General features: G+C 35.8%; 6 protein-coding genes across 17 annotated transcripts; 5 read left to right on the top strand and 1 right to left on the bottom strand.

The window, feature by feature from the left end:
* Window positions 1-3,920: 3,920 nt before the first annotated feature.
* On the top strand, window positions 3,921-8,375 carry LOC132169993 (G-type lectin S-receptor-like serine/threonine-protein kinase RKS1). Its single transcript, XM_088517068.1, has 7 exons — window positions 3,921-5,988; window positions 6,110-6,238; window positions 6,451-6,644; window positions 6,988-7,198; window positions 7,333-7,570; window positions 7,766-7,916; window positions 7,996-8,375. Exons 1-7 carry the CDS (start codon window positions 4,713-4,715, stop codon window positions 8,293-8,295), a joined length of 2,499 nt encoding a protein of 832 aa, XP_088373194.1. The 5' UTR covers window positions 3,921-4,712; the 3' UTR covers window positions 8,296-8,375.
* A 6,667-nt stretch (window positions 8,376-15,042) lies between these two features.
* On the top strand, window positions 15,043-18,301 carry LOC132169997 (G-type lectin S-receptor-like serine/threonine-protein kinase RKS1). 3 transcript variants are annotated; one of them, XM_088517074.1, is made up of 7 exons: window positions 15,043-16,321; window positions 16,464-16,596; window positions 16,708-16,888; window positions 16,988-17,198; window positions 17,338-17,575; window positions 17,789-17,939; window positions 18,020-18,301. In XM_088517074.1, exons 1-7 carry the CDS (start codon window positions 15,043-15,045, stop codon window positions 18,299-18,301), a joined length of 2,475 nt encoding a protein of 824 aa, XP_088373200.1. The 3 variants fall into 3 exon arrangements, with proteins under 3 accessions (XP_088373200.1, XP_088373199.1, XP_088373201.1); XM_088517073.1 differs by having other exon boundaries at window positions 16,464-16,592; window positions 16,695-16,888; XM_088517075.1 differs by lacking the exons at window positions 16,464-16,596; window positions 16,708-16,888; window positions 16,988-17,198.
* Window positions 18,302-28,176: 9,875 nt separating this feature from the next.
* On the top strand, window positions 28,177-31,474 carry LOC132169995 (G-type lectin S-receptor-like serine/threonine-protein kinase At1g11410). 4 transcript variants are annotated; one of them, XM_088517072.1, is made up of 7 exons: window positions 28,177-29,461; window positions 29,575-29,717; window positions 29,836-30,018; window positions 30,140-30,350; window positions 30,486-30,723; window positions 30,939-31,089; window positions 31,175-31,474. In XM_088517072.1, exons 1-7 carry the CDS (start codon window positions 28,195-28,197, stop codon window positions 31,472-31,474), a joined length of 2,493 nt encoding a protein of 830 aa, XP_088373198.1. In that variant the 5' UTR covers window positions 28,177-28,194. The 4 variants fall into 4 exon arrangements, with proteins under 4 accessions (XP_088373198.1, XP_088373195.1, XP_088373196.1 ...); XM_088517069.1 differs by having other exon boundaries at window positions 28,195-29,478; window positions 29,589-29,706; window positions 29,825-30,018; XM_088517070.1 differs by having other exon boundaries at window positions 28,195-29,461; window positions 29,575-29,706; window positions 29,825-30,018.
* A 5,011-nt stretch (window positions 31,475-36,485) lies between these two features.
* PUB8 (plant U-box 8) lies at window positions 36,486-40,219 on the top strand. Of its 6 annotated transcripts, XR_009439061.2 has the most exons (5): window positions 36,486-37,778; window positions 38,314-38,454; window positions 38,546-38,579; window positions 38,768-38,820; window positions 39,039-39,703. XR_009439061.2 is itself a non-coding variant. In XM_059583100.2 (2 exons), the coding sequence occupies exon 1, from the start codon at window positions 36,634-36,636 to the stop codon at window positions 37,732-37,734; it is 1,101 nt and encodes a 366-aa protein (XP_059439083.1). In that variant the 5' UTR covers window positions 36,486-36,633; the 3' UTR covers window positions 37,735-37,778; window positions 39,039-39,703. The 6 variants fall into 6 exon arrangements, 1 of the variants encoding a protein (XP_059439083.1); XR_009439058.2 differs by having other exon boundaries at window positions 38,546-38,820; XR_009439062.2 differs by lacking the exon at window positions 38,314-38,454.
* A 5,317-nt stretch (window positions 40,220-45,536) lies between these two features.
* Window positions 45,537-48,498, top strand: LOC132171241 (putative NAD(P)H dehydrogenase (quinone) FQR1-like 1). The gene is made up of 4 exons (XM_059582509.2): window positions 45,537-45,645; window positions 46,833-46,926; window positions 47,644-47,909; window positions 48,119-48,498. The coding sequence occupies exons 1-4, from the start codon at window positions 45,623-45,625 to the stop codon at window positions 48,348-48,350; spliced, it is 615 nt and encodes a 204-aa protein (XP_059438492.1). The 5' UTR covers window positions 45,537-45,622; the 3' UTR covers window positions 48,351-48,498.
* A 4,750-nt stretch (window positions 48,499-53,248) lies between these two features.
* On the bottom strand, window positions 53,249-56,233 carry LOC132170969 (transcription factor bHLH112). 2 transcript variants are annotated; one of them, XM_059582138.2, is made up of 7 exons: window positions 55,713-56,233; window positions 54,843-55,476; window positions 54,517-54,627; window positions 54,361-54,426; window positions 54,173-54,232; window positions 54,031-54,081; window positions 53,249-53,941 (listed from the first exon to the last, which is right to left on the bottom strand). In XM_059582138.2, the coding sequence occupies exons 1-7, from the start codon at window positions 56,069-56,071 to the stop codon at window positions 53,789-53,791; spliced, it is 1,434 nt and encodes a 477-aa protein (XP_059438121.1). In that variant the 5' UTR covers window positions 56,072-56,233; the 3' UTR covers window positions 53,249-53,788. The 2 variants fall into 2 exon arrangements, with proteins under 2 accessions (XP_059438121.1, XP_059438120.1); XM_059582137.2 differs by having other exon boundaries at window positions 54,167-54,232; window positions 55,713-56,231.
* Window positions 56,234-70,177: the final 13,944 nt, after the last annotated feature.

Consider the following 70,177-nt stretch of genomic DNA (forward strand, 5'->3'; position numbering starts at 1 on the left):
AAAGCTCTGATACCAGTTGTTAGGAAATTAATCATATTTTCCAAGACCTGTGAGATGCGAAAAAAGAAGAAGTATGCAGAATAACAAAGATAAGGCAATCAAATCACACACGACAACAAGATTTAAATGGTTCGGCTTAACAAGCCTACATCCACTGGTGAAGACGACCCAGAGAAAATTCACTTTCAAAAGATAGAATACAAAAATAGTAGAGAGAAAATCACTCAGATCCCAAAGCCCCAATACACTCAAATCTCACTATCACACAAGAGAAATTATTCTCAAAATAGAATACAAAAGACAGATGTATAAACTCTTCTTTTGCTAGAACAGATGGCGGCTGATCTCTATTTTTTTCTCTCACTCTGCAGCACATTTTCTTCTAATCACTTGTTTTTGGCTCCCCCAAAAACACCAAGAAGAAAAACACCTTGTGCGACACTCCATTGTACCTCCTATCTCACCTTTTCTCCACACGTTTTTGGCACACCAAAACACAAGCAAATATTACTCTTTTTGCTCTACACTTTGCCACACAGCACCATGCCATTATATATTGGGCAAAGACTCCAACTCCAAGTCAGAATAGTACTCCTAATACAAGTCGTAAAGCAAAACACCAAACAGTTGTAAAAGTAGTTGGGCCCACTCTAAATTCAGGTCACACTCAACATCTACCTCCAAATTACCATCATACTTATAATGAGAATAACTTTAAGTAGGTCGTGGTGTAAATTGGTATTTTGTACATTTCAACATAAATGAGACAAAATACTTCATACATAAAATACTCATTGATAAAACTACCCAAACCACCATCTAAGTTGGTTTTTTAGACTAACGTGTTAAGGGGTCGGAGGGTGAATGATGGGCGTTGAGTTAGAACGAATGCAAAAGTTGATGGGATTAATTTGAATTAACAATACAGTATATTCATCTCTATTATATTTGATATTTTTACTTGATGTATGAAATTTCCATTGAAGAAAAGAAGATTTTACATTGCATCCAAATACAACGGGCTCTTATTTACAATCCCCTGTCAAACTTTGAATTTGGTGATCACTCTAATTCGAAGTTTGAATTCAAAAGCTCCTCTTCATTAAAATCATTTGCAATTTGGAAGAAAAAAAAGAAAAAGAAAAAGTGTTCCTGGCTAAGTAGAATGATTAAAATAACCTTGAATAGTCATTTGAATTTCCAATAGACCAATAAAGATCTCACGGATAATTGATAGAACGCATGGAATGCGTTAAGTAAAATAAAGCACAAACATGAAATGTACAACACATAAATACATCAAGATCATTGTGCTTTTTTTTCTTTTTTGGAGGACTATTTATGGTTTAACGGAAATCATTATTATTGTTAAATTACAATTTGTCCAAAAAACATAAACAGATAGAAATAAATAAATTTAACTATTTAATCAAATATTTTAATACTCTCCTTCATTTATGGACTCAAATTCTATTTTAATAGGAGATGTCTAACACATGAAATACTTAATTAAAATAGAGATGGCTCTGAAACCATGTTAAATCTACACTTATTCCAAAACTTTAATAAAAAAATATATAAATTTAATCATTTAATTCATATAATAACACTTATCATATATATCTACCCCTAAACTACCACCCACTTTGGACCCCTCCGTCAATTTTTACCGTTAAAAATCTTAAAAAGACAAAATTACCCTTCAATTTTCTTTCTATTAAAAAAAATTAAAAAAAAATTGAAAAAAAGTTTACAAGGTGGCCCGACCGTGGATCACCTTGTGATTGTCTAAGTTTTAACGTTTAAAATCTAACAGAGAGGTCCAAAATGAAACAAATTGAAAGTTCAAGGGTCTAAAGTGAGAGGTTTTGGAGTTTAAGGGGGGCATGTCAAAAGGAGTAATAGTTCAAGAGTCCAAAGTAAAGTTTCCATATATATATATATATATATATATAGGGCCGGCCCAATGTATTTGGGGGCCTTAGGCAAAATTGTGAAATGGAGCCGTTATTTTTTTAATATTTAAATATTAATTAAATAATATTTATTTTAATATTATTTTTTTGTTTGAATTTAAAATTACTATTTTGCCTTAACTCTTTATTCTTTATACTTAAATTGAGCGACATGACTCAAGGCGCGACAAAATGTGAATGCACAAGGCCATTTTATTTTTCTGCTATTTTGTTTTAATCATCATAATGATACATGATTGTCAGATTGTTTTGTGACTTTGTCAACAAACTTATGACGTCAGATTATTCTATATTTTGCACGCTTGTCAACAAACAAAGCCATTTTAGTTATAAATTTGTTGTGTTGTGCAGCCAAGAGCCAAGAACGTGTTATCATTGTTTAGCAAGTGCTTGTGCGGTAAAGGGCCTAGATATTATAAATAAATAATATTATTTTTTTAAAAAAAAATATGTTGTGGGCCTTGTGGCCGTTATGCTTGTGCAGAAAGTATGCTAGGGCCTCCATATTATAACAAAAAAAAAAAAAAAAATTATTTTTTTAAACCATATTGAAGGCCTCAAAAAAGCATATTGAGGACCTTAATATTGTAAACAAATAATAATATGTTTTTAAAACATGTTGAAGGCCTCAAAAAAGTATGTTGAGGACCTTAAAATTTTATAAAATTTTTTTTGGCCTTATTAAAAAATTATTTGGGCCTTAAGACTTGATTTGGAAAAGGAATTATGAAACATGAAGTTTCTTGAACTCTGGGGCCCCGTTTGCCAACAGTGCGGAACGACACTGTAGCTGGAACGGTACTGTTCCAGCTACAGTGCCATTCTTTAAAAAATGATTTTTTTTTTCTTTAATAAAGAGAAAATGAAAAATATTAAAAAACTTTAAAAAAAAATAAAAAAATAAAAAAACACCCCAACCCAAAACGGTGTCGTTTTGGGCATTAAAATTATTATTATTATTTTTTTCTTAAAAAAAAAAAAAAACGGAGAAAGAAATCGGGGTGGCTCCAGCCACCCCCATGGCCAGTATGGGGGTGGTTCGAACCACCCCCATGGCCAAGGGGGTGGTCCGGCCACCCCCTTGGCCAAAAAAAATAAAGGGGACCAGGTGCATTTGAGGGTGGCCGGACCACCCCCAAGGGGCTGGGGTGGTTTCGGCCACCCCATACCGGCCGTATGGGGTGGCTGAAACCACCCCCAGCCCATTGGGGGTGGTTCGGCCACCCCAAAATGCACCCGATCCCCTCCCCCCCCCCCCCCCCCCCTCCCCCCCTTTTAATTTTTTTGGCCTTTCCAGGGTGGTCGGACCATCCCCTTGGCCATGGGGTGGTCGAACCACCCCCATACCGGCCATGGGGGTGGCTCCAGCCACCCTTTTGGCCAAAAATGGGGTGGTTCGGCCACCCCATTTTGGCCAAGGGGTGGCTGGAGCCACCCCCATATCTTTCTCCCTTTTTTTTTTTTTTTTAAGAAAAAAATAATAATAATTTTAATGCCCAAAACAACACCATTTTGGGTTGGAGTATTTTTTTTCTTTTTTTTAAGTTTTTTAATATTTTTTATTTTCTTTTTTTTTTTTTAAAGAAAAAAAAAAATTATTTTTTAAAGAATGACACTATAGCTAGAACAGTACTGTTCCGCACTGTTAAGAAACGGGGCATGAGAGACTTGGAGAGGAAGAGAAAAATGGCAGAAGGTGCGGCCCTTGTATTTGAACGGTTGGTTTTCTTTCTTGTTGTGGTGTCCAAGAAAACATGATTAAAGACTTTATTTTTTTTTAATGAGAAATGCTAGAATGCAATATTTAGCCCTCATTTTGCCAATAAACATCCTATGTGGCAAAGGGCCCATCCCGCAATTTTTATTTTTTTTATTTCTCCCTACCTCACCACACTTGCACGCCTATCTTCTTCTCTTTTTATTTTTTTATTTCTCCCTACCCCACCACACCTGCACGCTTATCTTCCTTTCTCCCTCTCTCTCTCCCTCTCAAACGCTCCTTCTCTCAGACCCTTTCAGAAGCCCTCTCCTTCCCTCGCCCATGTCTCCCTCTCTCCTGTCTCTCTCACTCCGGCGAAGGATCCGCTCACCGGATTTGGTTGATTCGCTCCCAGCACGACGGTGGTATTGCTCCGGCGGGGTTCTGCTCAGATGACACCGGCGGGATTTTGTCAGATTTTTTGTTTTGTTTTGTTTTTTTTTTTTTTTTTCATGTTTCTATAACATATTTGTTTTCCTGGGTTTAAATTTGTTTGAGCCTTATTAAAAATTTATTTTTGGCCTTATTAAAAAAAATTTTGGGCCTTAATAAAATTTTTTTTGAGACCTTAAATTTTGGGGCCCTAAGTTCCTAACGCCGGCCTCACTCGCATAGCTGTATGTATCATCAAATTAGAAAGCTCGTTCAGCTTCATTTTCTCACTATATTGAGGTTTGTTTTTTAGGTACACTATAGTGAGGTTCATTGTACATAACAGTGGCGCAGCCTTTGGAATAATGAACAGGTTCAATGCTATGGCTCAACTCATTTCTCCTTTTTAAACTACTTTTCTAATATTTAATATTAAAAAAGTAGTTTCAAAATTAAAGAGAACGCATTGTACCTTTTTGACTTTGACCAAAACAAAAGCAGTCAAAAAGAACACCTTCCAAGTTGAGCTTCAGTCTCTTTAGTTGATTTCGATCCGTCTTTAACAACCCCCCACCCAGAAAAAAGGGTGAAAAGAAAAACCCACCATGAATCCTGCTAAAGAGTTATTGAATACGTCGTTGCTTCTCTCCCTACTCGTTTTCCGATTTTGCATTTCCCTTGACACCATTTCCCCGAACCAGCCCCTTAAAGACGGTGACATCCTGGTTTCCAAAGGAGAAACTTTTGCACTTGGGTTTTTCAGCCCCGGAAACTCTAGCCGCCGCTACATCGGAATATGGTATTACAATCACAAAGTTCCTCAACAAACCGTCGTGTGGGTAGCAAACAGAGACAGCCCTCTCAGTGACACCTCCGGAGTCCTCTCCATCAACGGCCATGGAAACCTCGTCCTTAACAGCAAAAACCGAAGCACCCCTATCTGGTCTACAAACGCTTCAGTCTCATCCACAAACAATTCTATGGCTCAGCTCTTGGATTCTGGAAATCTTGTTTTGGTTCTACCAGACAACCAAAGGGTCACGTGGCAGAGCTTCGACTATCCCACCAATACTCTGCTTGCATCCATGAAACTCGGCCTAGACAGGCGAACAGGGTTGAACCGTTCTCTAACATCTTGGAAGTCCGAAGATGACCCGGGAACCGGTACCTGCTCATATGGGATTAACCCAAATGGGTACCCACAATTGTTCTTGTACAAGGGTGGAACTCCCTTGTGGCGGGGCGGATCTTGGACCGGCCGAAGATGGAGCGGTGCACCCAACACGCTACCTAATTTAACCAATCTTAGTTTTGTGGACAATCAAGATGAGGTCACTGCCATGTACGGCGCCACTGATCCCACAGTTTTCACAAGAGTTGTGTTGGATGAATCAGGAACCCTTCACCGGCTCACATGGAACGGTAATAAATGGGTCGAATTTTGGTCCTTCCCGGGAGAATGTGATACGTACAGAGAGTGCGGTCCAAGTAGTAACTGCAATCCATATGAACCCGACAATTTCCGGTGCACATGCTTACCCGGACTCGAACCCAACTCAACCCGTGATTGGAACATGAGAGTTGGGTCGGGCGGGTGCTCGAGGAAGCAAGGAGCATCCATGTGCCGAAACGGTGAAGGGTTTGTGAAGCTGGTACGTGTGAAGGTGCCAGATACTTCTGTGGCACGTGTGGACATGAGTTTGAGTTTGAAGGAATGTGAGCAAGAGTGCTTGAGGAACTGTTCTTGTACGGCATACAGCAGTGCAGATGAGACAAGGGGAGGGATTGGGTGCTTGTCATGGCACGGGGACTTGGTGGACATCAGAACATTTGCCAACGCAGGACAAGATTTGTATATACGTGTGGATGCAGTTGTACTAGGTATTCTTCTTTACCATGTTTCTTTTATTTGGAAGATGTTATTTTAGAAAACAGTTATGTGCAATTACCTTCTCAGATTTATGACGTCATTATTAAAAATATTTCTATTTTTGGTTGTCAGCTCAATATGCAAAGAAAAATGGTGTTATGCAGAGCAAGAGCATGGTGGCGATTCTTGTAGTTTCTATTGGTCTAATGTTGCTTCTTGTGGTCTCCATTGCATATTGGTTGGTAATGAGGAAGAAAAAAGGTATGCCAAATGTTTTTCACTCTTTATTTTCAATCAATGATAAACAATTAAAATTATAGACTTGAATTCTTCCTGTTCTTCTCCCCTGTTTCATTATTTTCTTTAGTTAGTGTACTTCCTCTGTTTCATTATGGGGACCTTTTTTTTGTAGGAATTCATAGTTGCATATCAATTCTGCACCTTTCATTATATGTAACTGCGTTTGACAACAGGAAAAAGGCAAAGCAAATATGCACCTACTGTTGCCTTGAGTTCAACCTACTTTGAAGAATCTTCAAGGGAGCTTGATGAGAGTACAAGAAATTCAGATTTACCATTTTTTGATCTAAGTATCATAGTTGCAGCCACAGATAATTTCTCTGTTGCTAACAAGCTTGGAGAAGGAGGTTTTGGCTCAGTTTATAAGGTACTACTCTCCTTCAAGGACTTCCAAAAATTTGCATAATTTCAATTCATATGTGTATTAATGCACCAATTTTTTATCCTTGATGTTTATGTGCAATATAAATAAATGAAATGTGATGAATGCACTTTGCGAGTGTTGAGTTCCAATTGAGAAAGTATAAAGAAAAATAATATTTATGTACCTAAGTACATAAGCTAATGGACTTAGGTACATAAGTGGACCGAGATCCATTAGCTTGGGTTTTTGGGATAGAGTGGTATTCAAATATGTATATTAATATACTTTTGGTAAAAATTCACAAATTGCTTATTTCCCCAACATGAAATTTGTACTATAATTTCAGGGTCTCTTAGATAATCAGAAAGAAATTGCAGTAAAAAGACTATCAAAGTATTCCGGACAAGGAGTTGAAGAATTCAAAAATGAAGTAGCAATAATTGCCAAACTCCAACACAGGAACCTAGTGAGGATTCTTGGTTATTGCGTTCAAGGAGAAGAGAAGATGTTAATCTATGAGTGCTTGCCAAACAAAAGCTTGGACTTTTTCATTTTTCGTATGTCTACTTTTCACATAAAGTCCTTGAAATATCACCTGAAAATGGAGCTCCAATTACAAGCAGATTAATTCCTAGTATGTAGCATAAATATTACATAAGCATATATTCTAAGTTCTCATCTCTTTATTCAGATGAAACAAAAAGGTCCTTGTTATATTGGAGAAAACGCTTTGATATTATCTGTGGGGTTGCTCGAGGACTCTTATATCTTCATCAAGACTCAAGATTAAGAATTATCCACAGAGACTTAAAGGCCAGCAATGTTCTACTTGACAATGCAATGAATCCAAAAATTGCAGATTTTGGTATGGCTAGAATCGTTGGAGGGGACCAAATTGAAGCAAATACAAATCGCGTCGTTGGAACATAGTAAGTGTTTTACAAAATAATGATATATTACAGTGTTCATCATATTAAGTGACTTTCATTTCTTAAATGTCTTAAAAGTGCAAATTCAAAGGGTTTTTTTGTAATTCTTTTTCTATTGTGTTCGCGGAAAGTTTATACGCTACGTCAATGCACAAATATGGAGCTATTTTTGATAATTTCATTTTGCTACTGCAGTGGTTATATGTCACCAGAGTATGCAATGCAAGGACTATTTTCTGTGAAATCTGATGTATATAGCTTTGGAGTTTTGCTGCTAGAGATCACTACGGGCAAAAAGAACAGTTCTTATTATCATGATGGTCCCTCCTCAAATTTGATTGGCCATGTAAGAACATGTGAAATAATGACTTGTCAAATTAGCCTAATATTGTTTTAGCCTAATATGATGAATATGTTGTTTGTAGGTTTGGGACTTGTGGAGAGAAGACAAAGCCATGGAAATAGTTGATTCATCACTGGGTGAGCAATATGCTAATGAAATTTCGAGATGTATTCAAATTGGGCTTTTGTGTGTACAAGAACATGCAATAGATAGGCCGACCATGTCAGCAGTTGTTTTGATGTTGGGCAATGACACACCTCTTCCTTATCCAAAACAACCTGCATTTATCTTGAAGAGCACTTACACTAGTAGAGATAGATCAATTTGTGAATTAGCTAATTCTGTAAATGAAATAACAATTACTATGATTGATGCTCGCTAACCACATGCTGTTTGGTTTAGTGCACCAATATGTTCTGATTTTTTTTGTAATTATCTATTCTTTTGTGATGTTAGGGATTTAGGAATTGATTTCTCTTTCTTCTTTTTTTGGGAAAAGATTGATTCTAATTTTCGATGGCAGAGTCCAATGCTTATTGAAGTTGTGGCAATATGAGTGTTTTTGATAATATATAAAGTTCTTTCCTCTCATTTTCTTTAAATTGAAAAACTCTTGAAACTTTAGGGGTAAAATGAATTTTCCCCTAAAATTATTCTTTATCGGTTCCAATGTTATGGAGTATGTTAATTCATGGTATGCTAGTGATTTGGATAAAATGAAATTCCTGACATGTCGGGGTGTGCCATTTTTTGGAAGACGATAGTTGCTTTGTCCACCAGAGTGGTAGACTATATGGTGTCAGTAGATGCGGTGAAAGAAACAATTTCACTAAGAAGTGATCTACTGATGATGAGAGTGTTGCGTTTTGTGATAGCCAGAATACAAAACATTTAACGAAAAAGACAAACATATAATGAGAGGACCGTCAAATATAATTTTCTTCTTGGGGTTGTGACAATTCCATCGGAATTGTGGACTAAACGGCCCAGTGGCGGAGCCAGACAATTCATATTGGGAGTGCCGCAAAAAAATTTTTTGGCGTCCTAAAAATTTTTTACACCCTAAAAATTTAGTAATTCACACAATATATACATCACAAAAATATATCTATAAAATTTTATAAATATGTGCTTAAATTGATATATTAGAAATGTAACATGCCAGCATTATATTAAAAAAACAATTACAAAAAAAAAAAAAAAAAAAAAAGTGTCTAGAACTGCACTTTACGGTCTCTTAGAAGTACAAAATCATCAAGTATCGAATCTAAATTATATTTTGTATAATGAAATGCTATAAGCAGGCTATCCACAACAAGTGATGCTTCAAATGTCTAAAAAATTTCACACATGTTTTAGGAAAGAAATTTATCGAAGATTGCACAGCTCTCCATGATAAGATAGTTGAGTTAGTTAGGTCTTTTCTTTATAGGGGAACTAGCTGCTTAAACACAATTCATTACCATTGATCCAACAAATATCATTACTATAAATGTGAAGCACTATAAACCTGCATTTACACCAAGTGTAACACTCTCATAATTCTAAACAAAGATGCCAAGTCATATGTACACACCGTAGAAAGCCTGAAAGGGCAAAATTTGGGCTTCCCTCTTTGTCCACACTTCAAAAGATATGCACCCTTCTTTATGGATACAATTGCCTGCACAGACTTACAGAAAAAAAGGTTTCAGCAAAGAGAGAGAGAGAGAGGAACCATCATCAACTACTTAACAAAAGCACATAATTTCACAAGAGTAAAAAACATATCTAAAGAGAGTCTGAATGCTAGTTAAGGTTGAGATTGCATCAAATTTTTCTCCTAGCGTTGCAGATTATTTCGTTCACACTAAGAGATCAAGTCTTCATTACTGTCATAAAAGTGAAGTGTCCTATGTGACCCCTCATTGCTGAACATTAAACTGTAAGAATCAAGTCAAAGCTTTTGGAAACCACAATCAGCAATTAATGGCAGCCACACAAACTTTTGAAATGTTAGAAGAAAAACCCAGTTTTCTTAACCGGAAAAAAGGGCAAATTGTAGTAGTAGCGTTATATCAAAAGAATTACAATCAATGTTTGATCTCTGATATGATTTTGTGATTCTGCAACCATAATACTATTAACTTCCATTTCAAAGCTTTGGCAACTACAAGATGTCAAGAACACAACATTTTCAAATCACTACGAACATGTGAGATATTTAAGTTATATAAGCCAACATTAAAGGATAAAAGATAAAGGAAGAACAACATAAAATTTGAAATTCTAATTAGGAACACTGACAATTCATGAAAAACCACAAAATGATGCCAACCAAAAATTAATGAACTTTACAAACAATGCTCAAAGCATTAAAGCAATACCTGATTCTACATCCCCAGCACCCCCCACCCCAAACACCCCCCCCCCCCCCCCCCCCCCCCCAAAAAAAAAAGAAATAAAAAAAGAAAAAGAAAAAGAAAAAGAAAAGATATAACATTCCACTACATGTAACAAAAAACGAATTTTATACAAAATAACAGGAAGAAAATGAGCAAATACTCACAAAGATCATAATTTTGAAACGATTTGAAATCAACCCAAAATCCAAATGAAACATCATTTTCTTCAGTGAATCAGTGAAAAAGAAAAAGAAAACCAAACATAAAACAAAAGAAAACCAAAACGAGACCTGTTCGAGTTCGACGGCTCTGTCAAAGCCGATTGGAGAATGCCAGGATGGAGCGTCTGTCGTGAGATAGAAAGAATTTGGGAGGGGGGCATTGACAATGTTTTGATAATTTGGAGGAGTCATTGTTACAACTGAAAGTTTGAGGTGGACATTGTCAATTAGGTGATAATTTGAGAAGATATGTGGACGTACAGTGAAAGAAAAAAAAAAAGTATGAAAGAGATAAAACATCAAAAAATAAATAACTTTAACTTTTTGTAATTCAGTGCACTAATATGTTCCGATTTTGTAATTTCTGTTCTTTTGTGATGTTAGGGATTTTGGAATTGATTTTTTTTTTTTTTTTTTTGGAAAAAATTGATTCTTTTTTCGATATATGGCAGAGTCCAATGGTTGCCGAAGTTGTGGCAATATGAGTGTTTCTGATAATGTATGAAGTTCTTTCCTCTCATTTTCTTTTTATATATATCTCCATCTTTTATAAATTAGAAAATCACATCAGTTCAGCACTGATTTATATCTTCTTGACCTTTTTTTTTTTTTTTTTTTGTAAGAATATCTTCTTGACTTAGTTCCTCAAAGGGCAGGTTATGTTCCTGGGTGGTCAGTTATTGTGATGGTTGCCCTTGGCAGTTTGATTGTTTGGGTGCCTTGTGGTTCTAGGGCTTTAATTTGGTCGTCATGGCAGTAGGTTATACAAAGTCTGCCATCACAACCTCATCCTCACGGAGGAGTTTTTTTTTTTGTTAAACAGAGTTGGTCCTCGATCCTCTGATACAACCAAGAGCCAGTTTATATATTGAAAGATTTCATCATTTATTACTCTTCATGATAGTTGAAATCAACCAACTAAAATCATTTGTATTTTTCCCCTTTCCGTTTTACTTTTTTTTTTTTTTTTTTGGTGGGAAAAGATAATGGAGGAAAAAACAAAACACAAAAACAAATTACAAGAGAGGTTCTTTGTCACTCCTAATTCTTAAAGTCGAAAGAAAATTAGAGTTATGAGGATTGCTTCTAAACACTAAGTGAGAGTGGCCCATTTTGCAACTGAGTGTACCAGAGAATTGACATATCTATAGATATTCGAAGCGGTCCAAGAACTAAAAAAGGATAGCTGCCAGCGAGTGGCGAGTATGCCCGAGAATTATTGATGTGTCCAATTTTGACACGTCACTAGGTGACGCGTGAACAGTAAAAAATCTTTTTTTTTTTTTTTTGATATACATATATATTTGCCATTTATTAATTTAATTTATTTTCCAGTTCACACGTCACAAATTTAATTTTAATTTTGAGAAAATTACAGTTTACCCCCTTAAGGTTGACAGCGTTTTTCAATTCGAGCACTAAAGTTTCAATTTTTGCAATCCATCCCCACAAAGTTTCAATTTTTTTTTAATTCGACCAATATTATCTCAAAATTCTCATATTGCCCTTAATTTTTATTTTTGAATTTTATTTTTTATGAAAAAAAAAATGGGGGTGTAAAAATGGCCAGATGGCCATAGGCCACCCTGAATTTTTTTTTTTTTTTAATTTTTTATAAAAAATTAAAAATTAAAAATTAGGGGCAAGATGGGAAGTTTTGGATACAATTGATCAAATTGCAAAAATTTGGAACTTTGGAGGGGTGGATTGCAAAAATTGAAACTTTGGTGTTCAAATTGAAAAACGCTGTCAACTTTAAGGGGGTAAACTGTAATTTTCCCTTTAATTTTTAAATTTTAGTTTTTTCTTTCTTCTTTAAAGGAAAGAGGAAAAAAAAAATTTAAATTCAATTAGTCATTCACACGTCACTAATTGAATTTTATAGAAGAAATAAAAAAAATTAAAATTCAATTAGTGACGTATGAATATTCACTAGTGAGGTGTTACTGTTCACATGTCATTAATTAATGACGTTTTACTCTTTGACACATCACCATTTTGTGACGTTTTGACAACCAAAGTACTGTAGACACATCACAAAGCCTGAATTTTTTGTAGTGCACCACTAGCCCGATGCTCCTAGCCGTCGTGCTACTCTCCGCCACCGATCCGCTCCCTCTCATGGGCTTGTTCTAAAGTGGATTTCATATCCAATTTTTTCTAAGCCCTGTCTATCAACCTCCGTTAGTCCCAACCTCAGACGCGCCTCACCCCCATGTCCCTTGGCCTCTCCTCTCCCTGTCGCTACCCTCTGCGTGCATACCGATCCCTTGCTCGTGGCTCCATCCTTTTACCCCTCTGCCGCCTTCCTCCTCCACTACTGTTGCTTTTTGGTGTTTTGCTGTATTAATGTTTTTTGTTTTGTTATTCTGTTCTCTTACTCGTTTATTTTGTTGGCTTTTGTGTTTTAGTCTCCCTGTGCCTTAGTGGTTTATCCTTGTTGTGAAGACTTTTTAGACTAGATGTTGCTGTTGTCTAATGGGGGTTTAGGTGGGGTTGAGAGGCTTTTTGTGATTCAGGCACCTCCCCATTTTGCTCTTTGTGGTGGGGTTTTTATTATTTGGCTTTAATCCAACCTCTTTCATTGCTTGTTTCGTTGTTGAGCTCCTTGTTAGAGTTCAAAAAGGGTTGAGATACTTTTGAGGATAGTGGGTGTGGCCAACAACTAAATACCAAGAGAAAGAAGTTAAATCTATGTAGCCAACAGCTAAGACCATGCCTTTTACGAGTAGTAGTATCCCACTTTATGTTGACGATAACATATAACTCGTAAGAAAATCACTGCCATCTACCTGAGATCGATCGATGCTAAATGTTTAAACAGCAAGAGCTAGAAGCTAGCCTATGATTATGTAGACTAAACATGGACTTCAACCATAAAGGGTGATGATTCAATAGCCCAAGAAAATTTTCAAGTGGTTAGGTAAGTACTAGGGTGTAGATTCAAATCCCCGCAATGAAGAATCCCCTTGCCTAATTAGTATAAACCACCTTAGTTTCCATTGATGCCCTGGTGGGGCAGGCAATTAAGCTATGGCTCGGCTAGTCTTAAGGGTGCACTTGCGATTTCTGCTATTTTGGTCCCTTCTGAGCAGTCTCCCGTGGGTTGGTTCTACTATGGTCACGCTCAGTTAGAATAGCCATAATTGGTTTCCCCCTCCAACCTTTTTTCAATTTGAAAAAAATAAAAAATAAATAAACATGGACTTCACTTGTAGTTATTTTTAATTTTATTTAAATTTCAGAGTAATGATTAAGGAGAACTAGAGTCCTCCCAAATGTGATGTGACATTTAAAATCATCAATAAATCAAAATTCAATAATGATCATCTTAAATTCAATGGTGATTTTAAATGGCATGTCACATTTGAGAAAACTCTAATTATCCTTGTATCATTACTTTGAATTTCAAGGTGTTATTAACATGACATGACAAATTAACAATCATCTTAGCGTATTGTCCAAATCCTATTGATTTGCTCTCATATGGCTAGCTATTATATATGTAATGGAAAGAGCATGATTTACAATATAATATAGAGAAATGCTTAGCTTCATTAAAAAGTCCATCTTATGGCCATTTTAATTCTAGTTAGCATGACTCATTTTAAAATTAATAGATTTTAAACAATAAATTAATAGATTTCTAGAAAATGGATCATGCCCCACCTAAGATTAAAATGACCAGAAGATAGACTTTTTAATGAAGTCAAGCATTTCTCTATAATATATAACATGTGAATTATCTTTATATAGCAAGGCAAAGTAGTGTGACAGAATTCAATGGATTATAAAAAGTAAAAATAAGGGTAAAATTATATGTGTGTCTCCAAATTACCATCATCCCCCGCCAAACTTTGAATTTGGTCATCAATCTAATCCAAAGTTTGAATTCAAAAATCTACTCTCCATTAAAATCATACGTCAATTTGAACGGAAAAAATGTGCTCCTTTGCTAAATAGAATGATTAAATTAACCTTCAATAGCCATTTAAATTTCCAAAACACCCATAAAGATCAAGATCAGTGTGTTTGTCATCTTCTTCACCTAGGGACCATGTCATGTGTATCGCTTTACTTGATGCAATATTTTTCTGTTTCATGAAAAATGTCGAAAGACATACTGACCATTAATAATGTTTAATCAAGATTCAACATCATTAGTAACTTTGAAAATCTTGGTTGTATCCACACCTAGGTGAGAGCCCATATGAATTTTTAGCAGCTTCCATGCTCGATCTCGACGAGCACAACCTTAATTGTCAAAAGAATCTTATCCATCTTTTTAAAAATTAGCCATTAAACCTGACATTTATTGGACCACAGATCAAATGATTAATGAGTGATTTATACACAAAACATTTCTCTTGTCAAAATTATTAGCGTACTCGTGTCCCACATGTAAAAAATGCAAGCATTTTCTGACATCGTCTCCAGCGCTGGTGGATTCTTCATTCTTAACCCAATCCTACCGACACACAGCAATCTTGTTAGTCAACCTATACTCTTCATCGGAAAACCACCATGAATCCTGCTAAAGAGTTATTGAATACATCGTTGCTTCTCTCCCTACTTGTTTTCCGATTTTGCATTTCGCTTGACACCATTTCCCCCTACAAGCCCGTTAAAGACGGTGACATCCTGGTTTCAAAAGGAGAAACTTTCGCACTTGGGTTTTTCAGCCCGGGAATCTCTGACCGCCGCTACGTCGGAATATGGTATAACAAAGTTTCTGAACAGACCGTTGTGTGGGTAGCGAACAGAGACAGCCCTCTCAACGATACGTCCGGAGTCCTCTCCATCAACGACCATGGAAACCTCGTCCTTAACAGCAAAAACCGAAGCACTCCAATCTGGTCTACAAACGCTTCAGTCTCATCCCCAAACAATTCCATGGCTCAGCTCTTAGATTCAGGGAATCTTGTTTTGGTTCTACCAGACAGCCAAGGGGTTTCAATTTCATGGCAGAGCTTCGACTATCCCACCAATACTATGCTTCCGTTCATGAAACTCGGCCTGGACCGGCGGACCGGATTCAACCGGTACCTAACATCTTGGAAGTCCAAAGATGACCCAGGAACCGGCAACTTCTCATATGGGATTGACCCAAATGGGTACCCACAATTGTTCTTATACAAGGGTGGGACTCCCTTGTGGCGGGCCGGACCTTGGACCGGCCAAACATGGAGCGGTGCACCCATAAGGATACCTAATTTCTTGAATCATAGTTTTGTGGACAATCAAGATGAGGCCACAAACATGTACACTGTAAGTAATCCTGAAGTACTTTTCACAAGATTAGTGTTGAATGAATCAGGAGCCATTGAGCGGTCCACATGGCACAATAGTAAGTGGCTCGAGTTTTGGTCCGCTCCGAAAGACTGTGATATGTACCGAGAGTGCGGTCCAAATAGTTATTGTGATCCAGATGATCCCAACAAATTTCAGTGCACATGCTTACCTGGGTTCGAACCCAGGTCAACCCGTGATTGGAACATGAGAGACGGGTCGGGCGGGTGCGTGAGGAGGCAAGGAGCATCCACGTGCCAAAGCGGCGAAGGATTTATGAAGCTGGTACATGTGAAGATGCCGGATACTTCTATGGCACGTGTGGACATGAGTCTGAGTTTGAAGGAATGTAGGGAGGAGTGCCTGACGAACTGTTCTTGTTCGGCTTACAGCAGTGCAAAGGAGATAAGGGGAGGGATTGGGTGCTTGTCATGGCACGGAGATTTGGTGGACATCAGAACCTATCTCAATGCAGGACAAGATTTGTTTATACGTATGGATGCAGCTGTACTAGGTATTCTACTTTACCATGTTTTTAAAAAAAAAAAAAAAAAAAAAATTGGAAAATGTTATTTTAGAAACCAGTTATGTACGTGCAATTACCTTCTCAGATATATGATGTCATTATTAAAAATATTTTATATTTTTGTTCTCAGCCCAATATGCAAAGAAAAATGGTGTTAAGCAGAGCAAGAGGCTGGTCGCGATTCTTGTGGTTTGTATTGGTCTAATGTTGCTTCTTGTGGTCTCCATTGCGTATTGGTTGGTAGTGAGGAGGAAAAAAGGTATGCAAGACGTAAACTCTTCCTGCTAGCTCTTTTCCTCTGTTTCATTTGTATTTCATTTGTTTCATTATATGTAAGTGTAACTGCCTTTGACGACGACAGGAAAAAGGCAAAGCAAATATTTAACTTTTGTTACCTCGAGTTCAGCCTACTATGAAGAATCTCCAAAGGAGCTGGATGGGAGTACAAGAAATTCAGATTTACCATTCTTTGATCTAAGTATCATAATTGCAGCCACAAATAATTTCTCTGATGCTAACAAGCTTGGACAAGGTGGTTTTGGTTCAGTTTATAAGGTACCACTCCCCCTCAAGGAGTTCTGAAATTTGCATAATTTCAGTTCATGTGTGCTTTTCTTGCATTTTGACTAGATGAAATTTGTAATTTTACTTCAGGGTGTCTTAGATAATCAGAAGAAAATTGCGGTAAAAAGACCATCAAAGTACTCCGGACAAGGAATAGAAGAATTCAAAAATGAAGTGACAATAATTGCTAAACTCCAACACAGGAATCTTGTGAGGATTCTTGGTTATTGTGTTCAAGGAGAAGAGAAGATGTTAATTTATGAGTATTTGCCAAACAAAAGCCTCGACTTTTTCATTTTTGGTATGTCTACTTTTCACATACACTTCTTGCAATAACACCCCACAATCGGATCCTTCAATTATAAATAGCTGAATTCCTATTATACATGCAGCATAAATATTACATAAGCATATATTCTAAGTTCTCATATTTCATTTAGATGAAACAAAAAAGTTATTGTTAGATTGGAGAAGACGCTTCGAGATTATTTATGGTATTGCTCGAGGTCTCTTATATCTTCATCAAGACTCAAGATTACGAATTATCCATAGAGACTTAAAGGCCAGCAATGTTCTACTCGACAACGCATTAAATCCAAAAATTGCAGATTTTGGTATGGCTAGAATCGTTGGAGAGGATCAAATTGAAGCAAATACAAATCGTGTCGTCGGAACATAGTAAGTGCGTTGCAAAATAAAGATACATTAAACTCTCCATCCTATTAAAGTCATAGAAATAGAAACCAAATGGGATTTTAAGTAAAACATCAAACAAATTAACCGTTGTAACTCTTTTTCCTATTGTGTTCCTAGAAAAGTTTATACGCCATGTTAAGGCACAAACATCACAAACATCGAGCTATCTTTGATTATTTCATTTTGCTATTGCAGTGGTTATATGTCACCGGAATATGCAATGCAAGGGCTATTTTCAGTGAAGTCTGATGTATATAGCTTTGGGATTTTGCTGCTGGAGATCATTAGTGGCAAAAAGAACAATGCTTATTATCATGATGGTCCATCCTCAAATTTGATTGGGCATGTAAGAACACATGCAAATAATGGCTTATCAAATTAGTGTAATATTGTTTTAACCTAATATGATGATTACTTTGTTTGTAGGTTTGGGACCTATGGAGAGAAGATAAAGCCATGGAAATAGTTGATTCATCACTGGGTGACCAATATGCTAATGAAGTTTTGAGATGCATTCAAATTGGGCTTTTGTGCGTGCAAGAACATGCAACGGATAGACCAACCATGTCAGCAATTGTTTTCATGTTGGGTAATGATACAACTCTTGCTTATCCAAAACAACCTGCGTTTATCCTGAAGAGCAATTACAACAGTAGAGGAGGTAATTCTGTAAATGAAATAACAATTACTATGATTGATGCTCGCTAACAATGGGCTGTAGTTGGGTTCTGTGCACCAATATGCTATTACAACATATGATTTACTTTCTGTAAATCTACTGTACTTTGATATTTCTCTTGTATGAATTTAATATAATATAAAATCATTACCTAATATAAGTGTGACACTATAGAATGATTATTACAGAAATATAAAATGATGGGAACGACCCCTTAACGAAGAACAAAAATATGGAATGCAAATCACTCTTGTCATCTACCACCCAACTAAAAGGTCTTTCAGCTTAATTACCAACTAGCTAGTTTGCAATCACTACAAGAATCACATTTTTTTGCAACGGATCATTAGTAACGTGTATATGGTGTTAACACGTTACTAAAGTGTAGTAACGTGTGGATAGTAACGTGTTTGACAGGTGGTGAAATTGGACGTAGTTAGTGGAACTTTAGTAACGTGCCAGACTCTGACACATTACCATTTGGTAACGTGTCAGGTTCTGACACGTTATCACCCATGGTAACGTGGCAACACGTTACTAAATGGTAACGTGTTGCCACGTTACCAAAGGGTAATGTGGCAGAATGTACCATGTTGCCATTTGGTAACGTGGTGCCACGTTACCATTTGGTAACATGGCTACACTTTACAAAAAGGTAATGTGGTACAATATGCCACGTTACCAAATTTGATAGGGAAATTTTTTTTTTTTTTTTTTTTTTGAATTTTTTCTGCTCGTTACCTAATATACAAAATCCAATATTTGACAATCCAAAATCCAATATTCGATCAATCCAACGTCAAATATAGCCACAATCCACAATCCAACATCAAATATAGTCGATCTACCACAATCCAACTACCACAATTAATCCAACACTAACCAAATACAATCCAACACTAATACACAAATACAAAATCCAAAAGCCTAACTGCAAATGTGCCACGTTATACAAATATGCATGTAAGGTTATACACTACTCCAACCATAGCTGAGTGAACATCATGACCATTATCTCCTGACATCTCCGCACTAACTGCAAATAATAAAACAAGCAATTAATTAGTTAGTTAATTGACATTTGTGATATAATATTATCAACTCCTTATAGGTAAGCAATGTCCAAGTAAGTGAGAAAACAATCGAATAATTGTCACATACACAATATCGACATACATATTTGCACGACCTATGCATATATTTGCACAACCTATGCATATATTTGCACGACATACATAAACACATATACATTTATTTAATGAGGCGTCTTCAACAAATATGGTACGACCAATCCAACCAGGAACAAAGTAGATTATTTTGAGTTATATATATATATATACTTACGGGGTGCCTAAACGACGGGTATAATGTTGAGACAAACAAGACTTCTGTCCAACCGGCGTCTTGTGTTGGATTTCATTGTAATCATCGTCCTTAGCTTCTACGCTGACGTCATCTACACATGCATATTACGTTGCAATTGTGTTATATACAATTGTGTTAGATACGAACAAAGTTTATTTACCAAACAAAATTACTAGCCCTTAAAATGATATTCATCTCGTAAGATAATCGTGTTACTCAAATAGAAATAATAAAAATATATTGTTACCTGATCGGCTATCAACTGAGGATCTCGCAATCACTCAGGCTGGGGACTCTGCATCTTGCAGATTCCTGATCGTCGTCACCTCCGGCTCCGACCCCACACGTCTCAACCCCTCAAGGCTACGAATCCACTCCTCATGCGCCGCCATCTAAGCAGCCATCTACTGAGTCACTCGCGCAGTCACCGCCGCAATAATCTCCTCACTCTGCTGTGCCAGCCTCGCATCCATTTCCTCTCTGTGCTTCTCCCTCTCGGCTTCAATGGCTCTTTCGAATTCTTCACGCGAGACTATTGTCCCACCACGGTTTTGCGACCGTGCTTGGGATGGTGTATAATATGAGTGGATCGTGCCGCGCGCAGGCAAAATATTCTTACTTACCCCTCGGACACGACCTACATACTCAGGCTTATTGTCGTGCGCCTGAGCATAAGCATCATCCGGTGTCCACCTAATCGTCCCTTGTGGCCCTTCAACCTGTTCCGCAGGGTCATTCTCCAATAACTCTTCCATTCGAGCCTGTACACGATCATTGTTATATATATAATTTTGAAGACTCAATAAGTTAATACATAAATAAAAATTCATAACAAGGTGTCCGCTACTTACAATTCTCGCTGCGACTACCGGATTTGGGTAGCTACTATCTGCCTTTTTATGGCTCTTGATATAAGTCTTCGCTCGCATAGGAGCCTTTCCCGTACTAAGCATCTGCAATAAGTTCAAACCACCAATGAAATATATGTCATATATATATAGTACGCAATATATGACATATATAAAGATGTTATGGTCAGTTAGAGTAATACTTTCTCATGTGCCAGCCTTGCAAGGCTCTTCGAGCCGATGTAGTGTGGTATTTGATTTTGTGCTCATATCTCTTTCATGTGCGCACAGTAAGCCTACGAACACAACATATATACGTTATTAATAGCTAAACCATCGAACAATTATAACTAACAAAACACAAATAGTTTGAAGTGACTTACTTGATAATCGGGATCACACCATTTCCCCAATAATATTTCAACGTCTGCGGGGTTGTACTTTGAAATGGTCTGGGCCATCCTTGCCGACACTGTCGCAGGAGTGTCGTCGCTCTGAATCATGAGCTTCTTCCTTAACTTATGCCTCAAAAGCTTCTGTTTCTCGCCCATGTCTCTGAAATCGTCTTTCTTAATTGCCGTCATATCCGACCCAGGCATGATGTAAAAGTAACGCTGTATCAATTAAAAACTAGGGTATTAAAACGCTTATTGTATAAAATAAATTTAATATACAAGTGGTACATATCATAAATTAATTAATAACATCTAATCTACACTTACCATCAAAGACTCAAATAAATTCTCCTTGCATGGATGGATACCCTGATTGCTGCTGAAGAAGCATGGCAGCTTCCTGCGCCTCACTATCGGTAAAGCCATGTTGCAATCTTAACCCAGAAGATTGTGCCCTCCACCCTTTTGACTTCCCCCGAGCACTCATTTCAACCTGCAAAATAAAGCACGCACTCAATTAGTTATGTGTATAGTGCATAGTGCAACCAAATTTCACCACAAAGTCCTAAGAAAAATTGACAATTAATGTACAAATAAATAACAAACCAATCAATGTACAATATTTAATTCATATAGAATGACATACGCCTCGATTGGTGCAAAGCCGGGTCAGACATTTTGGATGTCATCATGCGGATTGCACAGCTGATTATTATTTAAAGTGAGTGGCTCACTCTCGTGATAGTTGACATGATCATCATCAGGTACTTGACCCTGACCAACGTCGTATATGTTTCTAGGTTTAGTCCTCACTGCACAAGCCCAATCTGGATTCCTTTCATCTTTAACATAAAAAACTTGTTCCACTTGGGAAACTAGTACATACGGTTCATCACTAATCAGCTCCCCCTTATGGACAAGGTTTTTGAAGTTGACAAGTGTTATGCCATACTCGTCGACCTTGTATCCTCTGTCCCTTGTGGTGTCCGCCCAATCACACTTGAACATAACATACTTTGTTCTATCGTAATACTACACCTCAAGTATTTGAGTTACCTTCCCGTAATATGTTTCGCCATCAACAGTCGGCACACACACGTCACTATTCTGAGACCGCTTTCCAATATCATGTTCAACAGTGCGAAAAAACTTGCCATTGACCACATATTTGTTATATTAGACTGCTGAAACCATCGGCCCTCTACAATGCATTACTAGTTTGTCACCCATATCCTTCCTGCGTTGATCGTCCGAACAATCAACCTACGAGTCATATACAACGACGAAGTGTAATTAGTGCAATGAGAAAACATTATGAAATTCAGTAGGTATGCATGACATTAGTCTTACGTAGTCAAGGTACCAATCGCAGAATTGGTCAAAATGTTGGGTTTCCAACTGATCGTCCGTCGTTCGCCCTCTATTTGTGGTTTGTATTATGGAATCCTTGTGTATCCTATATTTTGAAATAAAATCAATTAAACTTAATTCACAACGAACGTTGTTGCGGGATATTAGCATGCATATCTTTATTACACAATACTCACGTCCGCAATTGGAGGAAGTCATCTGAGTTAAACAGAATGTAACGGTGAATCTGTGTTAACGTGAGTCGGTCGAGGACGATTCGGGTTCCAACCCCTTTAGGCCCATCCGGGTTTCGCTGCGGCCTATTGTGAAATGTCGGTGCGTTCTCTAAATACATCGAACAGAACGTCACCAACTCGGTTACTATATAGCCCTCCGCAATGCAGCCCTCAGGAGCCGCTTTATTGCGAACACTAGATTTGAACACCCCAAGGCTCCTACATATCAAAACTAGTCAATTATTACATCTAATAGTTGTTTTTAAATAAATAAATGACAAATAAATTTTAGTTTTAATCTTTTAGAGGAGATGTTACCTCTCTGCTAGATACATCCACCTATACTGTATCGGTCCACCGAGTCAGCATTCACGAACAAGATGTACCACAACATGAACTATGCTGGTGAAAAAATTGGGAGGGAATATCTGTTCCATCTTACACAGAGTGATATAGATGCCAGTCTCAAGTCGGGTCATATTCTCTTGGGTCAACGCCGTTGAATATATGCCCCTAAAGAATGCAGACATCTCAACCAGCGGTCTAACCATGTTACTGGGTAGTGATCCACGCAATGCAATCGGGAGAAGTTGTTGCATCAATACGTGATTGTCATGACTCTTCAAACCCGATATCGTTCGGTCCTTAAGTTTTACACATCTAGAAATATTCGAGGCATATCCGTCTGGCACCCTTACATTTCGAAGCACTTTTAGGAAACTAGTTTTATCCTCTTTCGACATCATGTAGCTTGCATGAGGCATATATATTCTCCCATCATCATCTGTGAAAGGATGAAGTGCTGATCTCAAACCCATTTCTTGCAAGTCTTTACGAGCTTGAAGGTTGTCCTTCATTTTCCCCTTAATGTCGAGTATTGTGCCGATTATATTGTCCATCTATGTGCATGACATCAAGGTTGTGCCGCAATAAATTATCCTTCAAGTACGGCAAACGGAAAAAAATGCTTTTCTTCTTTCACAATATATTATCAGTCATCTTCCTCTTTGCATGTGAATTTTCAATGTTAACTGACTTACCGGCGCTCTCATCTCCAAATACCATATCTTCTAACTGTTTTAGGATTTCATCTCCATCTGGCACATCGGGGGCACATTCTAATTCTTGGTTACCGTCAAATGTATTTTTATTCCGTCTCCACGGATGATCCATGGGCAAGTATCGCCTATGCCCCATAAAGTAAAACTTATTTCCATGTTTTAATCGTCTAGACCTTGTTGCATGCATACAGTAAGGGCATGCCTTTCTACCTCTTGTAGACCACCCAGACAAGTCCACGTATGCCGGAAAGTTATTAATTGTCCACATCAGTTGTGCTCGGAGCATGAAATTCTTTTTCAATGAGACATCAAATGTTCGTACCCACACACTCCATAGTTGCTGCAATTCCTTAATTAACGGTTGCATGTAGACATCTATATCCATTCTAGGTGAACTTGGGCCTGGAATAATCAGAGATAATATGAAAGACGTTTGTTTCATGTACATCCAAGAAGGCAGGTTGTACGGTATAAGCATTACAGGCCAAATACTGTGGGATGTGCTCATATTCCCAAAAGGATTAAATCCATCTGAGGCTAGGCCAAGTCTTAAGTTCCTATTGTCCGTTGCAAACTCCGGATATAAATTGTCGAATGACTTTCATGCTTTGCCGTCGGCTGGATGCCTCAATACGCCGTCCTTAATGCAGCCTTCTGCATGCCACCTCATATGGGGTGTAGTATGCTCTGACATAAAAAGCCTCTGTAGTCGTGGTATGATGAGAAACCACCGCAAAACCTTGACCGGACGTCTCTTACTCGACGTTATGGGGTGGCCATCCTCGTCCAAATGAATTTCGTCATTCCACTTAGATTTACCACATTTGACACATGAATCTAAGTCCTTATTGCCCTTCCAGAATAACATACAATCATTGCGACAAGCCGGAATCTTTTCATACCCGAGTCCCATGTCCCTTAGAAACCGTTTGGCCTCATATGTATTAATTGGCAGAGCTCCATCATCAACAGGCAGCAACTGATTGATTAGCTCGAGAAAACACGAGAATATCATATTACTAACTCCACCCACACACTTCAAATTATACAGATGTACAGTAGCACTCAGCTTGCTATGTTTGGTCTTATCATGAAGCGGTTTGTCTGCATTTTTAAGCAATTCCTCGTACTTTCGTACGTCATCTCCATCGGCTTCGTCATGCACAATGTCTTCTTCCTCTCCGTGCACCTCAACCTGATGCTCACTATTGTCATTTCTAACTTCGTGCATGCCTAATGCATCACGCAACATGGCGTGCATATTTCCACCCTGTTTAGTGCTTGCACCCGCAGCTGTTGCCGGACGTGATGAATTCAAGCCATCAACGGGAGCTCTAACAGGCCTCTCGCCATGATAAATCCAGAACGTGTATTGGGGCCACATTCCTTTCCCTTCTGTCAAGTGGTCGTATACCAAATTTGGGGGGTGTCTCCTGTTACAGCGACATGTCTTACAGGGGCACACAATAAGTTTGTTTGGAGTGTCACAGTTCCTAACTGCAAAGTCCACAAATGCTCTACATCCGTCTCTGTATTCCTTTGTATCCCTAGACTTCTTCATTCAACTCTTATCCGTAGTGTTACTATGTACATTAGAAACATAAATATGTAAGAATTACGCTAAACTTAAACATAAACATGTAAGAATTACGCTAAATTAGGGCCAATGGAGACACTAACAGTGAATAAGTAAAACTAAGTTCATTACTTTTTTGTTATTCTTTTCTTTCCTTGTTATTTTTTTTTCTTGGTTAAAATTTATATGAAGTAAATTTCCAAACCTTAAACCACATTATAATACAAAATTAAAACCATTTGTCATGCATACCGTACTTAAAAAAGACATCTACGTTCGTTGTTTATTTAATAACATGTATTCTAATATAAAGTTGTAAAACCTAAACCAAATTATATTAAACAAATTGAAAAGGTTGTAATTTGTTAGGGGGCTCTAAATAAAATAAATTTAAGTTATGTTTTTGTCGCAATTATTTTTTTAAAAAATAAAGTTACATAATTTCAACTTCATATGGGGACCCTAAATAAAATTCATCTAACTAGCTACCTAGGTAGGTTTGTTTTTTCTTTCCTTTTTTAGCATTATGTATTGTTTATTATTATTTTTGTAATCATTTATATAAATGATTTATATATGTAAATCTATTTTCTATATTTTATTCATTACATAAATGATCATTTATATAATAGCTAGATTTGTAAAACATACACAGAATAAAAAAAATAAAAAAATAAAAAAATTAGCAAATTTGAAACTACTTACCTAAAGACGTGTCTATAAATATTTTGCATACATAGTTATATTGAACAATCCTACATTTCTACGTACAAACATAGGACACTAAAAGTAATATATAATTCAACCAAATTAATAAGTTAATTAGCTAACAAAATAAATTGAACATATACATATACAATATTCTATAAACCCATACATTACAAGAATCAAATTTATATAAATATACAAAATTGGAAATATGCATTACTGTAAAGAAAATTAAAAACTATCAATACATACTTAAAAAAAATAATTATATATACATATATACCTGATCGATTGACGCAAAAAACGTGAGCTAGAGGTGAGTTGGCGGCCGGAGATGAGTTCGCCGGCGGAGAGAGAAGACGGTGGTGATGAGGTGGCGGCCTGCTCCAAAATCCGAAGAAGAAGCTGGAAAATGTGATGAAAACATGGTTGGAAAATGTTAGAAGAAGAGAGAAAATTTTGACTGGGGAGAAGAAGCTGCACTGTGCGCGCTGGGGAGAAGAAGGAGATGGCTGGCCAGGGGAAAAAACAGGAGAAAAGGAGAAGAAGGAAAAAAAAGAGAAAAGGAGAAGAAGCTGAGCGTGCGCATGGTCTCGAGGCTGTTAGTAACGTGCCTATGTGGCACGTTACTCTTTTGTAACGTGCCTATGTGGCACGTTACTCTTTTGTAACGTGCCTATGTGGCACGTTACTATTATTGTAACATGCCACGTGGCACGTTACAAATTTTCAATAATATATTAAAAATTATATATATAATACACTTAATATATATTTAATACAAAGCTTAAGCTTTATAATGTATATATATTATAAATCTTAATATATATTATATCAATTATATATATATATATACTTGCAAATTATTAAGCGTTATATCAATTAATTAAGTACGTACTTAATTGATATATTATAAAGCATATAATACTTGTAATTATTAAGCATTCGTTATATTAAGCTTAGTAATTGATAATTAATTAATTATCAACTTATAAGTTGATATATATATATATATATATCAACTTAATTATACGTAATATTAAATATATATGTGTAATATTACGTATATTTCTACCATGCATGTTCAGGGCATGCATCGGCTAATTTCCTTAATTTGGTTAATTAATTGATAGTGCATATCCTGATTATATGAAATAGAGCATGGTGTTACTGTTATATAGCTGATAGCGTCTAGCATGCCTTTAGTGTTCTAGAGGCATATCTTAGCCATATCTTTTTTGGGGTTTGATCTTTCTTTGGGGACTCACATGCAATCTAGATTATGATCTGTTAATCACAAAGTCCTAAGCCCTAATATTTTTTTTTCTCAAAGTTATTAATAATATAATGAATTAATGTCAACAAAATTGTATGATTGTTTATACAATTGTATAAAAATTACAAGATTATGATTGTTTACAAGTGTAATTACAAGATTACAATTGTATAAAAATTACACCTCTCATCTAGCAAATAATGCAAAGAGTGCCTGAAAAAATTTTTTATTATCAATTTCCTGTAAAATTTTGTTTTTTTATTTAATTAAAATTTTAACCAAATGGTAACGTGTTATTTTAACACGTTACCATTGGGTGACGTGGCATTTTTGCCACGTTACCATATGGTAACGTGTTAAAAATACCACGTTACCAATAAAAATCGTAACGTGTAGTATTTTAACACGTTACAATTTAGTGACGTGGCAAAAACTAATAAACAGTTGCCACGTCACTAAACCATGATTTTTTGTAGTGAATGATATCCACTGAAGCTTAAGTTTAGATTTAAGGACCTAATTAATTAATTAAACATTAATTAACCAATCAAGAGAAAGAGGAGAATATTCTAATGTGGAACCAGCTAGCCAACCGGGTCAACAAAGTCACCGGCTATGATTTGGGGACTTGGAAAATCTTGGTTGATCCACACTCCTTTAAGGTGACAGCCTTTAGAATTTTTGGCCAACTTCAATTAAGGCACTAATTGAAAACAACGTAGTCATAATTGTCCCACAATTAGTAGAAATGCAAATGCAGGCATTTTCTGTCAACTTCCCCAGTGCCAGTGGATTCACATCAACCCACTTACTTTTAACCTCTCTCTCATTTTTTCAACCACACAAACCAAAAGCGTGTCATTCTACGATCGAGTTAAATGCCACTCATTTGGAAGTGGAAATTAATTATTTGGAAGATTCCAACTTTGAATTTGGACAGAAATTGCGTGTGAAAGTTTTTTGATTCCGAAGGTAAAGGTCACCTTTAATTGCAATATTTATGCTTCCTCGTCATTTGTCGTCAACGATGATCACTTTTGTGGTTGTTCCAAGCGTTAGATCTTCCAAATTCAGCTTCAGCCTATAATTTTCATCGGAAAAACCACCATGAATCCTGCTAAAGAGTTATTGAATACATCGTTGCTTCTCTCCCTACTTGTTTTCCGATTTTGCATTTCCCTTGACACCATTTCCCCCAACAAGCCCTTTAAAGACGGTGACATCCTGGTTTCGAAAGAAGAAACTTTCGCACTTGGGTTTTTCAGCCCGGGAAACTCTAGCCGCCGCTACGTCGGAATATGGTATAACAAAGTTTCTGAACAAACCGTTGTGTGGGTAGCAAACAGAGACAAACCTCTCAATGATGCCTCCGGAGTCCTCTCCATCAACAGCCATGGAAACCTCGTCCTTACCAACAACCTAAGCACTCCAATCTGGTCTACAAACGCTTCAGTCTCATCCACAAACAATTCTATGGCTCAGCTCTTAGATTCTGGAAATCTTGTTTTGGCTCTACGAGACAGCCAAAGGGTTATATGGCAGAGCTTCGACTATCCCACCAACACAATGCTTCCTTTCGCGAAACTTGGGCTGGACCGGCGAACCGGGCTCAATCGTTACCTAACATCTTGGAAGTCCAAAGATGATCCGGGAACCGGCTACTGCTCATATGGGATTTACCCAAATGGGTACCCACAATTGTTCTTATACGAGGGTAGAACTCCCTTGTGGCGGGGCGGATCTTGGACCGGCCGGAGATGGAGCGGTGCACCCGTAAGGATAACGAATTTTGTCAGTCCTAGCTTTGTGGACAATCAAGATGAGGTCACTACCATGTCTGGCTTAATTAATCCTAAAGTACTCACAAGATTAGTATTGGATGAATCAGGAGCCGTTGAGCGGTTAACATGGAACAATAATAAATGGGTCACATTTTGGTCCGCCCCGAAAGACTGTGATATGTATGGAGAGTGCGGTCCAAATAGTTATTGCGATCCATATGATCCCAACAAATTTCAATGCACATGCTTACCCGGGTTCGAACCCATGTCAACCCATGATTGGAACATGAGAGACGGGTCGGGCGGGTGCGTGAGGAGACAAGGAGCATCCACGTGCCGCAGCAAAGAAGGGTTTGTGAAGTTGGCACGTGTGAAAGTCCCGGATACTTCAATAGCACGTGTGAACATGAGTTTGAGTTTGAAGGAATGTGAGCAGGAGTGCTTGAGGAACTGTTCTTGTACAGCTTACAGCAGTGCAGATGAGACAAGGGGAGGGATTGGGTGCTTGTCATGGCATGGGGACTTGGTGGACATCAGAACATTTGCCAATGCAGGACAAGATTTGTATATACGTGTGGATGCAGTTGTACTGGGTATTCTTCTTTACATTGTTTGGTTTTTTATTTCTAAGATGTTATTTCAGAAACCAGTTATGTACAATTACCTTCTCAGATTTATGATGTCATTATTATATTTTTGTTGTCAGCTCAATATGCAAAGAAAAATGGTCTTATGCAGAGCAAGAGCATGGTGGCCATTCTTGTAGTTTGTATTGGTCTAATATTGTTGCTTCTTGTGGTCTCCATTGCCTGTTGGTTGGTAATGAGGAAGAAAAAAGGTATGCAAAATGTTTTTCACTCTTTTCCTGATCTGTTTCATTTTGGGGATTTTTTGTAGGAATTCATAGTTGCATTAATTATACACCTTTCATTATCTGTGACTGCGTTTGACAACAGGAAAAAGGCAGAGCAAATATTTATCTTCTGTTACCTCGAGTTCAACCTACTTTAAGGAATCTCCAAGGGAGCTCGATGGGAGTACAAGAAATTCAGATTTACCATTCTTTAATCTAAGTATCATAATTGCAGCTACAGATAATTTCTCTGATGCTAACAAGCTTGGACAAGGTGGTTTTGGCTCAGTTTATAAGGTACTACTCTCCCTCAATGAGTTTTGAATTTTGCATAATTTCAGTTCATGTGTGTGTTAATGCACTAGATTTTTATCTTGGATGTTTCCATGGCTAAATGAAATTTGTACTTTAATTCCAGGGTCTCTTAGATAATCAGAAAGAAATTGCAGTAAAAAGACTATCAAAGTACTCCGGACAAGGAATAGAAGAATTCAAAAATGAAGTTACAATAATTGCTAAACTCCAACATAGAAACCTTGTAAGGATTCTAGGTTATTGCATTCAAGGAGAGGAGAAGATGTTAATCTATGAGTATTTGCCAAACAAAAGCCTCAACTTTTTCATTTTTGGTATGTCTACTTTTTCACATAAAATTCTTGTTATAACACTCGAAAATGGTCCTCAAATTACAAACAGATGAATTCCTAACATGTAGCATAAATATTACAAAAGCATATATTCTGAGTTTTCATCTCTTCATTCAGATGAAACAAAAAGGTCATTGTTATATTGGGAAAAACGCTTTGAGATTATTTGTGGAGTTGCTCGAGGACTCTTATATCTTCATCAAGACTCAAGATTAAGAATTATCCACAGAGACTTAAAAGCTAGCAATGTTCTGCTTGACAATGCATTAAATCCAAAAATTGCAGATTTTGGTATGGCTAGAATCGTTGGAGTTGACCAAATTGAAGCAAATACAAATCGCGTCGTCGGAACATAGTAAGTGTGTTACAAAATAAAGATACATTAAACTCTTCATCCTATTAGATGACTTCTATTCTTATAAGTACAAATCAAAGGGGTTTTTAATTCGCATAACATCAAGCAAATTAACCTTTGTAATTCTTTTTCCTATTATGTTCCCGAAAATGTTATTCGCCGCGTTAATGCACAAACATAGAATTATCTTTGATAATTTCATTTTGCTACTACAGTGGTTATATGTCACCAGAGTATGCAATGCATGGACTATTTTCAGTGAAATCTGATGTATATAACTTTGGGATTTTGCTGTTGGAGATCATTACTGGCAAAAAGAACAATGCTTATTATCATGAAGGCCCCTCCTCCAATTTGATCGGGCATGTAAGAATGCGTGAAAATATTGGCTTATCAAATTAGGCTTCCAAATTTTTTAAACCTAATATGATGATTATGTTAATGTTTGTAGGTTTGGGACCTATGGAGAGAAGATAAAGCCATGGAAATAGTTGATTCATCATTGGGTGACCAATATGCTAATGAAATTTCAAGATGTATTCAAATTGGGCTTTTGTGTGTCCAAGAATATGCAACAAATAGGCCGACCATGTCAACAGTTGTTTTGATGTTGGGTAATGATACATCTCTTCCTTATCCAAAACAACCTGCATTCATCCTAAAGAGCACGTACAATAGTAGGAATAGATCAATTAGTGAAGGAGCTAATTCTGTAAATGAAGTAACAATTACTATGATTGATGCTCGCTAGCCATAGGCTGTTAGGTTCAACGCACAAATATGCTATTACGGCATAGGAGCTTGTCGGAGTAGGCTAGTGGAGATAACTCCGATGCTTAAATCAGCGAAAAGTTGAAGAAGAGGAGTAATAACTAAAAAGAGTCAGGTAGGGAGGAAGAAGACGAAAATACTTTTACATATTTTCTGCCGCTTTTTGTAATGAATTCCTCAATAATTGCCTGCCATGTATCATTTTCTTATTGCAACCGAATAATTGCATGACATGTTGTTTCATTTAAGAAAATAAGGTTGAAGGTATCTATAATGAAATATGTGATAATGTGTTACAATAGTCTCTATACATAGAGAATTTAAAAGTGATAAACAAAAAGGAAACATAATAATAGAGAATATAAAAATATTCTAACACTTTACTAGAAAATCTCCATTTATTTTTCCTCAACTGTCCGATAAACAACTCTTTTTGAAATTTGCTATTAGTATTGTAAATAGAATGAAGTCAATAAGAGCATAATATAGCCTGATCGAACTCTTTATTATTGGTGAACGTATATAGTCCTCTAAAGCTGAATAAGCTAAATCCTAGCGTTCTTTTCTTTTCTTTTCTTTTTCCTTTTGCTTTGGCTATTTTGTTTCATTTACATCTTATTACAACTTTCTACCATTAGAGAGTAAAATTTGAGCACCTCCAATATCCATATTATGGCACAGAATTGAAGTCCAAAACTGATCAAAGGTTATCTCCATGGCTTGCAACTCGTTCCAAGTTATTGCGAAAATCCCCTATTAATTTCTCAAATGAGAAGGCTTTTCATAGCTTTCCTTTGTCAAAAATGGTGCGGGCATGTAATTAAGTTTTGGTGTATCTATCTATCCAGCACATATAAAAATGGACCACCATGGTTCATGAACTTCCAAAAATCAATTCATTATTTTTGACCTAGCTATCCATATATAAACGACCCCAACGGCCATACACATGGCAATTATCGTGGTTCATATTTCCTCTTTGTGACAAACCCCACACACCTTGTCTTCTTTCTTTTCTTACTTAGTTGGTGTGCCAAACAAGAGGCTGAGAATTTAGAACCAGTCTCATCCATCCATCCACCCGTCACTCTCCTTTTACTTTCATTTCTCAATATAAATATAAGCCATTGTTTTCAGGACAGCTGCCACGTGATGACGGTACGAGGACTCTCGGGAGTCGGGACCTCCTCTAATCCTCTTCATTGGGTGCTCTCCACTTTCGGACGTTGTCATCTTCTCTATTGGGTTTTTCTTTGTTTTTGTTTTCTTGAAGGCAACTCAATCCACTTCAAGATGCAAAAATGGTCTCAAATTTATGGTGGTGGCCGGATTAAGCATTGTTGATTGAGTTAGAGAAATAATGATTTGTATGTAATTAAAAATTAAAAATTAAAAAAAAAAAATTTAAAAAGAGAGAGAGAGAATAGATTCTCTCTAGATGTGGAATAATCTGTCAAATCTTATTTTGAAAGGAGAGCATATGTTGCATGTGTTGTTTTGGTAAGTAAAATCACTTGTATTCACTTTATAGACAGATCAAATTAATGGTTTTTTTTTTTTTTTTTTTTTTTTAAGCACTACAAATTGATGGTTTCATTTTATTAGGTGTCTTTCTTTCTTTTTTTTTTTTTTTTTTTTTTTTGACATGTCCACATAAGAGGAGGAGAAGGGATTCGACCTAGTGACCACCGCTTAATGGGACGTGATATTTAACCGATTGAGTTACCTCTTGGAGACCTCTTTAGGTCTTTGAAATACATTCAAAAGCATTTTTGAAATTAGAGTAACTGCTTGCTGCGGCCTATAAGTATTAATAAAATTTCAAATAAAATAGAAATAAATCATTTTACGATCTATAATTTATTTTGTTGCATTAAGTGTCATCATAACTAAAATTTCTAGTGTGGGAAGAGGAGGAAAAAACAAAACAAAACAAAACAAAAAACCTTTTGGGTTTAAAAAAAATGAAAATAAAAGAAAATTAGAAGAGTTTGTAGCCCTCCCAACCAATAACGTAGTTCTACTCTTCCAACATCTAACCGTGTACATGAAACCTAATTAATTATAATCATTGCTGGATTAGGTTGAAACTTGATGTAGATTTTAGGCATTTGCTTAGTGGGAGTCAAATTAAATGGTCTGTCCTTATTCTAAATCATAATAATGATCATAATAATTAGAGAAGAAACTTGTCTAATCATCTCCAATCTTAAATTATACTCAATAGGGGACATCAAGACCACTAGCCAACTTTGTACATCCTCAATTATCCATCTCTCTTCGGGGGATGTCTTTCCCTATTCTATAATTACCTATACAAATGAAATGTTTCTCAAGAGTTCTCTTATTGGGCATTGGACAACCTAATGATGGCTCTACACCCTTAATCACCCACCATGTGTCCAATTAACTTGTCACTAATATCCAATCACGGTGACATATTGCTGATTTTAACAATTACATGTTTTATACCAATTTTGTTTTTTGACATGTCCGCACAAAAAAGGGATGAGGATTCGAACTAATAACCTTCATTTTATAAGGTGTGATCTCCAGCCAATTGAACTACCACTTAAAGACCCAAATTAATGTCACTTAATAGTTAAATGTTGTTTTATACCAAATTGATATCACTTAATAGTTAAGTTTTGGGTTGAAGTCGAACGTCATGCTTGACATGTGTATGATGTAAGTTAGTTGATAGAATAATTGGACACAATGTGGTCTAATGGCCACATTATTCATCAACGTTAATAAGTTAACAGAAAGGGGAGTAGAGAGAGTTATTTAATAATGATGTGAATCCTAGGGAATGATATGATAACTTATAAATTTTAAGAAGCGATTTGATAAAGGATGAAACCTTCGAGATCGCTATAATATTTTTTCAAAAAAAAAAAAATTAGTAATTTTCATCTTCTTTTTTTTTCTAATTTAGTAATTTTCATCTTATGTCCATTAGAATGAGGATAAAGCTTGTATTCTTGTAAACGGTGAAGGGTGTTTGCTAACCAACTCTTATCTTTCCTCTTTTCTTTCTAACTAAAAAGTCAAAATATTAATGAAAAACTTTCAACACGAAACACTCACCAAAAAATCAAAACATCTTTCATTTTTATATCACATTACAATATATTTTCAACAAAAATACTAAGAGAATAATTTCTATAAAGTCTTGTCATAAACCAAACACATGATATATTTTTTTTTTTTTTCCAATTTCCCTCATGGGTCATGAAAACTCCTTTCCCCATTCCCAAAAAAACCAATGTGAGAACACTGCCCACCACACCGACCATTTCTCTCCGCTGCCGATTTTTCTTCTCCTGCGATCCCTCGGTAAGTTTTTTTATTTTTTATTTTTTATATTTTTACTTTTATATTTTGTAAGCCTAACATTTCTAACGAATAATTATACTTTATTTTTATTTTTTTCAAGAACAACTTTACTTCCTTCTACTTAAAAAAAAAAAATCAAAATTTTTTTTTTTTAATTTTTATTTCGCATCAATCCAATTCTTTTTTCTTTCTCCTCACAAAAAGTTTGACAAGCACTTCAAAAAGTTGGGAAAAATAAGGAATTTAAAATAGCAATATATATATTATAGTGTAAGTAACAATTAAAATTGAATATAAAAATTAACTTATTTTTAAAAAAATTTAATAAAAATAAAAAAATATTTAAAAAAATTTAATTTTGATCGTTACTTAAATGACAACATACGAAAAGAAAAAGATGAAACATGTAAGCTGGATCCAAAGATAAGAAGCGGAAACATGTTTAATTAATTATTTATTTATTTGCGTATGAAAAACATGTGTTTGGAGGTCACTTCGTAGGCAACACGTGTTAACGTAGTGGTTATCTAGCACATAAATTTGGACTTTGGGGACAGTTGACTAACGAAATCCCTTATCGTTAAATAATAAAGGGCATTTCAGTTATTCAAGCACAGCAAAAGTCCGTGATTCCAGAGCATGGGTTACTGTAGACTTATTCCCGTGACCGCCACGCCCTTTCCCTTTGTTCTTTTCCGTTTCGTCCCGTCCATTAATGCCAAATCTGAATCCCCGAAATGCCCCTTACACAGCATTCTAACGGAAACATGTAGCTTTCTTATCGTCATTAATGAAAAAGTTAAAAGGAAAATGATGACTTTTCTTCCCCTATTCCCTTTGTTTCCGGCAAAGTAACCGACAAAACCTCTTATAAGATTGCCAAAGAACAGTATTCATACCTAATGTCTAATTTACCCTTCTTCTTTCCAACGATACCACTATTATTTATTTATTTTTTTAAAAAAAAATTAAATGCATTAAACTGAACAAAAAAATTAACTCTATTATTATTAGTTGGTAGTCTTATCCATTTCAAATGAATTGGATAATATTTAGTTAATTATAGTAGATGAATATTTTTGTCTTCTCAAAAAGTAAAACGACAAAAATACCCATCAATTATAACGAACTGAATATTATCTAATTCATTTGAAATGTAAGAATTATATTCCAGTGTCTGAGGCTTTCTTGCTCAAATCTTTGTTATTGTTATTATTGTTGTTTCTTTTTTGGCCAAGTATGTGTCTGGGAGATATTCTAAACCTTATTCGGGCAAGGAGAGTCTTGTTTGGACATGAGCTTCATCTTATAATTATTAACAATGTTTGACATCATTAGCGAATCAAACAAGAACTTGACATAAAATTAGGGAGGTAGAATTTAGTGTGATAAGATTCGGGTCAAACCAACAATAAATTTACATTACCTTGCAATTCCATTTAATGCTTTTTTTTTTTTTAATGTGAAGAAAAATAAAAAAATAAAAGAGAAAGGAAAATTCGATAAAGTGACAATTGCCTAGTGATATTAGGTTTTATAATATTATTTGCTTTATTGCAACCTGTTTATAGACATGGTGGGCATTTAAGTGGAGTTTGAGAGTATTATGGTAATTTGATAGGCCCCATTTTTTCAATGCTCACAGGCTGAGAAGGTTCCCCACAATTGCTCTCACTAAAAACCTCACAAAACCCCTTCCCAAAGTGACACCAAAGAGAGCGGCGAGAGAGAGATAGAGAGAGAGAGAGAGAGAGAGACTTCATAGACACACAAACTCGGACCCCGGAGTGGAGGAGCGAAATGACGACCCAATTGCCGGACGATTTTAAGTGCCCGATTTCGCTCGAAATAATGTCCGACCCGGTTATCCTCTCATCGGGCCACACATTCGACCGGTCCTCAATCCAACGGTGGCTAGACGCCGGACACCGCTCCTGCCCAGTTACCAAACTACCCCTCCCCGACAATCCAGTCCTCATCCCCAACCACGCCCTCCGTAGCCTCATTTCCAATTATACCCTCCTCTCTCCTCCCAAGCAACGGCCCTGCCCCGAGCCCCAAACCCTAGTCTACGCCCTCACCGCTACGTCATCCTCTCTCGACTCCAAGCTCGACGCGCTCGACCAGCTCGCCCGGCTCTCCAAGCGTGACTCGGCGTTTCGCCGAAAAATCACCGAGTCGGGGGCTTTGTCGGCCGTTCTCGGCTGTGTTGGCTCCGACAACCCGGTCCTCCAGCAGAAATCGCTCTCTCTGCTGCTTAACCTCAGCCTTGACGACGACAACAAGGTGGGTCTCGTCGCAGAGGGCGCGATCGCCCGAGTCGTCGCCGCTCTGCAAGCCGGCTCGGCCGATTCGCGCGCGGTAGCGGCGACGATTTTGACGAGTTTGGCGGTGATGGAGGTCAACAAGGCGACGATCGGGGCGTATCCACATGCGATTCGGGTCTTGGTTTCGCTTCTTCGGGACGGGAAAGGACGAGAGAAGAAGGAGGCGGCGACGGCGCTCTACGCGCTCTGCTCGTTTCCCGATAATCGGCGGAGAGCGGTTCAGTGTGGGGCGGTGCCGATTCTGGTGAGAATCGCCGAGTCGGGGCTAGAGAGGGCGGTAGAGGTGTTGGGTCTTCTGGCGAAGAGCAAGGAAGGAAGAGAGGCGATGGAGAGGTTCAATGGGTGCGTGAAGGTTTTGGTGAGAGTTGTGAGGAGTGGGAGCTCCAGAGGAGTTGAGTACGCTTTGCTGACATTGAATTCGCTGTGTTGTTATAGCGAAGACATGTGCGGGGCGGCGAGGAGAGAAGGGGCTTTGGATTTGTGTATGGGATTGGTGGAGGATGAGAATGAGAAAATTAGGCGAAACGCTTCGGGTTTGGTTCAGGTTCTGCGTGGGAATCAATCCATCCGGTGATTTTGTGAAGTGGGAAAGATTCGATTTTGTGATCGCTTTTGGAGGTGAGTTGGGTTTTTTGGTTCATTGGTTGCACTTTGTTGCATAGTTTCTGTACAAAGAAAAGGATTAGATTGTGGTGGTGGGTCGGCGGGTTGGGGGTGTATTATGGTTCTTTTGTATCTTGTACATTGTGAAATAAAGATGAAATGAAAGAGCTAACGCTCTTTCCTTAGCTATTTTATTGGAATAGAGTTTCTAATTGATTATCTGCATTGTTGTTTGTGTTGATTTAGAAGAACTTAATTGTTGTCCAAGCCAATAAATTTGGTAATTGTATTCTGCGTTGTAGTTAACTAATTACATGAATTATGGCAGCTATTTTTAGGCTGTTGATATAATTAGTATGGTTTACCATGAATGCGGAAACTAAATCTGAACTCTTTGACAGGGGAGGCAAGCTGCTGTCTTCATTTTTTTGAAAAAATGAGATATGATAGTTTGAGGAAAGAACAACACTAGTTTGGCTGTTCAAATGTACTGAAATACTATTCTTTTAGGTATTTACCGTATTTTGCTTGATATCAATTTGTCATGCAGGCTGTCATTGCGAGAGCTTGTGCCTCACAGGCTGCTTTATGTTCTTAAAACCCTTCTATGTTTTATTCCTCTGATATTTTGGATGGGATTTGAACAAAATAGCAAGGATTAGGAGCTATGTTGACTCAAAAACAGGGGGCGGTAATTGCATTTCAGATTGTATTTTGACATCCTTGTAGTCATTGAATTTTGTCTCTGCTGCTAATATGACTGCGATGTCCTTATTTTACAGAGTTACCTGGAGAAACAAACTTTTAGCATTGAAGGTCTGTGTCCGTAAGATTTATTTAAGATGCATTTCGCCATAGTTATCTACTTATTTTTGGGTTATAAGGTCGCTTGGGGTATGCAACATGATATTCCTCTAAATTTTAGGATTTGATTTTAAAAATGGGCATCAGACTTCATCTAATTGTTGGCTATGTTTGTGTGAACGTGCATAACATGCTGCAAGGTTAATTGGGCATCAGAGATATGAGCTGACGTACATAGTAGATGATGACCATGGTTAGTCACTTGGTTGAATTGATTAGATTCAAGCTAAAGTGGAAATTGTTTTTCAGATTGGCGTGCTTCTGTACGAGGGCATCAATTATGAACAATTACCCTCACTTTATTACTCTACCACCACAGTCTGCTTTACTTTTGCAATTTTGTACTGGACAGTAGCTTTGTGTATTGCATCTGACACACGACACTCAGATATTTACAAAACTATTTTACAGGCCATGTGCTCTTAAAGGCTCCGTAGTGTGGACAGATATTTATTTCCATGCTACATGAGTTGGCTGAACTTGTGGTGGACGATATGCTCCTGGTAGTGTGGGGTTCTTTGACTATCACTCGCTAAAAAGCATACTATGGAGATATCAAATTTGGGAAGAGCATGAGTTTTTCCAAGCTTTTAGGATGTCTGTCCTTCTCTTAACCCTTGTGATCCAAGGGACCAGGGGAGTTCTTTTCAAGGCATTTAGAGCTGTTACAAAACTTACTGCTGCTGATGATAATCTTTGTCTCAAATGACTGCTGCTTTCCAATTTCGACCAATTGTAACATAGCTTCTTGCTTAGTATTCCCTTGATATCATCTAACACAATTGAAGAATGGCGTTTCAGCGTTGTTAAGCTCAATCTAATGCTGCTGTCTGCATCAGCCTGCAATTAGGTACGCCAGCCAGAATGCATAAACTTGTGGTGCATATTATTTATGTTTGTTTGATGAATGATTGAAACTTTTTGAGTTGGTAGGGTTGGATATTGTCAAAAATGTTGGTTTTATCTGACATGAGATTCTTTGGTCAGTACTCTTTTTAGTTTATTAGGTTGTTCAAGGTTTTTGACTCTTCTGCCTTCGGAAGAAGCAATGAAGCTTCTTGAGCTTGAAATGTTTATTGTCTTTCACGTGTGGACCGTCCTTGGTGGCGGAGGTTGACCTGAATTTATATCTCTGAGGGCCCGCAGCTTATTAAAATTGTTTGTTTGATACTGTTTCAAGTAGTTGCTGCTGTCCTATGATAGTGATATCACTATATCATCATTATATATATATATATATATATATATATATATATATATATATATAGCATACATGATAAAACTGTGATCATATTTCCTGCAGTATATTTTAGAAATTGAACGAATTTGGGAAAAAGATAAATAGAAGATGAAGAATAAGCGAAATCAAAGAGACAAGACGACCCTTGACGGCCTCTGCTGCCTGCAACCACGTACGTGATTATCATCCATTGCAATGCCATCTCTCTCTTCTAAGCCTACCGCTTTTGGTTTCGTTGTCGTCGATGCTTGGCTTACTGGCAAAGGCCAAAGATTTCTGTTTCCGTTGCAGACTTTGGAAGTTGCTTTGGTGGGCATAATGCTGAGAACACGGCGGACATTTCCAAAAATAAAATAAAAAAATCATAAAAAAAAAAAAGTTTTTAAAAAATAAAATAAGAAAAAAAGGTAAAGAAAGAAAATATAAAGGTATAGAGAAAGAAACCAGAGAGTTTTATTCTTCCAAACTGGGTTGAACGGATTTTCTTTAACTTAGTTTATAAAAGTGACATGTGTCCTTTAAACATGTGAAAAAAAAAACATGTTTTTTTAATAGTAGGGACAAAGTTAAAATAAATTTTATTAAAAACTTATGTGTATCTCACATGTTATTAAACAAAAATAGACACGTTACTTTTATAGATTTGATTGAAAGAAATTTTTTCAACCCAGTTTAGAGGAAAACTCTGTTCAAAAAGATTAAGCAAAAAGTAACTTTGGTTCTTTAAATTTAGGGTTAAGGGTAGTTATTGTGAGGGGGCGGAACTAGGATATTAGTTAATTTTTAAAGATATTTAATTTTTAGGACCATCGCTTGGCCGGGGGGTAGTTCCGCCCTTGTTTTTGTGCTGCATTCACAGTGGTTTATCTACATTTTTATGCAAAATGACATACTAAAATTTACTTTTCTTGTTGATTTTAGTTTGACAAATAATCACAAATAGCAAATCAGACGAAATCGGACAAAATTGCAAATTGAAAATAAGATGAAATCAAACGAAATCACAAACTGAAAATCAGAAGAAAATTATCTACAAATCACAATTCGCCCAAAATTTTCCTTGCTCTTCATCTAGAAAATTATCTACTAGTGCTGCTATTGTGATGAGAGATTTACTGGGTTATGCCATCATTTTACTAAGTTGGAAATCTAGGGCTTGGGTATCACTGTTGGGCCGTGTTCAACAAGGCCTCGTACCCTACTTATTCCCATTAAAGGGCTTTTTCTTCATTCCAATAAGGGATTTAGATTACCATTTTCCAAAGCCCAAATCTGCATATTGGATCCTTTGTGTAACGGATGGGTTAGAACTTAGGAGGGGATTAGAATTTGTGTCAGAGTAGATTTTTATTGAGAGATCTGCCGTTCTTTTTTTTTTTTTCATATCAATAATTAGATTTGTGAGAAATACATGTGGGTTTCACAAATTGAATGTTTTTTTTTTAATATATATATATATATATATATATATAACGGAAGTAAAAAAAGTCTTTTTTTTTTTTTTTTTTATAAAGATTATTGGTTATAATTAAGATTAATTTTATTTTTAAATTAGGTTTATCATTAGCTGGATGTTATTTAATTTATCTTATAAAATAAAAATTAATAAAATTATCAATGAGCTAATATGCTCTATTAACATTGCACATTTGTCGATCGATAACTGTTGGAAATAGTTTGGTTTTTGGGAGGAATATAGCATTCGATTGTTTTTTTGTTGGTTCTTTAGTTTATTGGAAGTCTATTAAGCTTGTGGACTATATGACTGAAAATAACCCTCTCATTTTCTTTACGGAAGGTTCAATCATCTCGTTGAAATGACATGTTAAAATATTAATTTAATGATTAAATTTATTATTTATTATTAATTTAAATTTTAAAAATAAGTAGTGATTTAACATGTCAACTATTGATAAAGTAATTGCATGCCTGGCACCAAAGAAGTCTGCAAACAAAGAAAACAACGAGAGAGGGTCCTCCATCGAAAGTCTGACATAACTACTTCCAACAATTAAGTAAGGAAAACCAAACTAGCAAAATGACGGTGTAAAGAAATGATTGCGTACCAAATGAAGGGCCTTACCCAATTTATATAGGTTGGTCATTTCCGCCTTCCTTCATTAGGGTTTTGGATCTCCAGCTAAAATTCTGGTAAGAGAATTAAAAACTGCTTCTTAAGGACATGCGGCCAGAGTGTAAAGATTGCCTTCCACAAATATTGGAGAGGATTTCTGTTGTGGGATACCTTTATCTAACTTGGCAGATGGGGGGATCGGTTGTGGTATGTTCCATCGGGATGCAAGTTGATCCGGGTTCCTGGATTAGGAGTAACTGTGGGCTTGGTTAGCCGGCCTCTTCCTGATCTTGGTTCATTACGCTATAGGCAGGCCTTAGAGGCCCATCGGTGATCAACTATTCTCATTGATTCTTAAATGCTTGATGAGTCTCCCCGTAAGGTTAACTGTAACAGACATAAAGTGATGGATATCCGACAGGGCATTCTTTTGGGTGTGACTATATATGTTGGTAGTTGACCAACAAAACCTACTTTGCGGAAAAATGAAGGGAGTTGCTACAAGAAAATGCAACCAAATCATGCATGTGCAGAGAGGTGAAGCAGTAGGCACACAAGGAGAAATTAAGCATTCATAATGCTATCCTCTCAAAGGCCAACTCAAAGCCATGATGATGGTAGAGTAGAAATTATGTTAGGGTTACCCCGAAAGAAGAGAAGGTTTCTAGTCTTTTGGTGGCCCCTCCCCCAGTTGAGAGACTCTAGCTAGGCTAAAAAGAAAAGAGAAATGGAAGAAGACATGCAAACGACGCTCCATTGGATATGGATATGATGGCAGGCAGGAGCCATTAATTGTATACGTGAAGCAACAGCTATATATATATATAGCTGTTGCTTTATATATATATTTGTTCTGCTCACTGCTTTTTGGAGCCACTTTTCAGCCTTCTGTGGGTCCATTGCCAGAAGAGAGACAAAGACAGACACTATTATTGCCATTTGCTGCCACTACCACCTCTCCACAGATCATAGAATTAGGCGTGCATAGAAGATCAATCGCCCAAAACTTGGAACAGTCGTGTGGGAATTAAGTTCCTAGAAATGTGAGTGCACCCACTGAAAAAGGCCACTTTAATTAATAGTTGACACAACCTAGATTGTGGAGGGGGAGAGAAACAAATCGAAAATCAAATTTGAGATGAGTTCTAGGCTGATTCCAAAATAATGGAGATAGTTTATGCTTTAATAAACAAGAGCTATTCCGTTTTCTGGTTGTATCAGAGTTGTTGTTTGGATCCACCGTGCACCCATTTTTTGTTTAATTTTGTTGTAATCCCTTTTTCCTTTCCATACATCATTTTTTTTAAAAAAAAAAAAAAAAAAACTAAAAAAAAAAAAAAAGAAGAGATATTTTGACTATATGGTTATGGTTATGAGTCTTTAATAAGGGCAAAGTTATCATCAGTAGTGCGTAAATGGGATGCAGCGTGGAGAGTTATGGTATAATAAGAGAAGCACGCTTGAGGACAAAGGCCATTGATGCCAATGCCACCTTATAGGCATCCAACAAAGATAAAGCATGGCATAATTGATCAAGTTTTGCAGACCAGACCCCCACGGCCATGTGACTTTTTTCACCTATTCATATCAATATTATTTCCCGTCTCCCCCAACGGCAACACATTTAAAACATTATAAGTATTGAATGACTTGGACCTCCGGCCCCGCCCTCTTTTCAGCAATGAATAATAGCTCATTTAATTCCCATAAATCCTCGTCTATTTACAAGTAGAACTCTCAACTTTTACCTTTGAAGAAAAAAGTCACATGGGTCACGAAGTAAATCCCCTTTTAAACGGTCAGTTATGTGAGGAAATCGAGACAAGTGACCCATTGTCGAAGTGGCCTGGAGAGACAAAAGATTATAATATATACCATTACCAACACCACTGCTGATTGTCCCATTATAATTATATGGATCGGGTCGTACTTTTCATGGATAATAATTGTATTTGTCTATTTATTGCCTTTGGGGTGAAAATGTCATATGATGTTACATAGCAACCCCATAAAGTTAAGGGAAAATACATTTTACCCTGGGGCATGTTGGGGTGAAAATGTCATGTAAGTTCCATATAGAAAGAGGGAAAAAAGGACTTATAAAGAGACTTTTTTCCTTTTAAGAGACCCCATCGGATCTACTCATAGACAACTCACCACTAGAGGCCTGGAATCCCCTAAAGTCATTCTTGTTCTGTCTTCTAAAAACTTGAAGTTGAAAATTTTGTGATTTGTATAATAATCAACAAATATAGAACAATTTGTTAAAAGAAAAGAGAAAAAAAAAATTACAAATATGCACCGGAGTTCAATGTAACAATTGAGTTTTTGACAATTACATGCTTTTGATAGAATTGCTCTGACGAGGGCAAAAAATTTCGCAAATCTAGAACCAAAACAGCAGCAAATCAACACAATATCATTAGTCACACTAGCATTAAAGCAATCATGATCAGCAATGACCAAAACAAGCAAATCAAAAAGCACAAATGCATTCAGACCAGCACTCATTAGGACCAATCGAAGGTGGAATAAGATCCTTAAGTTTGAAAAAAAAAAAAAAAAAAAAAAAAACACACAAAACACAAAACCAAGAAAAACAACAAGGACTCACAACCCAAAAGGCGGTGGTTTTGGGCGGTGGCCTTTGTGGTAGCATTTGGCGGAGGAGGCGGTGGCTTGTTTAGCGGTAGATCCGGTGGGTTGAAAGGGGAAGATCTAGTGTCAAGCCTCTTAATTTTTTGTCAATAGGTTTGTTTAGTATGTAAGATCCAATTTTTTCCATCTACATTGTATTTAGTGTTTTCAATTAACATGTCAGTCTCTTATTGGACACTGTAAAAGATGGGTTTTAGACCATCCTCGGACCGAAGGTATTCTTTTAATAAATATGAGGTGAACTAAAGAGTAATAGTTCAAATTTAAGAATAGGATCGATCCTCTCCATTTCAAATGAAATGGAGAAGAGTAATCTTATGGTCAAGATTAGATTTCACTATCTAATCATGATCCATATATATTGCTACAAGTTGAATATGTTGACACTTTATCTAAAAAATTTAAATGACATGACATCATGTACGTACACAGTTAAATGCAACAAAACAAAATCTTAACTATGAAATCACTACTCTCCATTTCAAGTGAGAAGATCTTAAATCTTGAACTCGGGATTTTCTTAATACCATGTTGAATTACCAATTATCTTAAAAAGTAAAGTTACTAAAAAATAACAAATTTAATCATTTAATTAATATTCTAATACAGTTAATCAAAATAGCGAGAAAGAAAGAGAAGAACAAAGAGCAAAAGATTAAGGTTTAAAAAAGAAGTTACTAAAATAGTAAGTAGCACATACCAGTTATTAAAACTTTGGGATCAAAAGCTAACAACTCACAACTAACTAAATTATTGGGGAAAATTATGATGGGCATGATATTAACAACTCCATAACATGTAGTACAATTCTAGGTAGAAGAACCCCACTAATGATGCAATTAACCCTCATTGAGTAGGACTAATCAAAGCCGCTAAAACAAGTGACAGCATTATTATAAATAAGGGTCCTCATTCATCCTTCCTTAATTCACTCCAGCACCTTTTTTCACTTCAAAGCACACAACAAAAGACACATACAGACAGATAGACAGACAGACAGACAGAGATTGAAAGAATCCATCAATGGCTACCAAACTCTACATTGTGTAAGCACCTCGATCGATCTCTGTCTCTCTCCCTCTCTTGTTCTCTTTTGTCTTGTCTTTGTTCGCTATTCTTTGCTTTGGTCGTGCTTAATTGGTTTCTTCATTTGGGTTATCTTTTCTGTTAGTGCATGGAATATAATTATGATAATTAAACCAATCATTTTCGAGCCCCTCTCTACATTTGAATTCTGGGTTTTTCTAGTTACGTGCAAATATATATCATGTTTGCTTTCAGAAAACGTTCGCATGCATTTGTGCCATGATTTTTTTTTTTTTTTTTTTTTAAACGGTGTTTTTTAGGTTATTGATCGATCGTCGTTCGGACTTTTATCTCCCTCATTAACTCATAGGTCGTTCGTAGAGGTTATTTGAAATCCTATTTTGGTCTGTTTGGTTTATTGGGAAAATTAAGGAGAATTATTACCTATTACACTTGGGGAGAAATTTAACGATGTTTAATTTATATTTTAGGAAATTATTTCCTGGATTTTTATTTTTTATTTATTTTTAATAATATTGGGTGTAGAAACAAAGGAAGCCAAATTAAAGAATCACAATCCAAGATTTCTTCTTTACAATGCCAAACCCAATTCTTTAGTACTTTTAATCAAAGAACAATGTAGTATAGTGTGATAAATCACATAATAACCTCGTCAAAAATTAAGGACAATCACTAAATATATAATATATCTATCTCGAAAATAACAGATTTATAGTCATGGTGGCATATATGTAGTTAATTTCCTAGCTAGAGTTGGCTGCCTAAATATTTTTTGGAAGATCCCTCTTGTTTTTCCCAATATTTTTGGCATTCTTGGCGGATGCCAACTAAGATTCCATTTTCGTTCTTTATATTTGTATATATGTTGCCCTTTGAATACAAAAGGTTATTAGTAAAAGAAGGGATTCGTGCTCAATGTAAAGACATTATGGTATGATCGAGCTATCAACAAATGAAGAAAAAGTGATTGTGAAACGCGAACTAACTTTTGAAATCATCGTCATCTGAAAGAGAAATGGAGGACCATCAGACCATGCCTTTTTATATCTTGTGGTCCCTGGAATTCCCACCGTCGATTCACTACTGAGATTAATTAGTTCATCATTATTAGAAAATTAAGTCAATTTTGTTTTACAGCCGGATTCTGCGGTTGATTTAATTGAAACTTTCCTGATGCATGGTACAGTTACTATTCCACCTATGGACACGTTGAAAAGCTGGCGGAACAGATAAAGAAAGGAGCTGAATCCCTCGAAGGAGTAGAAGTAAAACTATGGCAGGTATATTGTGATTGTCTCTCTAATTGTCATTGCCTTTTCTAGGTTTTTATTTTATAGAATTGTCGCAGTTTGGATGAATATTGATCGAGGATATGAAGTAAATTAATTAGTCGAATAATCTTTCTGTCTAGTACTATTACTTTTCTTAAAGTATGTTGATTGTGTGCTGTGATTTCTTGCGTAATTACGAATATATGTAAAGTTTACATATCAATCTCCCGAAGTTAGCTGCTAAATTGGTAGAATTGTTCAGATTATCGTGTTAATAAAAGTTGGTACCAAAAACCCGACAATGGCCTAAGAATCGCCTTCTAGTGAGAGACTTACAAGAAAATAAGAGGGTTAGAACGGTTCGCTAGAGAGATCTAATGAAGCTACTCCAACGCCCAAATTAAGTAGGGTGAAATAAAAGAGTAATCAGGTAAAATAAGGCTAAGAATTGAATGGCATACCTTTGGAACTCGCCCTAGACTTCTTATATAGGCCAACCTTAATCTAGGGTTTAGGGGGAATTAATTGGGCTTTCAGGCCCTTTTCAGTTTTTAGGGTCAGTCGGTTTGTTGGCATGTGGGCCCTCCAATAATAATATAAAAAAGTTCATGTTGAGATCCATAGGAAAATGTTTTTGAGTCTTGTAATGTGTTTGGTTCTTCTACAAAGATTAAAATTCGGTTACTTGATAAAATATGTCTCTGGCATGGCACCTTTAATTTCCAGGTACCTGAGACATTGCCTAATGAAGTTCTTGAGAAGATGAATGCACCACCAAAGAGTGATGTACCTGTCATCATCAATCCTAATGAGCTTGCTGAAGCTGATGGACTACTTTTTGGTTTCCCCACTAGATTTGGAATGATGGCTGCTCAATTTAAAGCTTTTCTAGATTCAACTGGAATGCTATGGAGAACTCAACAGCTTGCAGGCAAGCCTGCAGGAATTTTCTACAGCACTGGATCCCAAGGAGGTGGACAAGAGACCACTCCGTGAGTTTTAATTTCAAGAAGTTTTTCATAGGTTTCTTCTCACAAAAAATGTTATTTAGTAGACTGTTATACGACTGTCATACAATTAGAATGACAAAATAGTGAAAAATGAAATTCAGGCAATAATGTTATATAGCTTCTTCTCACACATTTTTAAGAAGTTAACTAAGTGTTTAAGTTTTCTCATTTTTCATTGGAAAACTATGCAGATTGACAGCCATTACTCAGCTTGTTCACCATGGAATGATCTTTGTGCCCATAGGGTATACATTTGGAGCTGGCATGTTTGAGATGGAGAAGGTGAGAGGTGGCAGCCCCTATGGTGCAGGCACTTATGCTGGGGATGGATCGAGGCAGCCTTCTGAACTAGAATTGGACCTGGCTTTCCACCACGGCAAATATTTTGCTGGTTTTGCAAAGAAGCTCAAGGGAACCGCTTGATTTCAATTCGTTCACCATATATATATAGAAACAACTTCATCTTTATATATACTTGCAACAATATTATTATAAATCCATCTCAGAAGCTTATATATATATATCAGAAATACTTCCCGGTTGCTTTCTTCTAATAATAAGTATAATTATATGCTTTGCTGATGATCATTTTGTTATCACATATTGTTCTTTCTTCAAGAAAGTGGTTCTCATTATAGTTTGTCCGGATCCACACTTTAATTTTTATATTAATTAGCATTAATTTATCACAGTTTAATCACCAAGAAGCTAAGAGGGATCAAATAAATTGTAAAAGATCCTAATCCAGCCAAGAGGGACTTCTCTCATGCATAAGAATTTCTATCAAAATCTACTTACTTGTGAAGAGATAGTTGTATGGCCAATATATATGTCCTGCAATGTCAACTTAATATTAAATAACCATTTATCCTAAACTTTAATCTAATAAGAATTGATGAATTTAATAATTTAATTTATATTTTAAAACTCTCATTCACGTGTGGTCTCAAATGCTTAAATTCTCCCTTTATGAGTAAGGCCTAACAAACAGAATATTTATAAAAATTGAAATGTGAGTTAAATAATCATGAAGATCGACAATGTTCGAACTGAAGACCTTAATTTGCTCGATACCATGTGCCTAACATAAAAGAAAAAAATAGTAATTCCAACATTTCCTTAGGTTTTTGGCCTAGAGCTGTACAACAGTAGAATCAAAAGTTCGATTATTATAGACACCCCCCCCCCCCCCCCCTCCCAAAAAAAAAGTGTAATTAGCACAATGTGCTCCTTATGCAACAAGCTCGTATAATTAAGGATCTTCATCATGATTGAATTGATCGACCTGCATTCATTTTAAAACAACACCCCCCCCCCCCCCCCCCCCCCCCAAAAAAAAAAAAAAAAAGTGTAAGTAGCACAATGTGCTCCTTATGCAACAAGCTCATATAATTAAGGATCTTCATCATGATCGAATTGATCGACCTGCATTCATTTTAAAACACCTGGAGATAAACGTAATTAATTCATGTAATTAATGCATGAAGAAGAGATTATTTTGTTTTTCGATCTGTGTATACATTTGGCTTCTACAAATGGGAATATGGGATTGGTTAGAATATGTGATACAGAAGAGTATATGATTATCTCTCGATCCCTATTATGTGGTTACTTTTATCGTTTCGAAAGAAAAATAAAATAAAATAAAAGATAGTGGTGATACTGTAAATAAGCAAAGGGTGCAAGGCTTAGGGCCCAATTGATACTTAAAAGGCTTAGTACTCACTAGAAACGTCAAAAAGCTTAAGAGCCTTCACAATCAAAAGTCCCTAGATGACAGTTAAACAAGAAGGTCATGACTCATGATAAAAGAGCAAGAGGGATCGAGTCACTAACTAAAATAAGACAAGAAATCCTGCCTTAAACTCAATTTATTTTTTTTTCTTAATCTCTCTAAATTCTTTATTGACTTAAATTGTTAAACATTTGACGCTCTCTATCGGCCTCCAGCCGGCTTTACTCTGATGATTGTTTCTTATCTTGCAAGTGATGGGTCATCAAGAAGTTTGGCAGTGTGAAAATTTACATTATGTAATTGGCGTCGTCGGAAAGAAACGATGTTACTCATTTCTCCGAATGGGTTTCCTCCCCCTTCAGAACTAAATTAACCCACTAAAGATCAATGCAAATCGGTGCGGCCTCCATCTAGGGCATAGTGGATCTGCATCCATCTATCCTAGGTAGATCCGGGTTCACCACCACTGAATTTACTGGCTATGTTTAACTTTTATCTCTTCCTAATTAACCTCTTCTATTTTTTTGGCCACTTAGAGCAAAACCCATTTCCCTTCGTTTGAGATGCAAGTTGTTCTAGCCCACATTCAAATCAAAGCTTGCCCACAATGAGATGAATGGAATAAATAATCATCATGATGGGTCATTCACAATCCTTCATAGCAATGATGGAAACTTAAAATGGTTAAAAAAGAAGAAGATAACTTTTTAAGCCAGGAATTAAATTAACTCACTTAATTTCAACGAGCTTTACTTGTTTTCGTGCCTTTTTTTATTATTATTTTTGTATCTTAATTACTATAGTATTATTAATTATGCATATATAGCGATCTAAACTATATATATATAATCATGGACAATTTTTTCAAGCGTTTGACAACCCAAAAGAGAGAGAATTTGTTAGTGTCAAAGCTTGCCGTCCTGGCCATATAGGAATCGAAATTATTTTTCTGAAGGGCTTAATTAAGCCATGTGTTTTATTGTACGTATGGCTTCCAACATTTGATTCTAAAGGGACAGAAAGAAAGAACCCTTTTAATTAATTCAACGAAAACTTGTAGCTGAAGACAATAATAGAGTTCTCTTTGATTAGCCAAAACAGGAAAAAGAAAATCTGCTATCAAATAAGTAGCTGCTGGAAGCATACAATACTTTCATAATTAACATCACACAATGATGCTTAAATGCTTAGATGCTTTTCCCCTTTGGCTCCTTTTATGTGTCTCTACTTTTTATTAAGTAACCATACTCTTGGGGAAAATAAGAAATAAATTCGATCCATCGAGTACTCAAAGAGAGCAAGAGGTACTGATCCCGATGCTTGAAGGGTGTGGTATAATACCCATTGGCCGATCAATTCAAAAGTCACCAAAAGATGATAAAGCGGGCGCCAAGAGATACCAATCAACATGATTTCAAAAATTAAAGTACTTTTGTGATGATTAGTCACTTGTCATAGGGATTCGTCAACTTTAAGCTTCTTCGATCGGATTTTATATACTTGATTATACGTAGGCTCTTGATCAGCTCATCCATTAATTTTCAATATATTTATAAGCTTTATAGTGAAAAGGTTTCAATATATATATATATATATATAAAATTTATATCTTGGGTTTTGATTTAGAGTTATTTAAAAAGAGCTTAAAACATATTCCGGGTTAGACATAAATTTCCTTCAACCCACTCTAATAAACGCAACATATTTGGGTTCTCTAAAAACCAATGTTTAAGTCCCTATGTTAGTAAAAGAAGAGTTGATGACTGTTAAGAATGTTTAAAAAAAAAAAAACATGTATCTCTCACATATTAGAAAACACTTAGCATTTGTTAGAATGAGTTGAAGAAAATTTATGTTTAGACGGGATTCAATGTCTGCTAATAGAAGCAATGAATTATTGAAGTTGTTCTTTAAAGTTGTCTCTTAAATGGCAGATAGATAAATATGCTCTTCATATTAATTGTTGCTAACGAGATCAATGCTTGGGAAGTTGTTCTTTAAAGTTGTCTCTTAACTGGCAGATAGATAAATATGCTCCTCATATTGTTGCTAACTAGCTAGATCAATGCTTGGGAATTAGGTGTGGAACAGCTCAAATGCCTGGGATTTATCCGTACTATTAGCACACGTCATTAATCCAGTGATTAGCTGTCGATCTACATGTACAAAGTTTTTCCTGGTTATTAAAACAAATCTCTTAAAGTTTTACTTTCAGATTATTAAAATATAGTAATAATTGTTGTTTAATTCCCCATGTTGGACAAATTAGTGGAAGCAACTAGCACCCGATTCTAACATGAAGCATGAAATAAATGAATAAAACATGCATTATGCATAGTGTGATAAACTGTATCTTTTTAAATCGTTTTAATTAGTAATATCAATGGCTTATCTTTTCCCTTAAATTTGAATGGAGGATAACAATGCAAATATGGTAAAATTAGAGCATCTATTGGTTTTTTAGGAAAAATACTTAAAACTCTTATTTTACACTTTATATATAATCCGTTGTTTAACAAACCTTAATCTATTCATCAAGATCACAAAGTTGTTATATATAAAGTTTCACCAAATATATATATAAGTGAAAATGAATGGAGTCTCATCAAGATCGATGAGACACCAACGTTGGTGTAATAGTTTCTCCCATAGAAAATTATCCTCTAAAAATGATGAACAACTGGATTTGAATTGAAATAAGGAAGTAATTAAACAATACCGTTGAGTCTTTGTTTGTTATAATTGTAGGTTAATTCCTCACAAAACAAACCATAGGGGGCCCTTACATAATCATGCTGGACAAAGTTGTAACAAACTTCACTTTGAAGTCATTCTGCATATTAATTAACACACTAAACATGATAATGATTCGTAAGACCTTCCACATTGAACAAGTTTTAGAAGTCAAAAGGGCCAATTTTAGCTTATTAGAAAAGAGAGTCAACCAAAAGGGTTTGGCTTACATCCTGCTATTCAATAAATAAATATTTCCCATAAATAAATAAACATTTGGAGATGTCCTAATTATTCATATTCAATAGCAGAAGAAATGTCATGTTACTAAATAACAGGAGGCAAGTCAAACTCCAACTGTAATACTAACGTGACAGTAAAAATTAGCTTTCAGATTAATATTGATTTTCAGTATCACATTGTTCTAATTATATATAACAATCATCTAGCAGCCTAATAAATAGAATTAGATAAATTATCTTTGAGAGAGAGAGAAAGAGAGTGGCCATTCGATATATAGAAAGCATGAGGCTTGCTTGCCACGTATTTATATGGCCACAAGGCACAAACGCGTATACACATGGGCACGCGCGCATGCAAATCTCACTGTGAGAGAGCAAATTATCATTTATCAGAAACCCTAAAAAAGCAGGAACAGTGGGCCGCCCTTTGCCTTTCTGACTTCCACTACGACATTCCAAACATATAAACAAATGAAAAAGTTGAAGAAGGAAAAAAAAAAAAACCCAATCAAACAAGCTCCACTCACTCCTATTCTTGAATAAGAATTCATCAATACAATAATCTCCTTTAATTTATTTCTTCTCCTTTTTTTTTTTTTTTTTTCTTCTTCTTCTTTAACATAAAATAAAAGGTGGTGCCAGCTCTACTAGGCATTCAACAACAGGAACAAAAGGCCCTTTAAAGCCCCCCCTCCTGCTAAATTCAGCTCGATCTTATCAACAACAACAGCAATTTATGTCTAAACTAGTGTCAACTTCCGCTGAATTTAGCAGCTGTTCCTGCTCCTAACCCACCTGAAATCTAATTATAATTAAGTAATTAATTAATTAATTAATAGTACTACTACAACATGGCCTATATTCTCTTCCAGAGGCTTCTAATCATTTGCTAGCCTCTGCAGCTGGCCCAGCATTGCCTGTCGTCCCGTCTTTGAAGGGTCACTTCCCCTTTATCTTCTTTCTCTCCTTTTCACCCTTTTAGCTTTTCCTCATGACTGCTACAGCACATCAATTGTAGCTTCTACGTTTTCCAATTTTTCTTTTCTAAAATTTAAAATTATCATCTCTAAAACTTGGCTGAACTTGTTCTTACTATATACTATTTTTTTGTTTGGTATATAGAACATATATTTTTGCCTCCTTTCTCTTCTCTACCTGAATGTTCCTCCAAATGTCGGCGTCCAAAAATCAGCTGTTGTCTCGTTTGCGACAGGATATGTGCTTGAAATCGGAACCAGACAGAGTCCTCGGCTTCTTAGATCTTGTTTTGCTCCTTCCGTGTCCTGCTGCAGTTTCTCAGAACCCTGCAATGAATGTGAACAGAACCCTTTAATATTGTTTAACTAAGAATTAATGAAAAGAAAAAAACATGAATGAAAAAGTTTATTTGTACCTGCTGGTGCTGAATTTGAGTTCCATTTTTCATATATGGAGTGCTTAAAACCTGAAATCAAAAACACAAACATGTGTTTAGGGTTCCTTTATATGTATATTTTGTTAAGGAGGAAGAAGAAGATAATGGAACGTACACTGACTTGATCATGGAGGAACTTGATGTATTCAATAGCTTCGTGGAGAACGGAGGCTGTATCAGTCTGAAAGAAAGAATATATGAATCAAGGTGATGAGAATATAGCTTGCATTTATTTATTTCATAAAAGTAAAGTTGTCTTTCTGATTGTACTCTTTCACCAAGCAGTAGAGGAAAATTCCAAAAATTCACCTTTCCGAAAGGTGAAACCAGTTGCTGGAGTGCAGTTATTCGGTCCCCTAGCTTCTCTTTCCGGACCTGACAGAAAACGCTATATGTTCTCAACCATTTCTTTAATCAAAAAAAAAAAAAAAAAAAAAAACATATATATGTGAACTATAATAAAACCTTAAAAGTTGGTAACGGCGATGGGGTTTCAATTCTAGGCCTTTTGAATACAGGTTCACTGTTGCTTTTCTTCACCACAGAAGCCGAGTCTTGAACATCATCAATGTTGGTCTGAAATTCCGATATACAAAAGTTAGTGCCGAAACCCTAGCTTTTGTTTTAACCAAAACTATTTAGCAAACAGTTATACGACGATAAAATGATACGACGGTAAAATGATATGACAGTGAAAATTAGTCATTTGAATCCGTAAAAGTTTGTAAAAAGAATAAATTAATGGTTGATTTTTAATGCCAGATGATATGCAATGTTTTGTTGATATTTACCTTTGTGGTGAGGTTGGAGCACTTGGGTTTCTCTTCAAATGTTGGCTGGAGAAGATATTGTGGTTGTGATGAAGGAAAAATTCCGGCTCGAGCATTGTCACTTAGAGCCGCCGTGGAAGCATTCCAAAAGTGTGTTTTATTGGAGAAGTGCAACCCCCAAGGCTGCTGCTTCGGCATAGAGGGAGAGAACTTAGGCCAAGAAGGCAATAATTGATGATCATTAGTGTTCGTCCCAAAGTTAGCGGCGGAAGAATAGTTCATGGACTGATTGTTGAATAGAGATTGCTGTGGTTGAGAGTCAGGATGATCAAATAAACTTTGTAAGACTGTTGAAGGGTACCCATAAGAAGAAGTACTTGAACCCACCGGAAAGCCGGCGGATAATCCCTGGCAAGTCACTGTACAATTGCCGGAGCTACTCTCTGTGTCCAAAGAAAAGTCCTGATGATTTATAGACTTAAAAGCTGCAGTGATGGATAAATCTTGATCTCCTCCACTAGAGAAATTCTTGGGGTTCCAATTCTTTTGGATTTGTGAAGAATCTACCCCTCTTTCTTCTTGGTAATTCAACCTTGAATTCATGTCTTCTTGCAGCATGGAATTATAATTGCTCTCAGCTCTCCCACTACCCCGGCTGCATAAAGATAAGATAAAAGAATTTATTTTTTTATTTTTTTTTTTACTAGATAATTAAAAGCTCAGTTGATCACATATTTGACTTCTTTCAAATGAAAAACTTTTTATCCCTTAGTGGAACCTTTAGACTGTAAGATCTTGTAGGATTTGGAGCAACCATGGTAGAAGTTTTATATTCAAAAAATCTAACACCATAATAATTATCATGACAGCAAATTAAAGCACCAAACTTACAGCAAATTAGCTGCTTGGTTCCAATCCGATGATGTTGTTGAGGATGATGAAAAGCCGAAACCCATCATTTGCAAGGTGGAATCAATCAAGATGCTACTGCTTCCACTGGCTGAATCAGCCTGCTGAGGCTTCTGCACATCTTGGAAAACCATGGAGTTATGGTCAGAAACTGAGTTCGTCTCCTCATCACATGCCACCGACGACCTTCCTCCCTTCATGTCCACCAAATCCGACCAAGCATACCCCCCCGTGTCATTAAGTGCCATGGAACACGGCGATGTGGTCCCCGGGAACGGGCTTCTCGATGTACTCATCCACCAGTTCCCCCCGCAAACACCGGAATGAAATTCCTCTGCCATGGCCTGAAAAAAGGAACACCTCGGTACTATGGTAATTAAGCCGTAAGCGTTAAATGTATTCTGTGTGTCTCGGGCTCTCTCTCTCTCTCTTTCTCAATTCTTTTGTGGGGGTGTGATTTTATATACATGAAACGGTTGGATGGGGTACGGACCGTGGAGATTTAATTACCGGAATCCGGTTGACATTTCGATGAGATGATTGGACAAATGAGAGAAAGCATTTTGAATCGAATTCTCTTTTCTTTTTGGCTTTATTTTTTTTTACATAGTACTTTTTTAAAAAAATAAATATAATATAATGTTTTTTTTTTTTTTTTTTGGGAAAAATTCTTGTTCCTTATTTATAAAGGGATATGGTATGATGATGATGGTGTTTCATCTGACTGCCACGTCATTGGTTTGGACGAATAAGGCACCTTCTTTTTTTGTAATCAAACGGATGGAATTCTTTGTTGATTATTATAATGTAAAGCGTTGGATAAACCTGAATATTTAGGACCATTTGGTACTTGATGGTCCAAATGTATGATTGTAGGAGGGTATATAGTAGGTTACGTTTCTATATTCTAATCGTGGGACGCGTCGACGCGGGGATAGAGGCGCGTGCTACCCACTTGAAATGATATTGGAATGCAACCCAAAAATAACTAGGAAAATCTAAGTAGTAGTAGGTAAAATAGTTATTATTTTTACTTTTTTTTTTTATTAATAGATTGTTTATTTTACAATCAATTTTATTTAAATATTATTTTTAATCTTTTTTATTATTTTCTTTTCTTCCTCTCTCTCTCTCATCTCTCGCCCTCTCTCTAAATTTTGGTAGTAGCCGAATACTTTAGACCCGGTCGTTTGCAATTGAGTTCTCATACGCACCACGAGCGCATCGTACCCAACCATTTGCAACCAAATTCTCATACTCATCTCAAATCTCACTTCTTCTTACAAAGCAAAGAACAAGAACAATGAAAACAAAGAGCAATTAATCACCCCTCTAAAGCACATGTGAATAGCGACGCGTGAATAATAACACTATTCAAACGTCGCTATTTTATTAATGCGGACGTTTGAATAGTAAAATGCCGCATTTTAGTAATGTTTTCCAAAAACGTCACTAATTGAGCTTTTTTTTTTTTTTTTTTTTTGGTAGTACTATTTGGGAGTAGAGACTGATGATTTTTAGGTTGAGAGAGAGAGGGAAAAAAAAAAGATTTAAAAACTTGAATATTGTGCTACAATGAATTGCCAAATGTTGCTAATCACTATAGCAAAACATGAATTTTAGTTCCTCTACAGCTAATCTGTTGGAGATGAAAATGGATTAATAATAACTAAATATAGTTATTATGAGCCCTTTAACTATTCTGTTGAAGTTGCTCTAATTAATATTTAATGTGGCCAAACATAATGTAGCCTAGGAAACTAGAGGCTCAACACATCGAAAGGAGTTTTATCTCCTTATAATTAATTATAAATTATTGCTCGTTCTAATTATTTACCCAAAAGAAAAATGTTCTTATAAGGAAAATTTGGACAAAACATAATCAATTTGATGAGCATTGGTTGGAGTTTGACATTTATGGATGGTTAAGTCACTCCCTCTTCTATTTTGAGGATGGTCGAATCAACCCTAGCTATAAACTAAGGGGTTGTTCACTCACCCCATTATTTCATATTCAAGGGTGGTCAAACCACCTCTATAACTTGTAGGAGTGATTTGATCATCCCTTCTTTTATTTGGGAGATGGTCGAATTACTCTCACAAGATATGGGAGCCAACCCATATCCCATTTTCAAGAGTGGACAAACCACCCCTACAAGCTTTGGGATGGCTCAACTCCCCTTGTTCTATTTCGAGAATAGCCGAATCACTCCAACATTTGAGTCAAGTAGTTCGTTCACCCCCTATTCCATATTCAAGGCTAGGGTTGCCGAATTAACCACCTTCACATGCTATGGAATTGGTTTCGGAACCTCCTGATTTCTTTCGGGAGTGGCCAAACCACTCTCTATGAATGGAGGGTGGTTCAGTCACCCCCTATTCTATATTCATATGCTATTAAACCATCCCCACAGGTTGTGGGAGTTCCTCCCTCCCCCCAACAAAAGGTTGTGGGGGTGATTCTGCCACCTTTATTTTATTTTGAGGGTGGTTAAACCACCATGTCGATAGAATTTTTTGATTTGGGATGCATAGTAGCTATTGTCACAATAGGGGTCCCAGATTCCGTTTTTTTTTAAAAAAAAAATTTCTTTTTTCTTTTTACATCTTTCAAAGGGGAATGAATGGAATAAAGAAAAGAAGAGAAGAGGAAAGAAAGTGTTTCAATCGTCTTATTGTTCCTAAAGCTCTGGACCTCGAATGCCCTATCACGATAGGCGTTTGATCATGAGAAACTAATTTGTTTGCTAACGTGTGAAATACCAACAAAAAATATAACTCATGTCTCAGGCAACAATAATCAGAAGGGAAAAAAAAAAAAAAGTTGAAAGAAACACTAGGATAGAGTTGGACCAATGGAATGCAATAAACATGCCCCTCTAACACCAAGAAATTGGCAAATTGGATCGTGGAATATATGGCGTATATGGTTCAAAGTTCCCAACACGCAAGACTCTTCTGCAACAATGAAGATATTTGTGTTTTTTATCATTTATGTTGTAAGAGGAACAAATAGACATCGATATTTTCCAATCCAAAGAGGTTGGGGAAAAATGAAGACGACAACAACATGCCAATAGGTGGGGGCTAGTCCAATATATAGCGCAGTTGACCTAGACAATTTGCTGCCTAATTTTTCCTGCAAAAGCATTGTGAATTTTCCAAATCAGGATATCCCATCTCTAAAACCACAAACTACATCAAAATTTGCCGATCGATGCTTGTGGCGATATTCGATGGACCACAATTTGTTGACTTCTCTATGTGCAAAATCCCTCTCACTTTCCATGTTTGATTTGTAGGCGCTTGCTTGTATAAGCCGCTGCTGACTTTTAAACTATCTTATATGTGTGAAACAGTACAACATCGTATATGTTCTTTGAGGCCAGATCGAGAAATGCTAAATTGTTTCAAATGAGAAATAGAGGTTTCGGGTACATTATCTTGGAGATTATGTTTTGGGTTCGATCCAAAGTGAATTAATCCTTTTAAGGTTTTCGAGACTCTCCTGATAATCGTTTTCTTGCTAGCTGGGTCTTGAGGTTTTTCTAATGCAAGATTTTAGTTTTAATTGCTTATCCATGTTCCCCTTCTCGTAGGTGCTTGCTTGCGTAAGAGAAAAGAGTTTTTTGATAAAAATTTTATTTTTAAGCTTTTGTCAAAAGTATTTTTTTGGTAATTTTTAGGCTTTTTAAACCCTTAAAAGCGTTTTTAATTTTTTTTGCCAAATGAGTATTTTTTTTTTTTTTCAAACTTACTTTTTGAATGTTAAAAAAAATTTTAAGCTTCTCAAACGCAATTCCTAACAGATCCTATGCCTCCTTAACTTTTAGACCCTTTTATTTTTGAGGAGTTGCTTTTGGATTGTTTTTGTTTTTGTTGAGCTTTCAATAAATTCTTACCTACCCAACAAAAAAAAAGGGCAATCATTGCTCGTCAGATAGAACTGCGTCCTTCAAGTTTAGTATAACTAAGCGAAACAATATGTTATGTTTGCAAAACTCTAATGAAGTCCAACAATTTTCTCACTTACATGATAAAAATTATTCTCCGTATCATCGTTCACTCATTTTCGTATAGTGAATGAATAAGATTTTCAAAAAGAAATAATTGAGAGAATGATTTGTAACATACTAACATGCCTCTTGCAAATAGTAGTACTCTTGCCAAGGAAAAAAAAAAAGTATATTTTACTTGACTTAATTCTGTATGTGCAAAAGTCAAAGTCAAGTTAGGTTAGATCCACGAATTACTTGTTAATTTCCTTGAAAATGTAAGGAAAACGACTTGTTTTTTTAATATTACAAAGCTCACTTGACTCTAATATATATATATTCCAATTTGCCAAAGTCGACTTGTGTTTTTCAACCCTAATGGATTTTTGTCAGCACCTATGTGTGGAATATATCGGTTGTGTATTAATCATATTAAAGTTTGGGTCAAAATGCATTTTACTTCCCCAAGTATCATCACTTTGGTATTTCTACATCCACCTTCATCTTCTTCTTTTTTTTTTTCTCAATTTTTTTTCAACTTTTTTTGTTATTTATTTATTTATTTATTTATAGGTGTAAAGTTGAATTGGCATTAGAACCCCCCAACACAAAGCTTAGGGGGGAAAATATATACTTTACTCCCTCCCCAAAGAGCATTTTGGGGCAAAAAAGTTAGGTGAAGCACAAGTGATGTAAGTTCCATCTGAAAAAGAGGATAAAAAAATTAATGGAGGGTGCTAAGCGTCGGGGTTAGATAGTTTGTGAGGTTCGAGTTTCACTTTTTAAACTTTGAAAATATAAATAAAATAATAATAACATTTCAGGAAGTAAAACATATTTTTCGGTAAAGTTGTAAATGTAGCTCCATTTTAGGTGATTTTTGGTGATTCATTGTATCAATATGGACCACCACCTACTATCCATTATGTTTCCAAGGTCTAAGAGCATTCATATATTAGCTAAAATTAGCTATATATATATATATATACCAATTTTTTCAAAACATTTACATCTAACTCAAGCATTTTAGCTATAAAATTTTCAATATTCCATTTAAAATATTTTTTCTTTAACTACTTTCATCATTCTCAAAGAAGAGAGAGAATTATATTATTTTTTTTATTAATACAAATTATGCATTGTGGAGCTACAATGCTGAACAAATTTGCTGAGAACGACAGCAACTCAGCAAAATTTTTAGCTATTTTGTCTAGCTAAATTTGGAGCTTTTTTGCTACAGGTTAGCCAAAATAATATATTAACTATTTTGACTAGTTCAATGTGAGTGCACTAATTAGGCAAATGATTGAACCTAGCTAAGATTTCTCTTTTCTTTTTGTTTTTTTTTTTTTTGAAGAAAAAAAAAAGCTATATATCGACAATGAACTTTTGTTTTTTTTTCGTTTTTTTCCAATTAAATTGAGATATGGGTACAGGAATATTGACAGTCAACTTGACTTTGCCATAAAAGTTTTATGTTGAAAACATAAGCCTTCAAGCAAAAGATTAGATTGTTGTGGTGTCATTTTTGAAATAGTCATTATCAAACTATTAAGAAATCAATAGAGTCCGTTTTGGATTCACTCTTTGAATTCAAACAGTATGTTTATAAGGAATGAACAACTCTCTCTTATTGAACCGGTTTTATAAAATAAGTTTGGTCCACGAATTTATTCACAGACCTATTAAGCCCAAAAAAAAAAAAAAAAAATGCATACTATTGGCAAATGGTCACAGAGGATGAAACATTGACACTTAATTTGTCACTTATTTAATTATAAGAAAAAAAATAATAAAAATAAAAGACACTTTGTCACATAAACTCCTATATGTTTTACAGATTTTAACCATGAATATATTACAATAAAATATTATACTAATTTAATAGACTTAATTAAAACTATTTATTCTTCTGACCCAATAACAATATAAAATATATTTAATTTTTTTTAAAAAAATGTTGAGCGTCACTATTCGGGTTCAACTTTTCAAACCGCCAGCTTTTAGAGAGAGGGCAGAAACGTCATGCTCTTACGACCAATGTGAAAAAGCGATGAGTCAACGTAGGGCCCACACAGCACGCGCGCGTGGCAGGCACGTTGGTCCCCCATAGCTGCGCAAGAGTCAAAGGGCGAGTGTGACATGTTCTTTCTCCAAATCATTTGGCGTAGCAGAGACGTACGCATCTTCGTCTTGCATCCTCAGCCGTCCATAAGTTAGTGGGGCCAATTGCTGACATGGAAGGCTGAGATCCAACTAGACCTTTCAAAGGACAACCCCTTTTGGAATTTAAAACCCGCAACCTCAAAAAAAGCCAAAAATAAAAAAGGAGAAAAAGAACAAATTAATGGGAAGAAATTTTTTACCGTCTACTTTGGATTTTTACTACATTTTCCAAATTCAACGACTCAATAATAATAAAGGGGACCAAAACCAATTCATGCTTTTATCAACAAAGTCAAGCTATTTAACAAAGACTTGAATCCTCATCAAAGTGAATTAAGATATTCATTTCAACTATAAACAGAGAATTTTAGATTAATTTATTCCTGCAATCTATATTCTATACACATCCCTAAGGGTCTATTTGAGATTGAGTTTGAATGGCCTAAAAGTGCTTTTAATACTCAAAAAGTCCGCTTAAAGAAAAAAAAAATACTTGTTTGGTAAAAAAAAATAAAAGCGCTTTTAAGGGTCCAAAAAACTTAAAAATGACCAAAAAAACACTTTTGATAAAAGTTTAAAAATGAAGTTTTTGTCCAAAAGCTCTTTTTGACTTAAAAACTCTATTTCTCAAATGCAATCTCAAACGGATTCTAAATAGATTTTTCCTGAGTTATAAAATGTATATTTACGTGCAATATTTGGAGTTATTTGAAATTTTCAAATGGTATCTTTCAACTTCTTATTTTACAGAACATATATAGTTCTCTGCAATATCTTTTGCTCCCCCCTGCATAAGGAATTATGCTGTCATTCACTGTCTCGGAATATCTTTTCTAAATAAAGTATGTAACATCTAATTAAGCCCGTCATGAACATCTTTTCAATAGAGTAATATTATAACTCACATTTGTATTCCATAATTATCCTACAATATTAATGTGGCTTCATATTTTGTATGTAACAACAAATTAAAATGTTCTATGGTCGGGTTAATTAGTGATTGAGTTTTAGAGTATTGCTATTTTGTAGACTTTCATATGATTGTCATACAATTATAATAATGTGATAGTGAAAATCAACTTTTAAATTTATAAGAAGTTGTAAAAATAAAAATGAATAACTGATACTCATTGCCATATCAGTATTATATGACAGTCGTATGAGAATCTACTAAATAGCATTTCTGCTGAGTTTATATGTATAGTGGCTACCTAACTAAGACGGACTTAATTACCCTCATACTATTTGAAGCTAGCTAAGACACCCAAGTGTTCGCTTTCTCTCTTAGTGTCAGACGGAAAAAAAAAGGAAGATTAGGTCACCCCTTGGATTTTCTCCTTGTCTTCTTATGCTGTGAGAATGTTCCTTCTTTACAAAAATGACCTCTTTGGTCCCTAACCCCCGCCCCCCATGTCATGTCTTTTGACTCTCTACCATAACCCACGAGTTTGTTCAAGAACGTCATTATGTTAAATATATACATCAATCTATAGAGCTGATAAAGAGTTTCGCCCCTTAAACTCTTTAACCGACATCTACGGCGATATACTTTATTAATGTTGACTCGATAGTAATTAATCTTTTTTTTTTTTTTTTTTTCTTTTCATATAATATCAAGACATTTTAATCTTCCTTATACGTCCTCTCCTTTGCGACTCAATTACAAAACTACGACCTGCTTAGGCCATATTGTGACACTAATTAGGAGCACAACATAAACAAATGTTTTCTCACAAACCCCACCTGCATCTGCCTATAATGTTCGCTTTCGCGACAATAACAGGGCGTGACATCTGATCATTTAGGATACAAAAACAATCCCACTTGCATCTGCCTACAAAGCAGGTTTATAGAACAATAATTATATTAACAAAAGCAAGCTATTAAATGAATATTCAGAACTGCACGCGCGGGAACACCCATGCTATACGTACAACTATACGTAGAGGGTACGTACAAGTATGCGTTGTTGACGTCATTCTTATGCAATATTGAGGTGTGCAAGAAGACAAAATGGAAACACCCAGTTAGGGTTTCGACAGGGTTCGACATTAAAGAGAGTAACAACAGTGATCACGTGGCAGTCTGGAGAGAAGAAAACACGTGCAGGTGACCCACACGCTGTTTGTTGCAGAAAGAAAAAGAGAAAGAAAAAAAAGGGACAAAAGGGAAAGGAGTTTGTGGCCATGGGTTGACCATGTGTGGTTTGCATTTGGAAGGTAAATTGTACATGTGTTGTGTGAATCCGGCGTGCGAGCATTGGTATGTTAGTCAACCCCAAACTCAGTAAAACGTGCACCATAAGAGAGCCGCCCACTATTTTCTTATCATTTTGCTAGCCATACAAAAAGTATATATAATTATATAATTATATATTTATATAAAAAATATATATATGTGTGTAAGTGATTGGTGAGGAATTAAAGAACGGTATGTTTCGGGTAGGTGTACGTGCTTTTTCCTCGAAATGTTCATCAAAGGTAGGAAAAATCATTTTTATTTGTCGCGATGGCTGGTGATATGGTTAAAGAAACTAAGAGCGTCCACACAATGAATTTTTTAACATTTTCTTTAACCTTACTTTTTATTTTTCTTTTCTTTTTTGTCTATTTTAATGAATCGCTATGGAAAAACACTCTACTTCTATTCTTCTTTGTGTGGAAATATATAATATATTAAGAGAAAGAAAAAGAGCGGAAACAAAGAGAGAAGGAGACAGATGATGACCATTAGGACTACATCTTTATATAAGTCTTGAATATTAAAGTATGATAAGATTGTATTACAATGAATAATATTTATAAAGGGATTAAGGAGCGGTGAACAAGAAAACCCAAACCTAAATAAGAAAGAGAATAATGATAGTCTTTATTTATTTTTGGAGAATAGGTCTCACAAAATGAAAAATTAGGGGGAGATGATGAGAGAAAATTTTAGTTTCTTATAATGTTAGAGAAGATAGAAATCTATAAATTAAATAGGATATAAAAGATGAATATTAATTGATCTTTTATATATATATGAAGTATCACAGTTTTAAATGATTAATGATAAAAATCATTCTCCATTACATCTTTCACCCATCTCCATCCTTATAGTGAATTGATGAATTCATCATGTGTCCACAAATTTAATGGTGGATTCATTGAATTTGCAAAAAGGTTAACTACTTTTTTAATTAATACCTCGGTTTACACTTCTTTTTTTTTTCCCCCTATGTTTGCAAAACAGCAAAATCTAATACCTAAGCTATGGGAAATAGCAAAATCGATACCTCCATTTTTTTCATCAATCTAAATTGACGAAAATCCACGTCATCGACATGTGTCACTCGATAAGCCCGACATCTGTCCTCGTTACACGTTGGACATGATTTCTCCTCACCTTCTGGCCACATCATCTATTCTCCTTCCTCATCTTCTTCAAACCCGACCTCCCTACCCATTTACCCCTAAAATCGCATGAACCCTAGAATAATCCACAGTCAGTTTGTTTGCTACAACCCGAATTGAGCTTAAATCAGACTAGTGTCGCGATATTACTGGATATGACGTGGATTTCCGTCAATTTAGACTGACGGAAAAAACAGAGGTATCGATTTTACTATTTTCCATAAGTCAGGTATCAGATTTTGTTGTTTTGCAAACATAGGGGGAAAAAAATAAAAAAAGTGTAAACCGAGGTACTAATAAAATAGTTAACCCTTTGCAAAAAGAAATAATTGAGAGAATGATATGTAATATATCTAAAAGATAAGAAAAATATGATGGTAAGTAAAATTAAGGTACCATTTTTTAAAATTTGAAAATAATGTCTCTTTAGAGCGCCCAATGTGAATGGTCTAATAGTTCATGCATCCGAATTTCCGAGTATGAATTTAACAAAGAGTCAATATATATATATACATCCAACATAAAAAGAAAGTCTTGAAATGTTATATTTGATTTGATGTTATTTTGAAATCAAACATCATAGTTTCTACGCGTACCAAATTTATTAAAAGTAGCATATGCAAGATGTTGATATTTATCCGTATGTAGGGAAAAAAGTCAACCCCCTTCACAATTGTGTGTAAAGAGTAGGAAAATTATCAATTAGTTCGTTTAAGAGTAATTACCACCAATGATAATCATAGGATTTTAGGTGTGCTTGGTCACACATGTGTAATCAAGTTTATTATCCAAGTTAATTAGATGTAAGTACAAGTAAATTTAATTATTTAGTGGCTCGCATGATAAGTTTCACCGAACTGTTAATTTATAAGAAATTTATAATAAAATTTGTAAATATCTAGTTTAAAATTATTTGAAAATATTTTCAAGATTCTTGAAAAACAATTATGAAATTACCGGGTTCTTGAGTCGTCGTCTAAATTGAAATCCCAACGTGCCACATAAGTCTATAACAAGACTACAATGGGTGCATATTTTAATGGGAAGATGATCACCAAATGGAATATTGGTGACAGACTTTGATAAATATGTAATGTTATTGAAACATATTTTTCTCTTTTCTTTTTAAATGGTAATTTTGTGATTCATCTCTATGAAGTAAACCCCGACTTCTCCGCAAAAACCGGATATTAATTGAATGAGAACTCGAACACTCAATCTTATAATATTAATCTAACGACGGACCATTCAAGCTAAGCGCTCGCGGGCGGTAAGCATAATTTACTCATGTTTATTGCGTGGATTGAGATGCTCAATGAGAAAATGATTACAGAGAAAATCAGACCTCTAAACTTGTAATTAATAGGTTGCTTTTTCCTGCCGTCCTACCTTAGACTATAATTTAACAGTAATTATTAATGTATAGATATAGGTGATCTGTGTCGTCGGTTACTACCCCTTCTAATCCTTTTAGTCCATACCTAACACCATCTCTCTCCCCGCCAATTTATTAAATTAGGGTTTTGTTTCCTCTCAAAATTGACTTCTACAACTTGATTTGATTTGATTTTTTTTTTTCAGCATTCACTCAAAAGAGAGGTCCAAAAATTCCAAAGGGTGACGTGTCATTAATCATTGGCTTTGTGGACTCGTGGAATGTCACCAAATTAGTCTTCGCTGTGGTGGAGTTGACATGATAATTGACTTGCGTTGATGAAAACATTCTTTTAGTCATCACTGACCCCACGTTTCTGAACCCTAAAAATTCTTAGAAGATAGGTTTAAGACATTGATTGAAATATGGGTCACTCCATGTCTCATGTCCTTCACACGTATCTTTCAATATTCTTTAATTCTCGATCGATCTTGCTGACTGTAATTAGAAGACTCTTGGATTTTCTTTAATTTGTCTTATATTAACCCACTTGAAATCTTTGTTTCTTTTGATTCATTCTCTATATTTAGAGCTCTACCATCTTGTTTAATTGTGGTAATTGGTATTTTGGGCTTCGACTTTTTGATTTTGTTATTTGTTTCATCTTGCTTATAATGAATCCCATTGTGAGAGTATGGGACGGTGAACACAGAACATCTGTCCAATTAACAAGTAAAATCCACTCAACTCTACTTAATAATAAACTAGCTAGCTCACCCCTAATCCTTGCAAAAAAAAATTAATTAATATGTCCCAAATTAAAGTCTAATCCCAACATCCTTAGACTGTGGCTTGTTTTAAGAACCATGAGAGTGTGCCTGCTTGAGTGTCGTACTAATTAACCAATAAACGTGTCGCACATTAGTTTTTACTACAGTTTATAATGTTGGACTTCGATCTATTAGGGAACCAACATTTTCACATGCGCCATTATATATGTATTGATGTCAAATTCTAATTTCATTAAGATATATATAATATATGTAGGTCCTCCCTAGCTAGGTGGCTAGGTGACGGGTCCTATTGCATGACATTGTTATTACATCATAGAAGAACAATTTTTCAGATGGGTCAATTTAATTTTAATTGATCAAAGGACTTTGAAAAGCCATGGACTGAGGGAAGTTAAATAAGTTAGTATTTGTTCTAGCTTTCATGATGGTAAAATTGAGGTGAGAGATGGGCTGGACCTACTCTTTCTACCTCGTTTCTACGCTGTCATTATTGCTGAGGAAAGAATTAACCCCCTCTTCCCTTATCTAAGATTCACTTTCCTGAAGTCAAATTCTAGGAAAGAGTACTAAACAAAATGTACTTTTACCACCTTTTTTTTTTTTTTTTTTAAGCAAAAAAGTTGAAGGGGAAACCAATTATAGCTATTCTATCTTAACATAACCATAGTAGCACCAACCTGTGGGGCACTGCTCAGGAAGGACCTAGATGGCTAAAATCATAGGCGCATCCTCAAAACCAGCCGAACCATAGCTTAATTGCCAGTCCCACTAGGGCATCAATGAGAACTAAGATAGTTTATACTAATCAGGCATGAAGATTCACCATTGCGGAGATTCGAATTCACACCCTAGTACTTACCTAACCACTTGAAAATTTCCTTGGGCCATTAAACCACCACCCTTGATGGTTTACCATAAGATAAATATCTTAGTGACCATGTGAGGTATGTCACTGAGGCTAGGGGCGACAATTCGTATTTGCATGTCCAACTCCTATCAGTTAACCTTAACTTGACTTATTTAATTAAACGGGTCAAAGTTTAAACCCCTCAATATTAATCTATTAATTTCATATTAGGTTCATGAGCATGTAAAAAATTGTTAGTCTTAAGAGTTCAGGTATTACCGAAGCATGAGTATAAGATTATATAGGTCAAACCTCTCAATCCTAAGCCACTAATTTCGTTTATGGTTTGCGAATCATGTCAAAAATTGACAACCCTTACTGAAACCTCCTAGATGAGGTTTTTCTTAATAATCCCATTCAACTTTTGTGACTTCTACCCTCCACGCCAACTTCATTGGGATACGCATGCATCATGCACTTGCTTTGGTGAAGAAGTTGGGATGGGTAAGTAACTTGCCCTAGATGATAATACAAACAAACACAAAACAAATAATGCAACAGCTTTTGTATTATATATCCTAGTTCGGAGACAATTAACAATGGCAAACACGATTAGATAATCCTGTCACATACGATATACCTGTTTAAGTCAAACAATATATATGCCAGACAACCCTAATGATCCTATAAGGTCAATATTGCTTTCGTCCAAGAAATACTACATTCCAAAAGTCCATCAAAGGAAGGTTAAACTGCTCCTGCAAAAGTTTAGTTGCTAATAATTAAATCTGATCAAGCTTTTTTTTTTCTTTGTTTTTGTGTAAACTAGTTTATTAAGTTTATTTAATTCCCCTTATTCTAGGGAATTTCCAAACATTATATGTGAAGGAAATAGATGTGCGAAAGGAGACACCACACATATGTACAAGGGTTGTTGGCTTTTGTTCCTGTGCTGTAGCGTTTTCTTCTGTATTCTCTGCATATCCTGTGTAATAAACTTGTGTTTTTTGTTGAACTATGATAAAATATTAAAGATTTGGTCAAATTGTTATAATAGAATAAGAGATTCGCCTTTTATTTTTTTAATATGGCAAGAACCCTACTTTTCTCATAAGAGACTAATTAAAATCTCGTTGACATAAGTAGTTTGGCTTTTTTCTTGATTTTGTTGAATTTGATTTGATAGTTTATTGGTGACGTAAGATGAACCTAATAATCTTGTAAGTAGTGATCAATACGAAGAACTAATTAACCAGCAATATTTGTCAATACATTAAGCTCTCATAGTCTTGATAACTTAGACTTACTTCTTTCACGAAGATTCGAGGAATTTTCCGTGTGTTCAAAGTAAATCAAGGAGAAGAAAATAGGGGTCAAGGTTGATGTTGACTATTTGACAATTAATTATTATTTTTTCTTTGTGTAGGTAATATTCTAAAAATTAAGCTTATAAAAAAGATTGAATTTAATCACTTAATTAATATTTTAACATTTGTCCTCACGTGTAAGCTCAAACTCTCTCCTTCAATGAGTAAGGTCTAACGCTTAGAATACTTAACTGAAATGAGGATAAACTGTACGTGAAGTACTTAGGACTTTTAATTACTCTGATATTATGTTAAATCACACTTATCACAAAAGCTCAAGCTTAGGAAATAGTAAATTCATTTATTTAATTAATATTTTAACACTCTTTCTCGCCTATTTCCTCAATAAGTAAGACTTAAAACGTAGAATATTTAAATAAATTGAGGAGTACTTCAAGAACAATATGTTAAACCATACTTATCGTAAAAGTTTAAGCTTAAAAAAAATGAATTTAATTATTTAATTAATATTTAAGTCTCTGACAACATGAATCACTCCAAAAACAAATCA

This window comes from Corylus avellana, chromosome 1 (assembly GCF_965113065.1).
Source record: "Corylus avellana chromosome 1, dhCorAvel1.hap1.2, whole genome shotgun sequence".
NCBI lineage: Eukaryota > Viridiplantae > Streptophyta > Magnoliopsida > Fagales > Betulaceae > Corylus > Corylus avellana.

What these genes read in the sequence shown, in the direction of transcription:
- LOC132169993 (XM_088517068.1), top strand. Translation starts at nt 4,713, where the DNA reads ATGAATCCTGCTAAAGAGTTATTGAATACGTCGTTGCTTCTCTCCCTA. An exon ending in GGTAATGAGGAAGAAAAAAG is followed by an intron (nt 6,239 to 6,450) that starts GTATGCCAAATG and finishes GTTTGACAACAG; the next exon opens with GAAAAAGGCAAAGCAAATAT. An exon ending in GTTTTGGCTCAGTTTATAAG is followed by an intron (nt 6,645 to 6,987) that starts GTACTACTCTCC and finishes CTATAATTTCAG; the next exon opens with GGTCTCTTAGATAATCAGAA.
- LOC132169997 (XM_088517073.1), top strand. Translation starts at nt 15,043, where the DNA reads ATGAATCCTGCTAAAGAGTTATTGAATACATCGTTGCTTCTCTCCCTA. An exon ending in GGTAGTGAGGAGGAAAAAAG is followed by an intron (nt 16,593 to 16,694) that starts GTATGCAAGACG and finishes TGACGACGACAG; the next exon opens with GAAAAAGGCAAAGCAAATAT. An exon ending in CCTCAAATTTGATTGGGCAT is followed by an intron (nt 17,940 to 18,019) that starts GTAAGAACACAT and finishes CTTTGTTTGTAG; the next exon opens with GTTTGGGACCTATGGAGAGA.
- LOC132169995 (XM_088517069.1), top strand. Translation starts at nt 28,195, where the DNA reads ATGAATCCTGCTAAAGAGTTATTGAATACATCGTTGCTTCTCTCCCTA. An exon ending in TGGGTATTCTTCTTTACATT is followed by an intron (nt 29,479 to 29,588) that starts GTTTGGTTTTTT and finishes CAATATGCAAAG; the next exon opens with AAAAATGGTCTTATGCAGAG. An exon ending in CCTCCAATTTGATCGGGCAT is followed by an intron (nt 31,090 to 31,174) that starts GTAAGAATGCGT and finishes TAATGTTTGTAG; the next exon opens with GTTTGGGACCTATGGAGAGA.
- PUB8 (XM_059583100.2), top strand. Translation starts at nt 36,634, where the DNA reads ATGACGACCCAATTGCCGGACGATTTTAAGTGCCCGATTTCGCTCGAA.
- LOC132171241 (XM_059582509.2), top strand. Translation starts at nt 45,623, where the DNA reads ATGGCTACCAAACTCTACATTGT. An exon ending in GCTACCAAACTCTACATTGT is followed by an intron (nt 45,646 to 46,832) that starts GTAAGCACCTCG and finishes TGCATGGTACAG; the next exon opens with TTACTATTCCACCTATGGAC. An exon ending in TAGAAGTAAAACTATGGCAG is followed by an intron (nt 46,927 to 47,643) that starts GTATATTGTGAT and finishes TTTAATTTCCAG; the next exon opens with GTACCTGAGACATTGCCTAA.
- LOC132170969 (XM_059582137.2), bottom strand. Translation starts at nt 56,071, where the DNA reads ATGGCAGAGGAATTTCATTCCGGTGTTTGCGGGGGGAACTGGTGGATG. An exon ending in GCTCCAACCTCACCACAAAG is followed by an intron (nt 54,628 to 54,842) that starts GTAAATATCAAC and finishes TCGGAATTTCAG; the next exon opens with ACCAACATTGATGATGTTCA. An exon ending in CTCAAATTCAGCACCAGCAG is followed by an intron (nt 53,942 to 54,030) that starts GTACAAATAAAC and finishes CATTCATTGCAG; the next exon opens with GGTTCTGAGAAACTGCAGCA.